Source organism: Enhydra lutris, unplaced genomic scaffold (genome assembly GCF_002288905.1).
Source record: "Enhydra lutris kenyoni isolate GAN:26980312 unplaced genomic scaffold, ASM228890v2 scaffoldscaffold12, whole genome shotgun sequence".
NCBI lineage: Eukaryota > Metazoa > Chordata > Mammalia > Carnivora > Mustelidae > Enhydra > Enhydra lutris.
Window position 1 is genome coordinate 36,022,956 of NW_019154096.1, and position 71,401 is coordinate 36,094,356.

Here is a 71,401-nt window from a genome sequence, read left to right on the forward strand (position 1 = left end):
TTTAAGCTGGAGGTGACCATTTATTAAGCAATGTTTGGTGCTGCGTATTTGCCTCTCAGCACCCCTGTAAGGTAAGTACCCCAGTTTCACACATAAGAAGCTGAGGATAGGAGTGAATAAGCAACTTGCCCACAGGGAGAGATGTTCAGAGGCAGTGACTAATCAGGAACTTTGTTCTTCTGCCTATAAAGACCACACTTCCAACCTCACTAGCTGTTCCCAGCAGCAAACCACCGGAAGTGTTGCTGAGCTAACAGCATGGTTTTGGGGAGATCTCTTACAACGATGTGGTATTGTGCGCTTCAAAAATTGCCTTTTTGGGGCACCTGGGTGGCTCTGTCAGTTAAGCATCCAACTCTTAGTTTCAACTCAAGCCATGATCTCAGGGTCATGAGATCGAGTCCTGTGTTGGGCTCCATGTTCATCAGGGAGTCTGCTTTTCTCCCTCTCTCTCCATCTCCCTCTATCCTTCCCCACCACTTGTGCTCTCTCTATTTCCAAAATAAATAAATAAATCTTAAAAAAAAATATTTAAAAGAATTGCCTTTTTACTTCCCAGATATGGAGAGGCTTAGAGTCTGGATCCAAATGCCTAGATTCTATCCCTTACAAAGTATATGGTCTTGGACCAGTTGCTTAGATACTTTTGGCCTCAATTTCCTCATTGGTAAAATGATAGTAAGTTTGATAGTAAGTTTGATAGTAAGTGCTCAGTGTGAGCTGTGTTATTACTGAGAGGATACATATAACATGGTACCAAAGAAACTGACTACAGAACACTAAAAAAGACATGCATGCATCTCACTGTTCTTCAAGATGCTACAAAATAAATCCTACATTTCTCCACTGGTATTTAATCTTAACCCAATAAGATGTGATTAAAATGATAGGAAAAAGTCAACAGTTCATTTTGTTAGGTATTTTTTAATCTTCCAGCAGTTTGTCACTATGCTTAACAAATATATGGGTAACTGACTGTATTTCTCAAGTTTTACTCATATATTTCTAGTTGTTGTCTAGACAGCATTAAGATGTCATCAGAGAGGCCATCCTTGGCCTTGTGCTGTGTCCCAACCCTGTAGGGTAGCAATAAGGTGATTGCAGCTGAGGTATGAAAAGAGAGCATAGAGTTTCAGGACACAAGAGGCAGGCTTGAATCCCTATGTTGGGGCCCATGGGGGTCATTTCCTTACCCAGGGTCCCAGTATTACAACTTCAAACCAACAAGATCTGAACAACACAGTGGTGGGAAGTATAAAATTCAACCAGTATGTAGGAATTCCCAACCTTGCCCAATGGTAAGAATTACTTGGAAAAGGAGGAGTGGGGAAGAGGAACCCTAGTCAATATACATTAACCTCAGACCCTTCCCTAGACACAAGGAATCTGAATCTCCAGGGCAGGGCCTGGAAATCTTATTTCTAACAAGTACCCCAGATGATTCTGCTCCAGAAATTTTAGGAAATAATTAATAGATAATCTCTAGAATCAGTCCTAATCAGAAATTCTATGATTTAAAAATACACAGCATAGTATTTTGCATCTAGAAGACTCTCAAAGAACATATTTGTTCATATATAATTTTATAATATTTATACAATATGTCAAGTCCATATATATATATATATATATATATATATATATATCCCATAGAGATCTGCATGCAACCATTTGAAATCATGCCAGTAGTGGAACACTGTCTTGGAAACTTTCTGTTGTGGTGGGTATAATTCAGGCCCACCCCAATCTTACCGGCACCCTTACTTTGCGATTGATCCAGTATAGAACATCCCTACTGAGGCCTGGGTTGCTGTAAGACCTCACTATTCCCCCAGATACATTGAGAGGGTGTCTGTGGCTTACCATTGAATTCCCTCCACATGCTCAGGGGGTAAGTCCACGCAATGGTTGGTGAAGGGCTGGCCCGTGCCTGGCAACTCAGGGTCACATTCTGTCCCATCTGGATGGTGACACTGGCACTGGGGGTTGATACCTGTGGCTTCATGCAAGCACTGAGCTCAGTTTCATGAAAAAGTTGCCCTGCCTTGGAGAGAGGACGTTGGCACATCAGGTAGGAATTCACCAGGATGACGGGGATGCTGATGGACTTTACAAACTGGACAAGTCCCCTCAAGCGACAGTCACATACCCAGGGGTTGTTGTGCAGTGCTAGCACCATGCTGGAGAGAACCTTGGCTCCACAGCCAGGCTGCGGGTGTTTCTGATAGACTAGCCAGTTCAAGAAGACACTCTTAGATACAACTGTAAGCCTATTGGAGGATAGGTCAAGGTAGGTCAGGTTGATCAAGAACTGAAGGGCTAGCTCAGGGAGCACATCAATCCTGTTGTGTTTGAGATCCAAGACCCTCAGGAGAGGTGTGGCTTGGAATGCTGTCCATGGTACTGAACGAAGTTTGTTCCCCTCCAGTCTCAGCTCCTTCAATTCTGACAGGTGCTCTAGGGCTCCCGGGTGTATCACAGAGATGTTGTTAAAATTAAGCCAAAGGTATTCCAACGTGCTCATGTTGATGAAGGACCCTCGAGGCAGTTCAAATAAGGGTGAATTTTCAATTCTCAACAAGTTTAACTGTTCAGGATGGTTCCTTGGGATCTTTCTTAAAGAGATAGATATGCACTGCAGAGCCCTGTATAAGAAACCACAAAAGCTTTAAGGTGAATATTGGGGGGGGTCTCCTGGGTGGCTCAGTCAGTTAAGCGACTGACTCTTGGTTACATGCAGGGCATGATCTCAGGGTCCTGAGATCAAGCCCTGAATTGAGCTCCCAGCTCAGCGGGGAGTCTACTTTACCTCTCTGTCTCTCTCCCCCTCTGCCCCTCCCCCAACTCAAGCACATTCTCTCACTCTCTGTCGCTCTCTAAAATAAGTACATATATCTTTAAGAAAGAAGAACATCAGGCAAGTGATATCAGGTTTATTCTAGCATTAGGCATATGAATTTAAAGAAAAAAATAGGTGTTATTCACTTGAAATAAAAGAGACCCATTTTGGTAAAAGTGCACAGTTCTCCAAAGTTCAGCACCAACTAGAGATTTGGCTGATTTCCTGCCAAATCTAGGTCTGTTCCCACTCCACTTCATCTCTAAAGAAAGCCCACCCCCTATAACCTCCTGGCATCTTGTCAGCATAGCCCACCTGCCGAAACTGTCCTCTGAGCAGGTACATCCTGGCAGACAGGGTGGCTGAGCTGCATGTGAATCCAGAAAGACCAGAACTAGCAGGAAATAATGGGAAACTGAAGCCATATTCTTCTGTAAGAAATCACCTTGCAAGTTTTGAATAAGTATAGCCCAAGCTTCCGAGTGGCAGATCCTATTATTGGTAATCCATGGTGATGTAGGTCAGCACAGCAGTGGCAAAGCCCCTGGATGCTCATAGGTCTGTTATGGCCCAGATCCCAAGCTCAATAAGAACCCATGAAGAGGAAGCTGTGTCCCTTAACTAAGATCACAGAATTCACCCTTTGTCTGGTTCTTCAGTCTGCGAAGCAAACTCTAAACCAATTGTCCTATTCAGCACTGATACTGCCTTCCCTCAGTTTCTTACAAAATGATCTCAGAAACAAGCAGGTAATACTCTCCTGAGCACTGTGGTTCTGGTTATCAGGCCAGAATCCATCTAATACTTCATTTATCACAATTGGCTCCTGAAAGCTCAAACTTTCAACCACTCTCTAGAAGTGAATGCAGATGGTGGGTGACAAGGATGGGACCACTGTCCCTGGTTTTCTCCCCAAACTTCATGTGATGGATTCATTCGTATACTGCATTAAGACAGCTATCTCTGCCACATGGATGAGCAGAGTTAGAGAAGCATCATAGTGCAGAGGTTAAACCACAAGACTGCATTTTCTGATTAAGGAAATGTGTGTTTGTTATCCTGGATCTCACAACTTTCCCTGAATGCTGTGTATTTCACATGATAAACATGAGACTTATGTTTTAAGGTGAGATATATGTGATTTGGGGCACTTGCTCTTCCACTCCTTAATTATTCAACAACTATTTATTGGCCCTCTCCACACACTTTCTAGGTGCAAGGAATCCACTGGTGGGCAAAGCTTTTTAGACCCTATGCCATGGAGTCTTCTCTCTAGTTGATGCTTCCTTGTCTTGAGATCTTTGGAAGGTCACTTAACCTCCAGGAGTCTCAGTTTCTCCTCTGCATAGTGAGGAAATTAATAAATACTTTACTGTGTTTCTAGGAAACTTTGAGGTTATGTAAAATAAAGTATCTAACATACAGTAATTATGTTAATTCCCTTCCTACACCAATAGACTTTTGAAGAGCAGCTGATTCCATGGTCCTAGGATCAAGCCCCACATCAGGCTCTCTTCTCAGCAGTGAGACTGATTCTCCCTCTTCCTCTAACTGCTGCTCCCCCTCCTTGTTCTCTCTCTTAAATGAATAAAAAAATATTTAAAAAAGGATGACCCACCCATATGCTGTCTACAAGAGACTACAAGGTACTTCCTGGTAAATATTGACATTCCATGAGCTCCCCTAAGACTCAGGATATACATTATACTGTACAAAAGGCCTCAAGGAAGAAAATCCTCTTAGTAGTTAACCAGTGATGAGGAAAATGGGTCACCAACTAAGCTGATTACATTCCAGGCTTTCCATCCAAGCCAGATACATTTGTTCAAGTTTCTTGATAGCTCTAAAATATGGCTAGATCTCTGAAGTCCTCTTAAGGTAAAAATCAAAACAAAGAAAGTGCAGTGGGTGCAAAGCTTGTGCTAGACATGGAGATGTGTGGCCTAGACCCCCTTCAAGGAATGGGTTCATGCTCAGCTGCAAAGATTGCTTGCATGAGATCATGCCCTTCCCAAAGCAACCCATATATAGCAACTGAGGGTGAAGAGGTCCCAAGGGCCCAGCGAGTTTTGTCTAATTGGGAGGGGGCACTCTGATCTCACTCCAGAGGTTTGCACCAGATTGGTCAAGATTTTATCAAGCTTTCTTTTTGGGAAAATTTGATTTAATTCACTGCATCACAACCCACTAGTGAATTATTTTCTCACCTCCAAATATAAGGAACTAAAGATATCTCCATCCCCCACAATTTCTTCTATGTTCATCCCAGGCTACCCTCTTCCAGTGAATCCAGCTGAACCTAACATTGCATTGGTTTGCTGAAAGCCTGAGAATAACAACCACTGGCATGTCATCTCTGGAATTCCGCAGGCCACTTCTGCACTGCTCCTTCTCTCTTGACCTCCCTCATCTTCTGATTTTCTTATTTGGCATATGGGCACAGATATGTAGCTGTGTTGTCAACTAAGGCAAGAGATTGGGACAATTAAAGCTGGGTTATGTCATTTACCTCAAATAACTAAGTGGTGTCCCTAAACTCAAGAGATATAACAACAAGGGGAATTGAAAGCATCTTGGGGGTCATTCCACCCAGACCCACCCAAGTAGGTCTAATGAATCATGGAAAAGTTTTAATTTTCTGTCTCTGTCTCCTCTCTCTCTTACACACACACACACACATCCACATAATATTGGATAAACACTAACAAATTCTTGCTTTCAATTCCTGAATATTCATCAAACAAAATTTAATAAAACGAATTGGATGTTACTTGTCTTTAGGCCAATAATTTCTCAATCTTGATTGGCTCTATCAATCATTTAGAGGAAATTTCCTATTTCAATAGTTGGCTATTTTCATCTATTGCATTTATATTTATGCTAATTTGAGGAAAGCCTGTCAATCTCATGTATCTAACAATCAGAATTGAGTCTTGGGTCTCGACAGCAGAAATACCTTGATAAATTTCAATCAGGGGTTGGAAAACTAGTGTCTGGGAGCCAAATCCAGCCTGCCACCTGTTTTTGTGAATAACATTTTATTGGAATACATCCATGCCCATTAACCTACATATTGTCTATGGCTGCTTTCACATTCCATCAGAGGAGCTGAGTAGGAGTGACAGAGCCTACACTATTTACTACCTGATTTTCTTTACAGAATAAGTTTATTGACCCATGATGTAGACAGTGGTTTTGTCATCTTCCAACCAAATAATTTCTCTCACCAATGGCTATGGCCCTTAAGTTATGTTCAGATGTATCCTCCAGATGATGGCCAGAAAATATCCATATATGGAAATACCATGTGCATGTATACTGGTGGTCTTACGGTTCTTAAGGTTTTCGGTGACTTGAAAAAAAAAAAAACCATTTCCATACTGAACTTGCTGTAGATTGCATTGCAGAGATCACCACTGAATAAAGACCCTCAGCCTGGCAGAAAGTTATCAAAGGCTTAGACCCTCCAAGAAAAACTGATTGCTACCCTCTGTGAATTATTCAACTTATTGGACTTGTTTAATCTGTAAAATCAAGTAGCTTAGCCTCCATAATGGGTTGATGTAAAGATCTAATGAAAGAGAATAGGAAAATATGTTGTAAGGTCATATGTTGCAAGGTCTTTTGTAAATATGAGAGGGAGTACAGAAACTTTAGAAATCACTGCACTGGGACACCTGGGTGGCTCAGTTGGTTGAGTGTCTGATTCTTGGTTTCAGCTCAGGTCATGATCCCAAGGTCCTGGGATTAAGCCCTGCACTCAGCATGGAGTCTCCTTGTCCCTCTCCCTCTGTTCCCCACAGCCCCCTCCCCCCCACTCACTCTCATTCTCCTCCTCACTCTTCTCTATTTTTCATAAATAAATAAAATCTTCAAGAAAGGAAAGAAATCACTACATCACAGTGTTTCATATTTGGCAATGGTTCAACACAATACAGAGTCTCTTAGTTGATACCAGCAAAATAGTTTCCTTGAACTTCTTGCTATCCCCAAATTTCCTCAGTTGTTAGCTAAAGGCCTTGGCACCAAACACCCTGGTGTTAGATCTCAGTCCTGCAGACAAGACAAAATATTGACCCTTTTGCTGGGAACATTCACCCTCACTTGTGTGCAGAGACAACCTCTCAGCAGTTCCCCAGTTTTAAACAAACTGAACAAGAATCCCACTTTGAAATGGCTTCCTGAATAACTGGGAAGGCCCTGAGACACCCTCAGGCACCCAGGGAAGTTTAGTCCAATAACAAAGGTTGCTGCATGGGGACCGAGGTAAGCTGTGTGTTGAATGCTCCGTGCCACCCACCGTGAATGCTCCCTCAGACTCACATTCCTCCAGCCCAAGAGTAAATGAGCAGGAGTCTCTTCAGCATCATCTAAACCTCTAGAATTTACTGAAAATCAAATGATGATCTAGGAAGAATGGCACCCAGAGACAAAAGTGTTAGAATCCCTAAGTGTAGACAGTGAGAACACAGCATGCATCCCTGCATGGGTGGTACTGAATGATTGTGGCTAATGCATAAAGAGACTGTGTGTGTGCGTGTCCGTGAGTGTTGGGGGCCACGAGGCCTGGTCGAGGGCATTGCCCCACTAGGTTAAGGTTTGAACTAATGCTGGCCTAGCCCTGCTGGGGTGGGATCGCCCCCGCAGGTGACTGCAGAGGGCAGGATAGCCCTGCAGTTAAGCAAGGTCTGTTAGTCTCTTGCCTTTTCCTCTGATCCCTGTATCTCTCTCAAATAAAGACCCCTTGCTAATCTGCTGGAAACATCTCTCAGGCTTATGGGCTGGAGCAACTCCAAGGAGATAAATTATTCTGTACCTAGGACAATGGAGAACTTTAAATGTGGACCGCAATAGACGGTTTCCTACCTAAGCTGATGTTTGTCCAAAGCTTTCACAAACTGAGCCATTAAAATACACCCTACCTCCTGCAAAGGTAACGCCTTCTTGTTCCTACTTCCCTCCTATATCCTTAGTTTCTACAGAAAGCTTCTCGTTTTCCATGAACCTATCTCTTGTTTTCCTACAGTTCTTTATTATCTAGTTCATCCCTATAGCTTCTTGTTTTCCATTAGCCTATATCTTGTTTTCCTGCAGACCCAAGAATAAGTTACCAAAAAGCACCTATTTGTGCTACCTCCCATGGCTTTCTGAGGGACATGATTACTCAAGAAGCAAGACCCTGTCCCCCATCCCTGGTGCCAGTCTGTACCATTATGGCTTAACTAAAATAACATGGGGTGAACAAAGAGGAAATTATCTGATAAGTGCTTGTAACCCCCTACCCCAATTAAACTGTGTATATAAGAAGCTCAATAATCAGAATAAAGATGGAGATGCCTGACTACTGACCAGAACTCGCTGTGTGTCTCTCCCTTTCATCTTGCCAGCACCACTCCTCCTTCGAGGAACACCTGGACCTGCCGAGGCTGGACCCCAGCATGTGAGTTAGCATAAATGTAATCAAGCTGCCAGTGAGGGGAGTGCTAAGGACTGTCCGCTCTGGAACCAATTTCTGGTCCAGATTCCGGAGCTGTCATTGGCTCGCTGTGAGCCTTGTGGGCAATGCAGCAGATCAGGTCACTGCTCAGCAAGCCATTTCCTACCCCACCGTCATGTCGCTGCAAGAGCGGTCCTTGGCTGCTCTTTGAAAGTTGGCTTTGGCCCTAGGACTTGCTTTGGCAGGTAGGATATGGGCGGAAAGGGCAGCATGCCAGTTCTAAAGTTGAGAACTCAGGAGACGTCACCTATTTCTGCTCATGTTTCTGATATCATCCCACCCCTCCAGGAAAGCCGCCTGCCCCAGGCAGCCACTGACTTTCTTTCCATCTGGGGCCACAAAGAGAACTCATGGGGCAGAACCACCTGGGTCAACCCGCAGACCTGTCATTGCGTGAAAATAAGCGCTTATTGCCATGTACCACCAAGGTTTTGCTTTTATTTGTTACACAGAAAACAAAACAAAACAAAACAAAAAAACCTGACTGATAGAGGCAAGTTGGTTAATCCCCCAGTTTCTTCTCCAGGAAAATGGGGGGAACACATAGCGCCTGCTGCAAAGGGCTGTGATGAGAATGGATTAAGTTAATGTATATAAAGCACTTAGAACACTTCCTGGCATACCAGAAGTGCTTAATAAGTGTTACCGGTTGTCGCTGTGGGTAAAGGTCTGAGGAAGTGGGTACCCGAGTGGGGAAAGAGTGGATGAGTGTGGACCCAGTTGTCAGGTAAGCAGGTGCGAGGGGCCGAGGGAGAATGGGCTGGAGCAGGTGTGTGGGCATCTGGAGGGGAGTGCCCCCCCTTCAGCAAAAGTACTCATTGATCCGCCTGGCCCCCCTGGAGCCCAGGACCTGAGAGTCCAGGCTGGACCGGGCAGAGAGGAGCCTGTCGGCCTCACTGAGGCTGTGCTGAGACAGCTCGGAGCCGTCCTCGCTGTGGCCCAGCCTCTCCAGGTTGACATAGGCCCCCGTGGCCTCAGCAGAGCCCCCCCGTGTGGCACTTGCGGCAGCGCCGCTGCACAGCTCTGCAGCACACGAGCAGGGTGAGGGGCAGGGCGATGACAATGGCCACACTGATCACCACCACGTTGATGAGCCGCTGAGTGGCCTCGGCATCCACCACCCCATCTGTGGAGAAGATGACACACTGCTCCTTCTGGGGCATCAGGTCCCGCACACAGACACACGCTACATACTTCGTCTTGGGCGTCAGCCCACGGATGGTGACGCTGGTCTTCCCAGGTGGCACCACCACCCGCCACATGTTGTGCTGCCCGAAGACCGCATACAGGACACTGAAGGTGGTTGTGTTCCCAGCCTGGGGGCCCTTCCACACCAAGGTCACGCTCTGGTAAGTGTCTCCCACCACCTTGAGAGACCTCACCATTCGGGCCTCCTGGCGTCCTGCCTGCCCATTCGAGAGCTCTCCTGGAGTCCCCACCTGGAAGTGCTGGAGGGTCAGCTCCCCCTTCGTGTTGGGCACAGGGGACCCAGTGGCCAGAACAGCAGGTCCAGGGATGTCAGGGACATGCCTGGCCACCATCTTGTTGTATGCAGCAGCTCCCGCCCCCTCACCTGTCCTTGTCCACAGTGCCCCTGGGCTCCCACTCCGTTCTGTGGAAGCCTGAGGCTCCGTGATGGATAGGGAGATGACAGTCTCAGAGACTCCCAGAAAGTTCTTGGCCTGGCAGATGTAGTCTCCAGAGTCGAGGAGGGACACAGCAGGCAGGCCCAGCAGCATCCAGCTTGTGCCATCGCTGGAGACTTCCTGGTGCACTGTGGGGAAAGAAGCATAAGGGGGGGGAAATGAATGGGCTCATCAGCCCCCAGCTTCTCGCCAGGGCCAAGTTCATAGTCCCCGGACTGTGCATACTCTTGTATACACAGCATACCTTGTCATTCTGAGAAGACACTGGAAGTCGTTCAACTTTCCTTAAACTAGCCAAGGGGATCAAGATCACTGGGGTTCAGAGTGGGGAGACCTGGCTCAGGCCAAGTCTAAAGATGATTTGCCTTCCCAAATCTGCAGTATTCAAGCAATATTCTCCAGGGCTCTGGAGTCCTATAGAATGGACTCCTTGGGGCAGGAAGCAGCCCTTCGGGGGGTAAGGTGGGTCAGGTGAACATGAGACAGAGGCCCAGCTGAAAGTGCTTGGCGACCCTGTCCAGACCCACTTGCCACCCCAACACCAGCATTTCCAGCTCTGTTTTACATAATGGAGATCTTGATCCAGTTTTGCTTGTAAACTGATTTCAAACTCACAGTCTTAGAGAAACACTTGCCAACCTAACTGAAGGAAACGCCGAAGAAAGTGAAAGAGACATAAGGTTTTCTGGTCAGGCGCTAAAAAATGATCGCTCCTTGACCCCCTTTCTGCCCATAGGTGGGCCATGACTCCTGCAAACCCCACCACCCCAGGCCAGAGATGAACCATCTCTGTCTACACAGCAGAAAGAACACAGGCTGTGTGCCGTAAGCCAAGTGCTCAGCCTCTCAGGGTCTGCATACGTACAAAACAAGAAGGATAATCAGGTTGTTCTTTAAAATTCAGTGACATGTGTGCATAGCAGACTTAACACGTGAGGTGCTCAAGAGATGGTAACTCATGTGGTTAATTACTTCTCATGATACTGGCTTAACAATTACAGCTGGACACTTACTCTAAATATTAAATATACTGAGAGTATCTTCCACCTAAATGGCAGAGTCTTGTTCCTCCCAGGTGGGCCCAGATTCCACGGTCCTGGATCGAATGGCTCCTGGAACACGTAGGACAGGTTGAGAGCCACTGTCCCCTGACCTCCCCCGACTGAGCCTGCACAGTCTCCGTAGCCCACACACCTGTGCCTTTGAGTGGGCGCCCGTTGGCTCTCCTCCAGCTCATCTCTGGCCCAGGGATGCCGGTGGCCCCACAACGTAGCAATACCGCACTGCCCAGCGGGGACCTGACGCTGGCCGCCCCTGGACGGAGCCCCGGACTCTGGCACTTCCTCAGTTCCAGCTGGCTGAAGGTCACTCCGGCCAGGCTGCGTGGGCTGGCGCACTTCAGCCTGGCCTCTATGAAAGCCAGATGTGGGGCCCAGCCTTCCAGGAAAAGGGCCAGGTCATAGAGGCGGCAGTCGCAGGCCCAGGGGTTGTCCTGCAGCCCTGCAGGGGTGAGAAGGGAGGCAAGTGGTGAGCCCGCGATATTCAGATCCCCATGCCCAGCTCCTCTTCCCCCTCAGGGAGGACAAGGCATGTCCTGAGCTCAGAGTCAGCAGAACTGGCTTCCAGGTCCAGCTCCTTGCCTCTCTAGCTGTGGAACCTTAAGGCTGGTTCTTCTTTTTTTTTTTTTTTTAAAGATTTTATTTATTTATTTGACAGAGAGATCATAAGCAGGCAGAGATGCAGGCAGAGAGAGAGGAGGAAGCAGGCTCCCCGCTGAGCAGAGAGCCCGATGCGGGGCTCGATCCCAGGACCCTGAGATCATGACCCGAGCCGAAGGCAGTGGCTTAACCCACTGAGCCACCCAGGCACCCCTTTAAGGCTGGTTCTTAATCTTAATGGTAGCAGTACTTCCCTTTCAGAGCTGCTACAAGCATAAACAAAGGTAAATCATAGTAAGCTTTTGGGTAAGTCATGTATCATGCTGAAAAAATTGGCAATTCCTTCTGCCATCCTTGGACTGAGCCTTTCAGGCTACTGGTCAGGCACTGAGTCTTTCAGCAACACCTGCCAAGTGCCCAAATCCATTTCTCAAAATTCTCAAATTCAAAATTTCCCCAAGTTTTTTCATGACCCCTGACCCTTGACCTCTGTCCTCCCGGCTTACATGGCACTTTCAGCATCACGCTAGCAATGAAGGTGACTGTCCTGAGCCATGACCCCTTCGGCACAGCTCAAAAGTGGAGGAGTGAGGAGTCCAGGAAATCAAATCCTATGTCATATCCGCAGAATTCTTCAATTTAAAATTGAACTTCTTTATAGAGATGAAAGTACATCTCTGTACCGAGCCTGCCCAAGAACCTTCTACAGATAGAGGGGTATCATGTGTCCTCACTTTTAAGTCACAGTTTCTTTTTATATGTTTGCATTTCTAAAATATGAAATGAATGCATTTAATGTGGTATCTTTTTATTTTCCAAAGATTGTTACTAAATTTGATAGTATGTCTGAGAATCAATGGCATATGATTTATTTACATACATATATGTGATATGGTTGGAAGTGGAAACATCAGGGGGTGGGGGGATTACATTCATCTGCTTGTACAGGGGGTATAGCTCAGGGGCAGAGCATTTGACTGCATCTGCTTGTACATCCATGACTCTGAGGTCCTTCTGAACACTTGCTGGGAGGATACCAGTTTCTTCCCCCACCCCTCCTCACCCCATCCGTTTGGTAGCTGCTACCCTGTGTCACTGGTTAAATGCACCCCGAGAATTGTCCCTGCCCCACTGTGGTGGTGAGCTAGCTGGCTTTCACCTGTTGTAAGAGAGTCCCCAAAGAATTAATCCAAACAGGAAAGTTAAATGACAGGGAAATGTTTACCCCTCAGACTGGCAAAAGTTAAATGTTCCAACCATTTTCATTATTAGCCTCATGAGGGAAGAGATTTTCATCTATCTTCTTTTCTGCTGCATCCCAGCACCTAGAACCAAGACCCCACATTGATGGGCAATAAACTTTCAGAGTGGGAACATCTGCATGGGTGGTCTCACGCATTACTGGTGGGCGTGGGGGAGAAATGGCCCAGCCACTTGGAGACTATCAGACTGATCTCAAAATGTCTAATGTGCGCACTCCATGACCTAGGATTCCCCCTTTCAGTTCCTATCCTAGAGAAACATTTGCATGCACAAGGAGGCATTGTCAAGAATGTTCTCTGTGTCATCATAGGTTTTAGTAAAATAATGGAAAGAATCTAAAGGTCCATTAAAGGGAGAATGGCTAAATTAACTGTGTGTAAGTCTACTATGGAAAATTATGCAGTTTACAAAAAACGAAATGGATCCATCTGTAGTAACTAGATCTCCAAGACATACTGTTGAGTGAAAAAGTTAGTGCTGGTTGATATATACAATATGGTCTGTACAGTATGAAATTTTACGTAAAACACACAAAGAATTTCTATGTGCATGTATATATACATACATATATATATATATGTATGTATATATATGCATGTAAATGCATTCTAAAAGATAGGGAGCATGCAAATATAACAGTGGCTACCTGTTAGAAGGGGAAGTAGGAATTAGAATTAGAAGAAGGAACAAAAGAGTCTTTAGCTTTTTCTGTAAAACATATACAATATATATATGAATATATCATTTAAAGGGCACTTAGTTAAATTTTATTTTCAAATAAACAATTTTTTCCATGTAAGTACTATCCTATACACTATTCTTTATCAGGTGAGAGAGTCTGCCCCGGTAGGTGGAGCTGGAATGGGGCTTGCTGTTCCCTACCCTGCTTCTAGTCAGTAGGGCTTCTAAATATTCCCTCCTTCTGAGACTCTCCTGGGCCTTAGGGCAGAAGCTGCCCCAAGCCATTCTAAGCTTTCCCTAGCCCCTGGTGCTGAACCCTATACGAGCCAAGGCCTGCCCCAGGCACATCCTGCTAAAAGGTGTCTCTCCTACTACTCATCCTCTCCCTACCACCCACCCTCTACCACGATGCCATCAAGGTTCCCATCCCCTCACAGGACAGAGGAAAGAGAACCAGTCTATCTGACATGAGCCTTAGGCCCAAACCACTGCTTACTACTAATCCCTAGGTTGTGTTTGTTCTATAAAACAAAGGGCCTTGTACTTATGCTATCTACCCTGGGATGCGGCAAGGGTCAAGTTCTATGAGAGGGCAAGAAATTAGGAAAGCTTCAGGGCCACACTAATGCTAGATGGCCTGTAAGGACTGACCAGTTAGCAAAGAGCCAGCACCACCTTCCTGCCATCTATGCATACTCAGTGCTCCAAGGAGACTCTCAAGGGGATGGGTGTGGTCACGAGCCTTGAAGATTGTCAGAGGTTGGGTTTCCGGGAAGCAGACCCCGAGATGAAGATTAGCACGCGGCATGTTCATTAAGGAGGAGAGGAAGGAAGAGAGCAGGAGGGAGACATGGAGCTGAGATGAATGGGGGTCTGGCGAACCCCTGGGGGTTCCGGAGCTCAAATATCCCATCTTAGTTATGCCAAGTGGCTGGGCCCTTAGACTCCCACCTGACAGGTCTTGGGATGGAGGCTGTGTCCAGAAAGGGTGCATGGCCTTGGTCAAGGCTATTCTGCTGTGAAGGCTGTCCCCGACAGCGCTGACAGCTGAAGGCTGCTGTTGACAGCCCCTGGAAAAGTGGGGCAGCCAGTCCTACTTTGACAGAGAGCTGGGTGGGACTGTCTTTTTACTTGCAACACAACCTTTTGAGAGAGATATTATTATCATTCTCTCTTTACAGAGGGGAGCCAGGGCACAGAGAAGCTAAGCAATTTCCCCAGGGACACACAGCTAGGAAGAGGCAACGCTGGGCTTTCCACTGGCAGCAGCTTGAGCTCCAAAGCGGCCAGTGGAAAGGCCAGTGTTTGCCTCTTACCCAATCTTTCCTCGAACCCACAAGGCAGGCGTGATTTCTGTTTTTCAGGTAAGGAACAGAGACTCAAAGAGGCTTAATAATTTGGCTAAGACACCACCTCCCTCCCACCCGCCCCCCACCCAAGCCCCACGCACAAGGTGGCTCCAAGAGAAGAATGCCGCCTCTTACCTAGCACCAGCCTGGTGCGGTGCCCGGGAAGGACGGGCCCGGTCTGCGGGTGAGCCCAGGTGGCCAGCAGCTCCTGCGGGAGCCTCAACAGCTGGTTGTTGGAGAGGTCGAGGAAGGTGAGGTTCCCCAGGAAGCGCGCGGCCTCCGGCGGCACGGCGGCGAGCCGGTTGGCTTGCAGGTCCAGCAGCCGCAGCTGGGGGGCGTCCTTGAGCGCCTCCCAGGGGAAGGCGGCCAGGCGGTTCCCGGGGAGGCGCAGCTCGCGCAGGCGGCGCAGGCCCCGCAGCATCAGGGCGTTGAGCTCGCTGAGGGCGTTGTAGGGCAGCCACAGCTGCTCAAGGCGGCCCAGCGGCTTGAAGACCTCCCCGGGCACCCTGCGAATGGCCGTCCGCTCCAGGCGCAGTCTGGAGGTGTCGGGAGGGAGCGACGCGGGGGGCAGGGTCATGTCGGGGTCGCTGCACACCACCGTCCTGGTCACAGAAATGGGGGACATTTGAGTGAGGAGCCTGTGGGGTCCGACACCCTCTCCCACTGCCTCCGGGACCTCCTTTCACGAGGTGTCTTCTGGTCTGCACCGAACACCGGACCCCCGAACCCAGGCTCCGAGCTGCCGTGGGCCTTGGACGTGGGCCGGGAAACAAGCAGCCTCCTGATTTCCCTCCGCGGGGCGGGGATGGGGGGTGCTTCTTGCTTTCAGACCCTCGCACAGCGCCCCTTGGTCTCCTCACTGGCCTGAAGGACCTCAAGCTTAAACTGCCCTCTCTCAGGACAGCTCACACCGCCTGCCGGCACTAAGAATGAATAGAATTCATAAACCCTGAGATCATTTTGTGCACTTCAGCATGGGACGTAGGTATTAAAAGTGTTCCTTTGTTAAATTATATCTCAGTTTTGGTGACCACTTTGGCTTATCTTCATTAAATATACATAAATATAAATTATATATATAAATATAAATATATTAAATATATATAAATATAGATTATATATTTATATATTATATATAATATTATAACATTTTATATATATATATAATTTATCTCAGTGGGCGTCAGAAATGGAAGCCATACACCGGGTCCTTCAGGACTGCCCTGACTCAGGGACCACAAGATGATGAAGGCCTCTAAGAGCTGGGACTTTGGGGCTCAGCAGTTGGATTCATATCTAGGCTATCTGCCTGGGGCTATGTGTCCTTGAATCCATTGTATAACTTCTATTTCTTCAGTTTCCAGTAACAGACTCCGCCTCTCAGGGTGGTTTCAGGGATCAAATGAGGTCACATTGTGTACCCACTCTGCATATCTGTCACCTGCCGGAGTGCCACGCTATTTATTGACGCTATCACAAAGTTCGGCATCCCAGCACTGCAAGCTCCTTGCAACGATCCCTCTGCCTAGAAAGCGACATCCTAAACCTTGTTCTATTAAATTTAACAATAAAGCAGAGGCTAGAGAGAGAAAAGGAAGCAAGGCTTGCCCTCCAACAGCCTGCCGTTCAAGGCTGTGTTGCATGCTATCCTGGAGAGCAGCACAGTCACATAAGATAAAGAGGGGAAGATTCTCAAGGAGATAAAACTCCTTGGGGGACTCAGCCCTTGTCCAGCCTGTTCCATCCGGAGGGCTTCTCGGCTCACAGGGGAGGAGGTGGGGACAGGAGTCATGGTTTGCTTTGCTAGGCGAGTTGGTTCTCTTACTGTAATAATGTCACAACGCATTGTTCGTTGTAGCCTTCCCAGGGTAGCACCCTCTGCCAGCATCCATCAGCTCAGCTTGAACGCTCAAAGTCCGCTGGCTAGACTTGGTTGGCTTTTTTTGGTCAGTGGTGTCCACAAAAGGCACAGTGACTCCCACCCACTCACATTCCTGAGCTATACATGGTCCCCCTCCTGAGTGATGGGTGCTGTAGAGATTCATGAGAATAGCCAACTCACTGATGCTCTGTCCCTGTCCCCATATAGCCTATAATCCAGCTAAGGAAGAAAAAACACTGGAGGCTGTGGTATTTTTAATGATAATGGAGGTTTGGATGCTGCAAGGAAGAAGGTCTTGTTGTAGGTGGGAGGAAGGTGGTGGTGGGATAACATGTCTTGAAAGGTAGGAAAACATGAAAACATGTCATCAAGGGAAGAATCAAAGAAATCATTAAGAAGCCAGCACAGGCCAGTAGCACATCTAATGGGGCAAACTGGGCCTAAAGAACATGGTGACACCCTCTGTCCAGGTGCCCAGAACGGACCCCCCCTAGGAAAGTGCAGTAGCCAAGAGTACCAAGAGTGCACACACCATGTTCATGATGTGGGAGCATGGAGGATGGGCAGGGAGTATGGGCAGCTCAGGTATAAGGACTGACCCCTCTGACAGGCACTGGTTGGAGGAAAGCTGAAGAAGACATCTGGAACACAAGAGGAGCCTCCCCCTGACTGCGCTATCCGTGCCTGTGGCCACTGAGGACCTCAGGGTCCCTAGAGCCTCTCACGGCATCATTGCCCTCCTAGGACAAAATAGGCAGGTGGGCTTGCGCATGTCAGTCATGGGACTGTCAGGCAGGTAGAACTGATGAGCTCCGGCTTCAGAGGAGGGATGGCCACTGGCTGACATTGAGGGCCCTGGAAAGTGACCTTGGAATTTTATTTTCAATCCTAAAGTTAATCTGGGGGTGCTCTCCCCTCATCCCTGCCCATGACAGCATCATCAGATGAGAAGAGATCTGGATATGGACCTAAAGCCCTGGGTTCTATGACCAGGTCTGTCACTGATGCTGTGTGACGTCGAGCCCTGTGCTTTCTTTGCGGTTCGGTGGGCAGGGGAGGCTCTTCCTCACCCTGGTCACATTGTCCTGCACTGTGGGCTATCTCCTGGCCTGCTCAGGGCTCTGCTCTGGCTTTCCTTGGGGAGAGGATCCTTATATCTAATGATCCATATGGGTTGGAACATCAGAGACCTGGGTCAAGAATGGAGCTTTTCTTGTTCTTCAGACCACATGGATATCCTTTCATGGAAATGCCTCTCCATTCACTCCATCCCCTCACACCCAATCAACCCAACATGCATTGCCAGGATCATTGTAAGGGTCACACTGATAACCTGCTGCTCTGATCAGAAACCTCAATGGCTCCCAGCAGCCACCTAAAACAAGGAAGAAAAGGAGAATACAATTCCAGGATGTTGAAAAGACGTTAGGAAAGACCCTGTGCCAGGAGCTAAAATCCCTGAGCAAGTTGGGAAATGCAATGGTCATTAGTGGGTAAGTGGAAGATATCAGAGAAAAGATGGTGTAAAGACGACCAGAGAGAAAAAGGAGAGTGGCCCATGGTGGAAGAGCAAGGGTTCACAGATCACAGGGGCTTTGGAACATCCCATGGAAGTGGAGGAGGAGAGGATGGAGGTACTCTCAGGGCTCAGGGGGGCTTAGGGAAATGAAAGAAAAGGCTGAGAATGGAGGGGTGCTTGCCTATATGGAATGAGATTCCTGGCCTTTCCAAAAGACCAAAGAAATGGGTTGAGGCCAAGGCTTCTGGAGGCTAGGCCAGAGGAGCCCAAAGTGGAGAAAGCAGAAGGCAGGTGGTCGCATTATGGGCGGGGTGGTATGAAATACCTGGGATGTGATTGTGTACCCCCAGGAGGTGAGGCAAGAGAATGGAAGAGGCCCAGGAGAAAAGGGGCTGGGAGATATAGGGAGGATGGTGGAATGGGAAGAAGAAAGGAAAGAGAGGAAAAGAAAGAGGTAAGGGGGAGACCCCCCTGCCCTGCAGAGGGTTCCTCACCACCAGGATCCTGGAAGAGAACTCAGGAAGGATTTCCTGGAGTGGGCACACTGGTGCCCCACCCCCACTCCCATGTGTAAAGGGACTTGGTACTTCCCATGCCCTGCTGGCTGAAGGACAATGCAGAACAGACCAGCCCCCTTGGACACCTGGGTCTCAAGGGCCCAAAGATGGAGGTCTCACCCAGCCATGTTCTGGGGACCCTGCATCCAGGCCTCCCAACCCAGCCGAAATGCTACAGGGACCCGGGGAGGGGGGCGAGGGGAGGAGGCTACCCATCCCCCACACCTGATGCCATACCTGGCCTTGCTGCCATCACCCAGGATGTGGAGGCTGCAGCTGCATTGAGACGGGCAGGAGCCCTGGGCTTGGGGGTGCCCCCAGAGGGCCAGGAGCCAGAGCATGCCCACTGCCACCCTCATGGCTCCTGGCTCCTCTGTAGCCCGGGCAGGGGCCTTACCCTGCACTGCTCTGTCGTCTTGGCCCAGGAAGCCCAGCAGCTGCCCACTGGCTCATCAGCTCCCTCCACACCCCTCCTGAGGCCATCGGATAAACAGGGACAGACCGGGGATTAGGGAGGGGAGCCCTGGTCACAGCACTTAGCGGCTTATAGCTCCTGGAATCACCCATTCCTGAGGGTGAGGGTTAGGGATCCTCTTCGGTAGCAACAGCCCCAGGCCCAGAGAGGCCAGGGAGTGGCAAGGTGGGGCGGGTGGGCAGCGACTCAGGGCCAAGTGGCTCCTGGACTGGCCAGCTTGGCTCTCCACCTGCAAGGTCACCCCATGCCAGCCAGGCTGTGGGCTACAAAGACCCTGCCTGGGTACCTGGGCTTAGAGAAGGTGAAGACAGACCTGGCTTCTGATAAGGTCCACTGGAAATTCTCTCCCGTGACAGCTCAAGGGTGAGGGTTCAAATCCCAGCTCTACCCATTTACTAGGATAAGTTACATAATCTCTTCATCATCTGAAAAAGGGAAGCAATATTACTCTACCCCACGTGGTTGTGAATAATCAACACCCCATGTTTCCCAGATTTTGAAGGCCTATGGGAATAGAAGCCCCCTCCTAAGTTGTAAGTACTCAGTTTCACTAGTACTTACAAGCACTTGCTCCTAAAGGTATTGGAAAGATTCAGAGATCTTGGGGGACACCGCAGAGGCATGTCCTATGGTGTCGTGAACTTTCCCACTCTGCTGAACAGCTGGCTCCCTGAATGCCCCCTGGACATCCAGTGTCAGAACACACTGTCCAAACCAAGCCTTTGTGGGCATCGCCATCAATGCCAAAGGTGTGAGGTGTCTCTGCATGAAGGCAGAGAGCATCCCTCTCCTCTGGTTATCATACTCTGAGCAAAGTCCCAGAGCAGGACCTCAGGACTTCTTAGAGAAAGCACTTTGAGTTTTTGCTACTTGTTGCCTGCCTCTTACTGATGAGGGAGCAGGAGGCTGGCTGAGGACAAAGCAAAAGCTGGCACCTTGCACCCCCTCTCCACCCGCTCCCCTCGGTAATGTGTGTGACATTCCTCAGGCACCCCTGACTGCCGTAAGCAAGAAACAAAGAGTTAACTTGCAGAAATCACAATCCTACAAGACAGGAGTCTCCCTTGGTTTACAAATGTCCTAGAGATCTACAAACAAAGAAGTTACCTTATCCACAGCACAATTTCCAGAGGCAAATAACTCAGTTCCTCAAGCCCTAATGTCACCCTTCCCTCCATAAACAAAACTGAAGGAGGCTGAGGTAGAAGGAAATGTAAGTATAGTTAAATCTCTTCTGCACCTAAATCTCACTAACAAAGACGCTTGATAGCAGGATTGTGACATCCCACGAGGAATCTCCCAACTATCTTGACATTAATGGCTGGCCAAAAGATAACATTGATCAAGCCGCTAGTCCTCCGGTATCTGGGCACCTTGTAGGCCCTCTTTAGCATATGAAAACTCTGTTGAAACCTCCTTTCCCCTCACCTTCCCCCCCCCCCCCCCCGACCGCAAGGTACCTAACCTGCCATCTCTCACAACCCAGGGCAGCAGCTCTTCCTGACCACGGGTCCTGTCCCAGTGCTTTAATAAGCCACCATTTTGCACCAAAAGATGTCTCAAGAATTTTTCCTTGGTCATCGGCTCTGGACCTCAGCCCACCGAACCTCATCTAGGTTCTAGAACTTCATCACTACCTCGTCGCATCATAGACATCACCCTCTGCTCATTCGTTCTTCACTTGTGACCCCAAAGCTCTGCTCTTTGGTCCGGCATGGCCTTCCTGGTTCCCTCAGCTTTTCCAGAAGATTCCCAATTCCTCCAACCTATAGGCCTAGGCAGGCTTAGACCAGTGAGGTATGACCAAGCAGATACCTAGGACCCTAGCGCACACATGAAATGCCTAGCTCTGTGCCAGGTCTGTTTTTGACAATCTTGGCTTCCAGGAAATGTTGGTTTCCCTCTCTTCCTCTTTTCCAACCTAGCCAATATGATTTTCTCACTGCTTCCCACCTGTCTCTCCTCCTCCCAAAACCAAGAAGAGCACTCCTTACTATTCCCACATCTCTGCCCTTCCCACCTTCAGCTGGGGATGTCTTCCCTTCTCTCTCTGGCCTAACAGAGCTCAACCCTTGATTCCTGTCCATGTCCTGCTTTCCCCTGTCCCTTGAAGTCTTCTGTGATCTTGTAGGCATGAAAAAAACCTGACATATGTATGAACCAGTAATGCAAGATAGAAATTAGGAAAAGGGGGTAACTGGGTTATCTGAAGAAAGTTTTCCGGGAGGATATGGGTGGTCTGCTCAGCCCTGCTGGGTGGTTGGGCTTGATTAAGTGGGGACTGACAGCAGGAAAAGCATGGGAAATGAACATCTGTGGGATAGAATGAGCTGCTTGACCCAGAGTCCGGGGACAGGAGATGGGGCTTTGTTTCAGCTTCATTCACAAATCACTGCATGACCTCAGGTCAATTCTGAACTGCTTTGAACCTGCTTCCTCACAGGAAATGCAAAGGATGATTGTCTCTAATTCATAGAGTTGCTGTAGGAATCATCCTCAGATCAATTAGCCCAGAGTCTGGCTCTTAGCAGGGCCTCAACATTAGCTATATTGTTGATAGAGCTCTGGGTCTTGGTTTCTTTATCTGAAAATGAGTGAAATCACTCTAGATCAGTATTTCCCCATATCAATTTCACCATTGGCCAACACATAACTTCTCATCTGTAAGAGCCAAAGCTCTCAGCAGGTTGAGAGGCCGCTAAGACAGCAGCCCCGCTGTGCCAAGCTCATGCCTTGGGAGATTTTTATGCTTGTGTATAGTAAATGCCTTGTGGGAGTTGGGAGCTGCAGCCCAGAGGCCATATGCATGATGTATTCTTCCACCAAGACTTATGCAGGCCGTGGGAAAACATGTTTGTTTGTTTGTTTGTTTGTTTAAAGATTTTTTTAATTTATTTGACAGACAGGTCACAAGCAGGCAGAGAATCAGGCAGAGAGAGAGAGGGGAGCAGGCTCCCCACTGAGCAGAGAGCCTGATGCGGGGCTCGATCCCAGGACCCTGAGACCACGACCTGAGCTGAAGGCAGAGGCTTAACCCACTGAGTCACCCAGGCTCCCCAAACATGTTTGTTTACCTTGCAAAGGAGGAAACTGAGAAGACCCAGGTGGTCCCACTCCAGCGTACCTAGCTGGTTAATGGCAGGTTCTGAACCACAAACTCCGTCACTGGTCCCTGTTGGGATTCTTTCTACGACAACACTGGCTTGCCAATTATCATCCTTTACCCTTCACTTGTGAGGACACACATGCCGGGGAAGGGTTGGCCCGGAACCAATTCTCAGGGACAGCTGCCGCTCAAATCCCTCTTTCTGCTCCCCACCCCTCCCTTGGTTATGCAACTCTTTTCTAATTTGGCTCTCAGCCACAACCGTTTGGATTCTGGGAACTTAATCCTGCCCGATTGGGCTGAAATGAATGATAAAGGGGTCCATTCCAGCTTCACAAAGGCTGCACTGTCCAACTGATGAATGTGTTCCTTCTACTTGGGCCAAAAGCACAGTTTAGGGCAGGGGCAGCAAGAAGGAGCCCAAGGCCTAGCATAATCACCTGCATGTGCCTGCACGTGGAATGGCCCTTTAAAAGGTGGGGCCTGGCTTAGAGAGCCCGAGAGGAGCTGGGCGGCAGGGACAAGGGCCCAGCATGGCAGAATCTGGGTCCCTACCCACCGGCTTCGGGGAGCTGGAGGTGTTGGCTGTGGGGACGGTGCTGCTGGTAGAAGGTGAGCAAGGAACGGCCTGGGTGGAGCGGGGACCCAGTGGGCTCCCAGATTCAGGCCACAGCTATGGAGCTGACAAGCAGAGGTCCCCAAACCCTACTCCTCTGTCCCCAAACCCTACACCCAAACCCTACACCTACACCCATGGGGCTTCTGATGGGTGCACCTATGGGATGCAGGCTGGGAGCTGAGAGAAAGCAGCAGGGCTCAGAGAGTCTGCCCAGAACATAAGCAAGAACCAGGCCCAGGCCTTTTCTTGTCCCCCCAGCTGGGTTAAAGTTTAACCTACTCCCTGAAAATCCTGCTAAGAATCTCATGTAAGCTCAGGCCTCTGGCAGGCTCTGGAGACAGACAGCTCTGTCACCTGCTCTCCACATGACTATAACCAAGTCAGCCAGGTTCTTGGACCCCACATGAGTGATCTTGAAGGTTAGGAGGGGTCATGGGTGCGAAGGTCTAGCCTCGACAGACACTCAGGATTTAATCTCTTTTGCCCCCATCCTTTCCATCTCCACATTGCTCCCATCATCTCCATTCCCCAGCTCTAAGCATTTCCATTCCAGGGGCTGCCTAACTTCCTGAGGGGCCCATCTTAGCCCAGAATCCCTCAAATGCTCCTCAAGGCCAGAGTTGACCCTGGAGACCTGGTGCTGGGTCAGTTCACAACTGTTAATCAGGAATGCAGCCCTTGTTCACATCTGAACCAGAGAGATTGTCAAACTGTTTCCTCCCCCAAGGAGAACTGACGTTGGGGAGGGAGTGGCAGCCACTAGTCTCGTCCCGAAGGCCCTGGACACCATTGTCTGGGGCCCCTGCCCCTCTTCCTCTCTTCTAGGAACCCTACAATCCAGCAACCCTCTCAGTCCTCAGTCATACCTTGAAACTTTACCACTTTAAGTCTCTGCACATGCTGTTCCCCTTGTCTTGAATGCTCTTCCACACCCTGTCCTCCCAGTAAACATTCCTCCCTTTCGATGGGGAAGCCAGGGTTCAGAGACCTAAAGGAACAGCAAGTGAGAGCTCCAGGTCTGGTCTGCCTGCTGCCTAAGGTTGCCCCCCTCCAGCCCACCTCACCGGCTGCTGTCCCAGGCAGACCCCAGCTCAAAACTCAGACCCTTCTCCCGGCTCTCCCTAATGTTGCTGAACGGCCCTCGGAGTGGCATTTTGGAATTAAACAGATGTGAGTCTTGGTCCCAGCTCTGCCACACTCACTAGCTGTGTGCTTAGGGCAAGCCAACTAGTCACTCTAAGCCTGTTTCCCAACTGCACATGGAGAGGACAGCATCCAGGTGAACACTGAGCAGGAGGACCCAAAGAAAGTTCTCAGTCCCCTGAGCAGATAAGCGTCAGCAGCTGTGAGTGACTGCGCATGAACCGCACTGCACCTTATTGCTTTCTTCCTTACTTTTGAGTCAGGAGGAGGCAGGATATGCGTCTTATGGCCGATGGTATCTGAGAGCCAGCGCTTCTCAGATATCTTTGACGAGCTGCACCGACAAGATTGCTGAGCATGAAGGGGAAGGAGGCTGAGGCTCCGTCCACCCCAGACCCTTGGTTCTGACCCCAGTCAGCCTCTCCAGCCCTGACACCTGCCTCCCCCTTCTTTCCAGCGCTCACCGGCCTCTGCCTCAATAGTCTCACCATCCTCTCTTTCTGCAAGATGCCAGAGCTGCGGACCCCTACCCACCTGCTGGTGCTGAGCCTGGCTCTGGCAGACTCTGGGATCAGCCTGAACGCCCTCGTTGCAGCCACAGCCAGCCTCCGCCGGTACTAGCTCCCCCCACCCCCTGGGGCCTGACCGCTGGGCACTGGGCACTGGGCACCGGGCAGCCAAGCCAGAGGCATTTTCCCCTCCTATAGAAAACAGTAGGGGACCAGGTGGGCAGGCAGTACGAGGCTAAATCCGAATTCCACACTATCCCTGAAGACCTACGGCTGATTTCTGGAGCACAGGAGTTGCTCAAAACCCACCCACAGACCTGGCAGACTATAGGGATGAAGGGCACAGGTTCCGCAAACAGGCTGCCTCGATGTGAGTGCTGGCTATCTCTTGGTTTCTGCCGTAAGTTGAATATTATTCTCCAGCTCAAAGGGTGGCTGGAAGTATTCACTTGATATTAGGTGGAAATAAGTGAAAATGATGTGTGGCACGCAAGAAGCCCAACAGACGTCAAAATGCAGTTGCTTTTACAAACACAAGTGTCTAAAACCTCCTTAGGTGCAAACCAAGATCTTTCAAGACAGTGTCGGGTGTTTACAAATTGTTTTCTTAAGTGAAACTGCTCCGGTTCCAGGCACTCAAATGAAAGCTGGAGCCCACCTGAGTGTGCGTGCTCAGGGCTGACCAGGCTGTGGGGTCGCGATCCGTGAGGATTTCCTGTCCTGATCTCCTCCTGCCCCTTCCAGGTTCCGGGAGGAGGCAGTAGAAGTTTTTACATTTGCTTGGCCCTTGGGGCTGAGAGCGGGGAGCCCTGGGGGTCTCCCCTCTGACCTTGCCTTCATCTGCTGTCTAACCTTGGCTCAGTACCTCTTCTTCTCTGAGCCTAAATTTTTCCTCTCGGTAGAATAAAGGCATGGGCTCTCTTCCCGAAATGTCCCATTTCCTTTGCCGAAGGCTTCTGACCACACAGAAAGACCCTTTGGTCTGAGCTGCAGAGAAGGACACTGCGTCCAGGAAGTTTGCATTGGGCTTCACTTGGTCAGCCCAGGGACTTGACCTCTAGGGCCCCTGTTTCCATGTAGGAAAAACAGACAATGAAGCCCTCTTCTGGGGACCCGGGCCAACATTCAGGAGGGGGCCCTCCAAGCTCCTGAGGGGCAGGTGTGGGAGAAGGACAGGGACGGAGGGAAGGGGTCGCCGGCCCCGGTGTCTCCCACAGGAGCTGGCCCTATGGCTCCGATGGCTGCCAGGCTCACGGTTTCCAGGGCTTTGTGACAGCGCTGGCCAGCATCTGCAGCACCGCGGCTGTCGCCTGGGGGCGCTATCACCACTACTGCATGCGTAAGTCTTGGTGCTCCCAGAGGGAGGGACGTCTGTGCGGTGAGGGTGACCAGGACAAAGGTCTGCTCTGTGTTTCCCAGTCCAGGGGAGACTAGGTGGGCCTGAGTGTCTATAAGTATGTGGAAAGGAAGGAGGCAGGGAGAGCGGACAGGAAAGGTGCCCCAGGCCCATGCTGGAATGTCAATGCAGCATCAGGCAAATCAGGAGTCCTCTCTGAACCTCTGTCTCCTCTAAGAGCAGAGTTTTATAAGCAACCTCCCAGTTTTATTCTGAAAATCAACTAAGGTCATAGATACAGAAATGGCCTTGCAGACGGGCCCCGTTGTGGGGCAGAGAGACTATGTGTGTGTGTGTGTGTGTGTGTGTGTGTGTGTGTGTGTGTAGTGGGTGTGTATCCCTGCACCTCACACTTCCGTGGGGCCTCCACCATCTCAGGGCTTCATGAAGACCAGCGCAGCCCCAGATCTCCCAAGCTGCACTGTCAAATACCACCTTCATAACTGGCTATGTCACAGTACCACCCGCTCTGTTATTTACTTGATTTTTTTTCTTAAAAGCTATTCATTTAAAAAAACACAAACATCTGCTCTAGTCTCATCCTAAACAATGTCTCTGAAATCACAACTTTAATGTCCTTGCAATTTTAGTACACATTAAAATTTAAAAACATGTTCACCCACTGGCCGTCTAGAATCCTGCTCCCCACCAGGGATATGTGAACAGACCTCGGGGAGCTGTGAGTCTGCTAACCCTTTTCACAAACCCCAACTTGCAGCCTGGGAAGTGGGGGCTCAGAGAAGTTAAGCCCTTCCCCAAGGTCACCCAGCTAGGAGAGGCAGAGCAGGCACTGGGCATGGCCGGGATGCCTCCCACGTCACTCACTACTTTTGTTTCCTGGGCTCCACATCCCAACCTGTGGCTTTCTTGGCATGGAGCCTGCTGTGGTGGCTGTGGCCAGCATGGCCTGAAGCCCTGGGCAAGGCCCCTTTGGAATCTGAAGTTCTGCTCTCACCCCGCCATCCCCCCAACATACACAGCCCACCCCACCCCACCCTCGACAAAGTCACATACCTCTCCCCAGGCCAGAAAGTTGATAGAAATGATAAGATTATCATTTCTAGAGGTGGGTGAGTCTCACTTGCCCCACTTGACCTCAGAGCTCCTCTCCTGCTGCTCCTATCCCAGTCTGGCCCCCAAGGCGCCCTCAGACCACTGTATGCACACATATACACACATACACACTCACACACATGCACATACACAATGCACACCTCCTCGGACAGCAACACACTTCTCTTCTTCAGTATAGAGCAGTTGATCCCTATTCTGGAGTCCCTAGAGCAAAGCCTCTCCTAAGCTGGAGGGCACCGTGGAACAATATGAAAGCAGGGGAGGGGGAAGGTGGGTGTCTGTGAGCTTATCCACTCCATACTGGATGACCCTGGACATATCACCGTGGTCATCTGTTTCCAAAGCCAAAAGAGCAATACATCAGTTATGGTAACTATTAATCATTGTGTCCCAGTCAGGGGGAGGGGTGTCTCTGTCAGCTTGGGCCGCCATAACAAAATACCATACATGGATGCTGAAACAACAGAGATGGATTTCTCCTAGTTTCTCGGTGCTGGAAGTCTGAGATCAGGGTTCCAGCATGGCTGGCTTCTGGCATCCTCCAGGCTTGCGGACAGCTGCCTTCCTGCTGTGTCACCTCATGGAGAAGAGAGATCATCTCTTTTTTTAAAAGATTTTATTTATTTGTTTCACAGAGATCACAAGTAGGCAGAGAGGCAGGCAGAGAGAGAGGGGGAAGCAAGCTCCCCGCTCGATCCCAGGGCCCTGAGATCATGACTTGAGCTGAACACAGAGGCTTTAACCAACTGAGCCACCCAGGCACCCCGAGATCATCTCTCTTGTATCTTCTCACATAAGGGCACTAATCAAATCATGGGAGTTCCACCCTTGTGACCTAATTACTTCCCAAAGATTCTCTCCTGGAATGCCATCACATGGGGGGGCAGGGAGGGGGAAGGCTTCCACACAGGAGTTTGGTCAAGGCTTAAACACTGAGTCCATAGCAGGAGGACACATTCAAGCAAACTGCCTCCAGGGCTGTTGTCGGGGAAGCAGTGTCCAGATGCGGGAAGGTATAGATCTGCTCTTCTTTGTGGATCAAACCCCACTTGGAGACCTGCCCTCTGCCCTGGGGCCTTGTCCACAAAAGAACATGACAAATAAACCACAGACAGATGAGGTGCAAGGGAAAAGCTTTCTGAAGCCAGGACCAGGAGGAACCACCGGATAGGGAAGGGCTGGAGGAGGCTGCTACAGAGAGGGGCGTGGGAGGAGGGGACATGGAGGAGGTCAGGTCAGTGGGACTGGTCACATGAAAAAATAATGTTGGGACCAAGCCCCTGCCATCAGCACTGAGATGGCACCCCAGTTCCTCAGAAGGTATCCTGGAAGCGGGACAGTGGCCTGTGTCTGAGCCACAGCCAAGGACCGTGGTAAGTCCAGACTTCTGCCTCCCTCCCTGTGACTCTTACCTGAACTGCACTGCCCATGTTTCTTCCCTAGTTGACTTGGGGAGGCATACCTTTTTTTTTTTTTTTTTTTGCTGCTCCCTCCTTCTCTGTGCTCTAAAGAAGGTGGTATAGAATGTCTCCCAGGAGATGTTCGCCACCCATTATCTCTTTTATTCTTCATAACCATCCTCTGAGACCTGGATTATCATTCCCATTTTGTGGAGGAGAAAATGGAGGCTCAGAGAAACTTTCAACTTGCCCGAGGCACTAAGCTAGGAGCATCAGAGCCAGGATTTAGGAACATTCTGTGTGACCATGAAGTCCATTCTTTGGCACGCCACCAAGCAAGTACCTCCTCTCCACCCTCCTCCACCTCCTCTCTCCCATGCAGGCAGCCAACTGGCATGGGACACGGCCATCTCCTTGGTGATCTGTGTGTGGCTGTCTTCTGCCTTCTGGGCAGCACTGCCCCTCCTGGGCTGGGGCCGCTATGACTACGAGCCTCTGGGAACGTGTTGCACCCTGGATTACTCCCGGGGGGACAGGTGAGGTGGGAGGAGCAGCTTCAAGGCTCCCTTCCTTGGGAATCTTTGCTTTGAATTCTTACAACAACAGTGTCACAGCTGAAAATCCACATGGGGAAATGTCAACATGTGCCAGATAATCTCAACTCCTTGGTCATGATACCCACTTGCAAGTGGACAGTGGGACTAGGGAAAGCCCGTTCTGCAAGCCAGACAAGTGATGGGCATGTGATGCAAATAATTAAATAATAACAAATATAAAGTTGTGCCCCAAAAGGAGTATTACCCAGTGAGCTGTTGGCCTGTGTGAGTCACTGAGTCACAGTCAGCAGTCACTGAGTGCCATGACCCCTTTGCCATCTTCAGTGCAGCCAGGCTGTTCCAGCTCCGACTTGATAAGTTTCTTAAGGGAGTTGTGTCCTTTGTTCAGTACAAAGAATGTTAAGGTCTTTGCATTGGGAGGGACCTCCTTGGCATAGAGTTTAGTTCTTGAGTTTCCTGAGCACCTGCTGTGAGCCAACCCCTGGGCCAAGCCCTAGAGAGACAAGATTGATGCATGATGGCCCCCACCGTCATGGAGCATGTGTCCAGTACTGCCCCATCCATGTGGCTCTGGAGACACCAGGGCCTAGAGAGACCCTTTAGGGGACATCTTGGGGAGGAGCTGCATAGGCTCCAGCCCCACTCTTTCTTCTACTAGAGCCATGTTGCATTCATCTGCTTTACAAGTCTACTCATGACCTACCTGCCCCTGATGACAGGCTTTCCAGGTGAAACCTGCTTGAGACCCCAAGTCTGGTACAATTGTCCTTCCAGGGCACTCCCTACAGGTGTCCTCCCAGCCAGTGTCCAGTTCTCTGGCAGCCTTCCCTCCTACCCCTCCCTACTGGGCAGCACCAAGGTAAAACAGTCTTCCCTTCACAGAATGGGAGTCTACCTTCCTGGGACTCCCACCTGTTCCTGATCAGCCCTCCCACTTTCCCATGACCCTTCCTGGAACCCCAGACTCTCCTGTGGTCCTTTCAGTGATTTCTTCAGTGACACTGTCCAGTCTCTTTGTCATCTCCAGACCCCTTTCAAGTCCCTGTGCCAGAAGCATTCCTTGAATGATCCTTCCTCTTGGTCCATTGACCTATCTTCCACTTGGTAAACGTGTTTTCCAAACTGAAGTGTCCTATTCTCCATGCTCGGGGCATATACAGAAAGCAGGCCTGAGTACCTGAACTGCCCAACAGAAAGTTGAAGGAGGACTCCCCCTCATCTCAGCCCTCTGGCTCTTACAGGCAAGTTCAAGAAGGACCTAGTGGCTCCCTGTCTCTAAGGGGAGTCTGTGTGGGACGCTGGGGCGACCACACTCAGAGCTTTTGTCTGATGAGAACAGTTCCTCATATGTGGCTGTCTAGGGCGAAGGCTAATACTCCTTCAAGGGCAGCTGACCTCCCCCCATCCCCAGAGATGACCCTGACTCCTCTACCCCCTCTGCCTGCAGAAACTTCATCAGTTTCCTCTTCACCATGGCCTTTTTCAACTTCTTCCTGCCTCTCTTCATCACAGTCATATCATATCAGCTCATGGAGCAGAAACTCAGGAAGACGGGCCACCTCCAGGTGAGGATCAGTGCCGGAGAGGAAGAAATCCCTCTGTCCCTCTCAAGGAACATGACTGGTGTGAGAGACAGTTGTTAGGGGTTTTCTGTGTTTTCAGTGATCAGGAAAAAATTCAACGTTCACAGAGCTTGGGCTGTTGGGTCAGGAATGTCCCCTCCCCATTGCTGGGCATTGCCAAGATCCGGGAGGAAGGGTCAGGACTGCTCAGACTTACCAGACCTCAGAACCTTGAGAGTCAGGGCACCCTGCCAGACCCCATTCATGCTGTCACATTTCATTCTTCCCAAGGACTTGGGGGTAGGCCCAAAATGACATACTTTTCAAATATTCCTTTTAAATTGCTCCAAGATGTTTTGTTTAATCACAGACTGTTTTCCAGAACATAAAATCACACCTGCAAGCATATTTGTCCAAGAACAACAATCCTTCAAAAAAAAAAAGCCCTCCTGGCCGTTCCTGAATTTCTGCATTATTAGTCCCTTTCCACAATTTTCTTTTGTCCCCTCGACAATCTCTAGCAGATGAGCCATAACAAGCACCCAAGTTTCAAAGGAAAAAAAATCAGATACTAATACTACTTTTCTGTGTATGATGACATTCCATCTTTGCAACTACTCTCTAAAGAAGGTTTTGTTATCACTTTGCCACAGGCTAGAAAATTGAGGCTATAATAAGGGCTTGTTAAGTAACCAGCTACAAGCCCGGAAGCTAGTAATAACAGAATTGCATCAAACCCAGGCCTGGGACTCCATGACACAATTGGTCATAGTGCATAAAAGAAACATTCAATCTTTGTTGAGACACTTAATCTGCCACATTATTTTTTTTTTTCCTTGTGAATTGGAAAAGGACTGCACAAATCGATTTTAGCCGGAGATCCAGGTTGCTCAGAGTCAGCGGGAGGCCGAGAGCTGGGCCGAGACAGGAATCATGCGTGGCTCTGGGCTCCTGCTCCCCCGCCCCTCACCGCCTCCGGGCTGTCTTCCGCGCTGCCCGCCCAAGCACTACCTGGGTGCCCAAAGTCGCCACGTTTACTGGAAATTCAATCGGCCAGGAGACAGGGCTGCCACACCGGTGTGCTTTTTTTCCCCTCCCCGGCCTGTCGTGAAACCATCAGTTCCCGCAGCATCAGCAGAGGTCGCGGCGCATGGGCCAGGGAGACCTCGGTCAAGGGCAGGCCGGTCTCCGGAGGTGCTGAGGCCTCAGTGCTCCTCCGGCCTCTGCGAAGCACATTTTTCTTTTTTCTTTTCTTTTCTTTTCTTTTCTTTTGGAATGAGGGAGGGGCAATTCAAGAGAATAAATGTCTCCCAACGAACATATTTTTATTTCATGAAAGAAATGTGCCCTCTTCCAACTTAAGTCACCTTCTTCGTTAAAGGGAGACGCAAAGAGAAAATAGGCACTGATTTCCAGCTGCAGCATTTTAACATCTGAATGTGCGGGGGAAGCCGGAACCGCAGCTTCCATCCTGAGAATAGATCGCAAGTCGTACGCCTCCCTGTGGCCAGCGGCGGTACCACAGGGCTCGTTCCCCGGGTTGTCTCACACCTTGCAAAGCCGCTTTGAACCCGGGACAGGTAGATCCACTAAGTGGCTGCAGACGCCGCAGGCTGATGGCGAGCGGGTTCTGGGACTGAGCTGTGAAGGCAGCTCAGCCTGGGGAGCCTCGCTCACCCAGCCACACTCATGGAGCCCAGAGTTCCTCAGAAAGAGCGTGGACCAGGAAGGGAGCTCATTATCCAACCCCTAGTCCCTGCCTCCAGGTAAGTGAAGCATTATCAAACCATTTTTGCAAACAAGACAACTGAAGTCAAGTGAGGTTAAATGACAGGTTTAGGGTCACACAGCTTACCTGCCAGAGAGGTCCATCTGGCCCCTAGCTCCTCTGCAGGCTCAGCGCCTTCCCACAGCTGGGTCACACTGCCCCGCCCTGCTGAGTGCCCACCCGGTCCCTCCCGGTGGGGGGCTGCACCCAGCTAGAGCAAGTCAGCGCCTCTCTCCCGTGACCATCTCTCCGCAGGTGAACACCACTCTGCCGGCCAGGACACTGCTGTTCGGCTGGGGCCCCTATGCCCTCCTGTATCTCTCTGCAGCGATCGTGGATGTGAGCTCCATCTCCCCCAAGCTGCAGATGGTACGGAGCCCTCCCGGACCCAGAGTTAGAACTCTCTCCATCTCTGTGTCTCTCTGTCTTGCACCATCTCTCTTTCCTGCTTTCTGGCCTCCTGGTAGCCTTTTCCTTTTTCCTTAGAACGCTCATACCACCCTGGGAATTTGTTTCTCTTGGGGGCCACACAGGGCTGCTGCTTAACGTTGTCTCACATGAGAGGACAGGGACAGACACACTCTGGGACCAAGGCTGAGACTGCTGTTCAGGCAGGGGGTGGGGGAAGGGGGGTGCTTCCATGCCTCATCTGCCAACTGGTCAAGGAGGCCTTGGGAGTTGCAGAATCCAGCCCAGGACAGATAACTGGTGGCTGTGGCGTGAGGGGTGAGGGTGGGACTGGGGTCACCCAAGTGGGACCAGGGAGAGGTGCTGAGGCTGTGAGGCTTCTTCCCTGAACTTTTCTGTCCCAACAGGTGCCTGCCCTCATTGCCAAAACAGTGCCCACGATTAATGCCATCAACTATGCCCTGGGCAGCGAGATGGTCCACAAGGGCATTTGGCAGTGCCTCTCACCCCAGAGAAGCGAGCAGGACCGAACCCGGTGAGGTTCTCTGGGGGGCTGCTCGGACCCAGGCCCACCCCCAACACCCTGGACTGAGCCCCCTGCTAGGAGGCTGCCCCAGAGTCCTGCCCAGCAACCTCAGAAGCCAAGCTCCAGACACTCATTCACCGCCCACCTCCCCACGCCCCCGGGGATGGCCCTGTTGGGTCTGGCCCTCGGTAAGACATGGGGGATTCAGAGAGCACCCAGACAACATGGGAGGACCTGGGACTTTGTAGCCTGACAAACTTGAGTTTCCATCACAGCCCTCCAAACAGAGGCTGAGAGACCTTGGGAAAGTCACTCCCTCTGAACTGAGCTTCCTGACCCGTAACATAAGGTCTCACTGGGCTGCTGTGAGGTTTAAGCAAGATAATGCATACTCACCATGCACAGGGAACTTCACTAAAACAGCTGTCAGGGTTCCGAGTCTTACACAGAAAGGCATGAAAGCTCCTGGTTTCTTATGGGAGGCCACCCAGGCAGTCAGTGTTCCAGTGCCACTTATTAAATTGAGATCTGGTGCAAGTGACCGCGTCTGTGTGTGCATCTGTTTCCCGGCTTGGGAGGGGTGGTGACCAGCATGGTGACTTCACCGTGCAGAAGGGACCAGAACATCACGTGGTGCATTAAGTGTTCACTGACAGCCGCCGGCACCCACCAGGCTGCATGCTGCTTAGTTGCCAGCATTAAAAAATCAAGATAATGTATTTAAAAGCCCAGATGTCTGAAGATAAGGTCTGGGGGAGGCTCCATGGTGACAGTCTGTAGAACTCAGGGCAGCTCTGCCCTTTGCCCGGGGCTTGTCCCCTTCTATCAGTGACAGCTTGTATGTTCCCTGCAGAGCCTGTAGGCATCTGGGTTTGTGACAGTGGTGGGGTCCACATTCCTGGATGGACATCTGCACCTCCAGCAGAGTCAGCGTTTCAGGGGCAATGTGTGGCAGGTGCACAGACGGGGGGGGGCATTGTCCCAGAGGGAAATGGAGGTGGTTAGCGGGGAGGTGGTGGGTTCTGCAGAAGGTCTGATGATGGAGAGCTGGCTGCCCCAGGCACCCAGGATGCAGGGAAAATGAAAGTTCAACCTGCAGATGCTGAGCAGGGAAGAAACAGGATAGGGTGGTCACGAGGACAGCATCCGGGGGCCTTGTGTGCCAGCACCTGCCTCTCAGCTTTGCAGATGCGGAAAATCAGGTCACGTAAGCATGACTCATAAGAAGTCTGCACTCCGCAGAGGCTGGCTCAGTCATTTTGCAAAACCAGGTGAAATGGAGAGGGAAGCAGCTGTCCCACAGCCCTGTTTTCTAGACCATGCCCTGAGCTGCGTGCGTGTTGTAGAGACAGGAAGCCATTCAGCCTCAATCCAGTGACCAGTCATATTCCTAGTCATAGGCCCTGCAGTGGGAACTGAGAGGGGGAGTCCTGGGGCCTGAGCTGGGTTCACACACAGGCTGAGTGAGTGGCCACAAAGGTGACAGTGTCCAGAGCCCAGAGATACTGGCCCTTCCCCCACAGTCCACGAGTCCTTAAACTGTCTTTACTGAGCACCCACCCTTCATTCCACCGTTAAAGACACTAACCCCGAAAGGTGGGACAAGGGAACACAGAAGAGAAGGGAGGGACACCCAGACTCAGAGAGAGAAGGGGGGAGATGAAAAGGCTGAAGATGCCCAGCGAGAGTAGCCAGTGTCCCCACACAGACTCTGCCCCTACCTGTGATCAAAGAGGTGCGGGGCAGGTTGGCCAGGCATGGTCAAGGACACCCATAGTTCCTGCCCTGTATCCCAAGCTTGTGTAGAGGGGAGAAGGTGGGCTCCGTGCATGTCCACCCTGGACTGGGTTGGCAGGAGACGGCAGGGGCTGAAGCAGCACCCCATGGGGAATGACCGAAGCCCTATGGGAAGCCCCAAGCCTATTTACACCCCCGCCTCTCACCCACGGAATGGGTGTAGGGCACCTTTTCACCTTTGAGCTTTACTGCCCATGTCCCAAAGCACTTTCAGGATCTCAAGTCCTTGTGGACACTATGTGCAGAGCCTCTCCTCTGCCCTCCTTGCCACCACCCACCAGCACCCACCCTGCCCTTCCATGGAGCCACTCACCTCCCAGGCCAGAGGGACAAAAGCGATGGCTGGGTCCTTTCTGACGCCCACCTCCCTGCAAGCCCTTGGGACAGGCACCGGGCTGGGAGAGGAATTAGAGCTGTTTCCTGGAAGAGTCGGCACCTAAAAAAAGTTAGAACACAGCCCCCAAAGCCCTGGAAGCTTCTGGGGCTCCCCCTCCTCTGCCAGAGCCCCCCCAAGGCCCATTCACGGTGCTCAAAATGCCTGCTGATTTTCTCCATGTTCACTGTAGACTATGTCAGGAACTTCCACAGTTGGGAAAACACATGAAGAAATCAGTTACGTCTGTCTCCTTGACGTGTTTGTTTCCTGGCCCCTTTCTGTTCATTGATTTCAGTGAGCAACCCCCCCCCCAACTCTCCTGCCTCCCCAGGCATGGGTTGAGCAATCTATCCCCCAACCAACCCACCCTGTTCCTTTCCTCCATGTGTGTATGTGCCTCCAGTGCCACTAGTAGGGACAGTGCTCTGCTTCCCCCACACAGACACAACTGGCTTTGGGAGACATGCCAGCCTTGTCCCCCAGCCCACACCATCCATCACTGTTGCTGTCATGCTCTCCCCAAGCTCCTGCTTGGACCACATGGTGGCAAACATGCTGTGTCTGTATCGGACCCTGGTCTGATGGGGTGAGACAGGTCCGAGATCCTTTCCAGTCACCCCAGAAAAAGTCCACACCTCTTTATCTCTTCCTAGCTTTTGTGGGTAAAAACTGTGCTAATCTGGCTAAGAAGGCTCAAAAGTAGAGATTACGGTCCAGCTGTGTCCACGCAAGTGGAGTCAGACGTAGTCATCAGCGTTATCAACATTACCAGAAGTTTCCTTCAGAATCTTTGCAAATCTTACATCAAAATGAAACTTCCCCCCATTCTGTGGAAATTAAGCATGCCCTCTGAGCGTCTCTGTATGCTTGGTTTAGTCCCGTGTTTCAGTAGAATTGTCCCCCACTGACTCTCAATGTGCAGAGCATTTCAGCCCCACTCTGGATTTTCCTTTAAGTTTCTGTGGCTTGACTTGGTAACCTATATGTCTCCAGTAAATTAAAAATGTAACCTATGGGGGAAGAGAGCCCTGTGCATGCTATCACGCGTAGTGATGCGGCCTCAGCCCTGCCATCCTGTCACTGGGGAGGCCTGGGTGAATCCGGAGACCTCTCTGGCCCGTCCTGTCTTCATTTCACCTTCCTCTTCATCATCTCAGTCTGAGCGGGTCTCTGACAAGGGCACGAGGCTTTCAGACGCTACCAAAAGTCTGTTTTCATCCCCTCCTAAAATCCATATGTTGAAGCCCTAACCCCCAATGTGACTATATTTGGAGAGAAAGTCTTTACAGAAATGATCAAGATGAAACTAGGTCATAAGGGAGAGGCCCTGATTTAATAGGACTAATGTCTTTGTAAGAGGAGACATTAGAGAGTGCTCCCCCCACCCCCCTGCATAAGCCCCAGGCAAAGGAGAACACAGTGAGAAGAGGAATGTCTGCTAGCCAGGAGGAGAGCTCTCCCCAGATACAACCCTGATGGCACCTTGATCTTGGACTTCTACATCCAGAACTGTAAGACAATAAATGTCTGCTGTTAAAGCCACCCAGCCAGTGGTCTTTGGTTACAGCAGCCATAGCAGACTAATACAATGTTACACCAAAGCTCATTGTTCAAAACAGATGACAGCAGAAGGGAAGGAGTGAGTGCCCAACTGTTGCCACCTGCTCACCAGCATCCAGAGAACCCAGCCAGTCTCCCTTCTGCAGAACCTGGAATTATATGAAATTCAATTTAAAAGGCACAAAATTTGTCTTCTAGGATCACCTACCCCCTCTCAGATCCATTTTTTAAAAGATTTATTTATTTATTTATTTATTTATTAGAGAGAAAGCAAGCAAGCACAAGGGGGAAGGGGCAGAGGGAGAAGCAGACTCCCCACTGAGCAGGGAGCCCGACTTGGGGACTCCATCCCAGGACTCCAGGATCATGACCTGAGCTGAAGGCAGGTGCTTAACCGGCTGAGACACACAGGCACCCCCTCAGATCCATTTACTTCAGAGTTTATTTTTGTAAGGAAATATAAGTACAGTAGAATGATATCCCCCACCCCACCCCATTTCTTGCTGGGAAAGATGGCTCTGCCTATTGACAAACAGACTTGAATTAAAGTCACAAACAAAATAGCAAGTTATCTCTGAGGTATAGGGATGTACAGTCCCTGGCCTCGTCCCTCCCCTCCTCAAATCCCCACTGTAATAATTTTTCTGGGGAGGGAAGGGACTGAGTGATTGATTGATTAGGAAAAAAAAAAGAATATAAATTAATTATAGCTTAAACTACGTCTATACTTTTGCTTAAAAGTAAGGAGCTTTTTCCAAATTTTTCACATAGAGAAACAAATTCAGTAGAAAGGTAACAGGCCTCATTTATTTATACCTTTCTCCTTGCCATGAAATTGATAGGATTTCTGTTGTTTTTCCTGTTAGAGACACTCCTGGTTCAATTTGCTCCAATACAAGTTCACTCTCCCTCCCATCAAACTGCCTTCAGTATTATTTTCCTTACCTCAGTAAATATCATTATTCTCTGTCCTGTCATTTAAGCTAAATGAAAAGAAAATGAGGAGAAAAAGCAAAGATTTGATACGCATAAATACTTCGCAGGTTAGGACCACGCAGTGCTTAGCTTCTACCACAAGGTGGCAGTGCGAATTCAATGATAAATTTCATCTGCCGCTGCTGCTCTGGAGGTGCTTCTCAGAAGAGACTGGGAGTTCCCTAGTGAGGCCATACGGGTGATTCTTGATTCCTGCAGAATCTCAGGCAAGTTTTCTTTTCTGCTCTTGGTACAGAAGCCTGATGTCTAGCTGTTTTCTACCTCAGATGATGTGATTCCCCATCTCTCCTTGAAGGGAACAAAATTGCATGCCCATTGACCAGAGAACGCCCAGATGGCCCTACAGAGTCCCCCTTTTCTTTGCCTACAGAACAGTCACTGGAAGTCTACCAAATATAAACCTCCCAAGTCTTCCTGCACACAGGATTTGGTCAGGAGGACATTCTAAGTACTATGCTCAGAGAAGCAGCCTGAGCCTCCGGGAATGTACAGTAAATGGCATTTGGTGATGGTAATGTTCATAAGATCATGAGTGCTGGAAAAGCCTTGGATGAAGGCCAAAATCATAATCCCTAAATATTCCCTCTCCTCTTGGTTGTGGTAACTTTCTGTTCTCCTCGTAAGCTGCTCCCTGGCCCAGACACCACACACCTGTTCTTTCCTCCATCTATCCAGCTGCTCCTACAATGCCTCCATTATCTCCCTGCAAGGCACCCTCAGCCCAGCTGCCCCTCCCTCTGCTGCTGTGGAAACACATGCAAGTCCTTCACTCCTCTAGGTAAGAGGCAGCCTGGCTGCTTGGAAAGCACTTAAGTGTGGGCATTGGAGAGACCGAGGCATGAATCCAGGATTTGCCTTTTATTCAGTGTGTGAACAAGTTGGAGCAAGGGCCTTATTTCTGAGTTTGTTCCATGCCCACCAAAATGGAGTCACGGGCTGGCATAAAATGTAAAGCACATGGTGGATGGTCAACAGATATTTGAGTCCCTCCATCAGGGACCTTATCAGCCATTCCTTGTTATCCCCTGATTTTTCTTATTAGTCACTCAAGAAAGGAGTATATAGGAAAATTATGAAGGTTGAGAGGCAACTGTATGCAGCATGCATCAAATCTACTACCTCATTTAATTCCCCGCACATCCTTAGAAACAGTTCTCTCACTCATCTGCACATTTGCGTCATCTGAGGCTCGGTGATTCAGAGTGTGGTCTCTGGACCGGAAGCAACGGTTTCACCCAAGTGCCTGTTAGAAATATAGACTCTCAGTCTCTGCCCCAGACCTCCCAAATCTTAGTGTGCTTTTTCACAACCCCCCACCAGGTAATTTGTGTGCACTTAGAGCTCAAGAAGCCCAGCGCAGCTTTACAGACTACTGGTGTCTGGGTCCCTCCCACAGAGACGATGATGTAATTGGTCTGAAGAGCTGGCTGAGCTGGAGACTTTTAAAAGCTCCCAGGGGATCCTAATGTGCTACCAAGATTAAGAACCACTGATGGGGGGGGTAGGTGTTACGGACATCCATTTTACAGAGTGATTTAGCTGAGACTTACTGAGTCATCTCTGAGGCCATTCTCTGCTGTTTTATATGCACATATAACATCTATATACTGATGCATATATGTACATACATATACAACACAAGTATGCATATTAATATATACACATACCCGTACATATATTATCCATGCACACACAGACATATATAGTATATACACACATGCATATGTATGTGCCTTTGCATATATAATATATAGGCATATGCATATTAATGTGCATGTGCATATTGATATATACACACATGTGCATATATAATATATACACATGAATATATACACACACGTAGACATACACATCTTCCTCCAGAAGTCCTTTATTTTTACTTATCTCCATCTCATCCTATAGCTTGCTTTCATCTTTCTCTTACTATTTCCCCAAATCCCAAAGATCGTAGACCAGCAGGAGATCATCAGCCCAAGGTTTTTTGTTTTATTACCAAGATATCATTTACAAGATAATAGAGTCAGGTCTTGTAAGCAATTGAGAGACTAAGGCATAAAAAGGTTGAACATACTGCTTAAGGTCATAAGTGCCTGGGGAAGCTTCCCGGCTCAGAGATTTTCAGGTATCAGTGCAGACAGTGCATTTTGAGGTGGTGGAGAGCGAGCCTGGCTTCTCCAACCATAAAATTCATAGGATCACCCGGGATCTTAAGTGCAGACTCTTGGTTTGGTAGGTGTGGGGTCGGGGCGAGGTTCTGCATTTCTAACAAGCTCCCAAGTGAAGGGGAGGCCGCGAAAGGTGTGGTGTGTTTGGTCAGAGCAGCGCACTACAACGTGATCCCAGCTGCCTGGTATTCAAGTCCCAGCCACTGACTGGGGTGTTCATTCCGTCTCTCTCACCAATGTTAAAGGTGTGTCATTGACTGTGGAGAACCATGGACCCCCCATGCCAGCCCTCAGCCCACCCCTGGGTAGCGCTCTGGGAACACCTCCCACAGGTTTCTTGCTGAGCTGCTCTTGGGTGTTCATTGAACGAATGTTTATTGAACCTAAGAATAAATCAGGACACTATTTAAATAAGACAGTCAAGGTCCTCATGAGCAGCTTGCATTCTAGTAACAAGTAAGTGTATAAAGTAGATCATTACAAATTGTGATAGGCACCCTAGGAGAGAGAGAAGGGATAAGATAGGAAGGGACTGGGAGGGTGGTCAGGAAAACACCTCCGAGGAGGCGATATTTGAACCCAGACTTAAAGGATGAGAATAAGGCAATCAGGAGGAGGGCAGGGGGAAAAGCATTCTAGGCAGAGGGAATAGCTAATGGAAAACAGCGGGGCTGCTCAAGGAATATAAAGACCTGTGGCTCTTTCCTGATGGAATCAAGGAGAAGCAAGACGAGATGGAGGGACTACATCTAGCAGGGCTGCAAGGTAGGATGGGTGGGAGGTGGAGGATAGAAAAGATGGATTCGTTTTGTTTTTTAAGAACAAATTAAAGTCTTTGAAAGGTTTTAATCAGGAAAGTAGCCAGATCCAATTTCCATTTTTAACTAATCTCTCTGACTGCTGTGTGGAAACTACCCTGGAGCAGCCAACAGTGTGTGTAAGAAGATGAAATGGAGACTGTTATGCTAGCCCAGGCTATTACCTTGAAATGAGGAAAGTAATGGTGGCGCTAATGTTAAGAAGTGAACAGATATGATATATGGTTTTGGAAGCAAATATAACAATTTGCTAGTGGTTTGAATACATTCATTTTTGGTTATTTTGATTTCAGGAAACAAAACTTAATCTTAACTTTCTTCAGAAAATAAGGACAATTTACAGACTTATAAAAATGAAAACTATGATGGTATAGGCTTCAGGTGAGGTTTGATCAGGGCTCTAGCCTTATTTTTCTGATTCTCAGTCCTGCTGCATCTGTCCCCCACCCTTTGTGTGTCATTTTTCCTTAAGCTGAGTCCATACATGGTTGCAAGAGGGCTTCAAGGGCAAGATACATGGTGGCAAAATGGTTTTATTTGCATGGAGAAGGAGCAGGCATCATTTTCAACAACTGTAAAACAAAAATCTTGATTTCGGGATTCATTGAGCCAACTTTGAACAAATGTCTATTGCCAGGAAAACAGGTCAGAGAGTTAGCTCAATACCCCTACCTGCTATACCTACATTGCCAGTGGATGGATTAGCTTTGATGGGGGTTACTAAACACAGTCAGCATGGATAAGGGATGAGATTACCTGAGTTGGCTTGGACCGATGAAGGTATTGGCATGATCCATCCTACCCAAATAACACAGAGGCTGCATGGGGGGAAGAACCACATGGATGTTGAGGAGAAATGTACAATTTCCATTACTGTAAACGATATTACGTTTGAAGGCATGAAAGGACATGAGGATGACACCTAAGTTTTTGGAGGTGTCATGCTAAGATAGGGAAGACCGAAAGGCTTAGAGGGGAATAGATACAGATGTCTCTTTGATACTCAAGGATCTGAGTCTATTGAGCATTTGGAAACAGGAGCAGGAGTTAAGGGATTTGTCCTGGGTGGAGTCACTCACATCACAAGGCATCCTGTAGGTGTGGGACAGAGTGACAAGCTTCAAGCCACTGATGCAGTCTCTCCTTGACTCCTAGCCCAGAGATTAGCATGAAGAGAGTGGTGGCCTAGGATTCTGATTAAAAGGTTAGGGCCGGTGATTTTCCAAACCAAATAAAGCCACGAGTATCAGTATTCTGCTACTAAGGGAATAAATGGTGCATCTTACTAAACATGTGGATAAAAAAAAATTAGAATAAAAAATCTTTTTTACGTTTTTGATTTCTGTGATACTTAGGACAACCAGAGGAGGGAAGTAAGAAGGGGATTTGGAGCCCCATTTTTTCCAATGAAGACAATGATTCACACCAGTTAACTGACGACACCAGAATCTTGTGTTTGAACCCCAACATCTTGATTCTAAATCTAGCCTCCAAACCCTGTAGATCCGAGTATCTATGGTCAGATAAATTATTCTTGTTGGGGGGAGATATGTACATGACTCAAGACAGGGGAGGCAACTTAACAGGGTCATAGCAGATAAGATGGAAAAAATCCTGGACTCCCAGTCAGAACAACACCGAGCTTGGAGCTTAGCTGCTCCCTTCCTGTCTCATCTTGGGTGACTCATTGAATTTTTCTGGTCTACATTTTCATCTGTCTAATAAGGGGTTTGAGTTAGGTCAGTTGTTTTCAAAGTTTAAAAAAAGAAACCTGTCCCCCTGCCAAGAAGAGCTATATTAGGAAGTGTAAATAAATTAGAGAGAACCCAGCACAACTTGTCACCCATCCTCTTGCCCCAGGACCATCATCCTGGAAGGTCTGAAGACCCCCATGTTTTGATTTTCAGGAGTCTATAGGGTTGCTTCCTTTTCTAGGTAAGTCCTGGGGTTGCCTATCTTCCCGGGCTTTAAAGTCTCCAGACCTCCAGGAATGCTGCCTCCCAGGCCCTGTCAACATACCTGGCCAGTGCCACAGGGCAGCAGGTGTTTTCTGTTCATAGTTCTGTGAGTGCATGAAACCCATGGATGAAACACCTTTGTTGTTTTGCCTGCGTGGGTTTCAAGGAAGACCTTTGTGGAAACTCAGGCATGAGAGAGTTGAAGACAGGATTGTTCATCGGTTGCTGTTAGCAAGTGCATTTGCCAAACTCTTGGTCAAATTAAACAGGAAATGATTAAAGCGTCCTGGAGTTAAGAAAGGCAAGAATAATAAACACTCATAATTATGTGCAGCATTGCGTTACATTGTGTTATAGGCCTTATATGTGTCATCTCATCTAACCCTCTGAACCATATTAGGATCACAATATTATGATCTTAAGTATTATTATCCACATTGCATATATGGAAAACTGAGGTTCTAAATTATTATGAAAACTGCCTTAGGGTGCTCTATTAAAAAATGATACAGTTGGGATAGAAATTCTCAGAACTTCCTAGATACAACTGCAAGAATAGTTTTTCCAGAATTTTCTAAGATTAAGAAATAAGACCATAGCATCTCAAACCAATATAAACTTTTTCTCAATGGTTACTTTCTTTAGGGGTTCAATCACTCATTGCTTCAACAATACACTGCTATTTACCAAGCACCTGGCTTTGCTCTGGAAGGGAAAAATAAGGTGAGTAAGACACCATATTTTCCCTCTAGGAGTTCACAGCCTAGCAGGGGAATAAAGTAGGTCATACATACCACTTGTTTTAAGTGCTATAATAGAGTTTAATTCAAGGGGTGCCTGGGTGGCTCAGTCAGTTAAGTGTCTGCCTTTGGCTCAGGTCACGATCCCAGGGTCCTAGAATTGAGCTCTGCATCAGGCTCCCTGCTCAGTGGGGGCCCTGCTTCTCTCTCTCCCTCTGCCTGCCTCTCTGCTAACTTGTGTTCTCTCTCTATCTCTCTGTCAGATAAATAAATAAAAAAACTTAATTAAAAAAAAGAGATTAGTTCAAAATTCTGAGGTGTCAGCAGACATGATGGAATTAAGGGTCTCTGAAAATCTCCACAAAAACAATGAGAACACTGGCAAAAAAAATTAGAAAATCCATGTTATCATAATCCTGGACATTAACAAAATCTTCCAGGGGTGCCAGTAGGTTAAAGCCTCTGCTTTTGGCTCAGGTCATGATCCCAGGGTCTTGGGATTGAGCCCCACACTGGGCTCTCTGCTCAGCAGGGAGCCTGCTTCCTCCTCTCTCTCTCTGCCTGCCTCTCTGCCTACTTGTGATCTCTCTCTGTCAAATAAATAAATAAAATCTTTAAAAACAAAAACAAAAAAAACAAAACAAAACAAAATCTTCCAACAATCCAAGAGGTGTTTATTAAGGAATTTTTCCTAAATATAATTTTTAACAGAAAATTATAAGGTATGCAAAGAAATAAGAAAGTATGCCTCATACCTAGGAAAGTGAGTGATCAACAGAAACCAGTTGAGAAAGCTCATATATTGGGACTTATTAGACAAAGACTTTAAATTGGATATTTTATTTTATTTATTTATTTTTAAAAGATTTTTATTTATTTATTTGACAGAGAGATCACAAGTAGGCAGAAAGGCAGGCAGAGTGAGAGGGGGAAGCAGGCTCCCTGCTGAGGAGAGAGCCCCATGCGGGGCTTGATCCCAGGACCCTGAGATCATGACCTGAGCCGAAGACAGAGGCTTAACCCACTGAGCCACTCAGGCGCCCCTAAATTGGATATTTTAAACATGTCCGGAGAACCAAAGGAAACTATGAGATCAATGTCTCACCACGTAATATCAGTAAAGAAAAATTATAAAAAGTTGGGGCACCTGGGTGGCTCAGTCATTAAGTACATCTGCCTTTGGCTCAGGTCACAATCCCAGGGTCCTGGGATCAAGCCCTGCTTCGGGCTCCCTGCTTGGTGGGAAGCCTGCTTCTCCCTCTTTCACTCCCCCTGCTTGTGTTCCCTCTCTTGCTGAGTTTCTGTCAAGTAAATAAATTAAATCTTTAAAAAATTATAAAATGAGTTGAATAAAAATTCTAGAGTTGTGGGGTGCCTGGGTGGCTCAGTCAGTTAAGTTGGAAAAAAAAATGCTCAACATCATTAGTTATGAGTTAATTATACCAAACCATAGTGAAATGTCATTTCTCACCTACAAGGATGGCTACGGTAAAAAGATTGACTATAATAAGTGTTGACAGAGATGTGCAGACATTGAAAGCCTTATGCATTGCTGATGAGAATGCTAAATGGTGCAGCATTTTGGCAAACAATTTGTAAGTTCCTTTAAAAAATGTTAAACTTACAGTTATCATGTGACTCAGCAATTTTACCCTTAGGTATATACCCAAGAGAGCTGAAAACATATTTCCACCCAAAATCTTGTATATTGAGGTTCATGGCAACTTTATTCATGATAGCCAAAATGTGAAAATAATCCAAATGTTAACTGATGAACGGATCAAGTAGTTTGTTCATATAATGAAATAGGATTCAGCCTTAAAAAGGGACAAAGTCCTAATGTATGCTACAAGGATGAACCTGAAAAATACTATGCTAAGTGGAAAAAGCCAGACACCAAAGACCACATTATATACCATTTCATTTATAGGAAATGTCCAGAATTGGCAAACACGTAGAGACAGAAAATAGATCAGTGGTTGCCTGACCGGGGCAGGGAGGGAACATGGAATGCAGAGTGACTGCTAATGGATACAGGGCTCTCCTGAGGATATTGAAACTGTTCTGGAATTAGATCGTGGTATTGATTGCACAACTGTGCGAATACACTAAAAACCACTGAATCATACACTTTTAAAGGGTGAATTTTATGGTGCATGAATTATATCTCAATTTATATCCTACCCTATGTCTTACTTTTATGGTCTGAGAATTGAAAGCACTACAGGAGATCAGAGGAAAGTTAAAAGTTAACAGGAGGATCCAGGAAGGCGTCCTCGAGGAAGTGACACAAGTCCTTTTCCTAACTCTCAAGTCTCTGAGTATCGCTGGCTTATAATCAAGTCCTGAAGCAATGCCTCTCCAGAGCAGTAAGGTTCCACTTCACACTCTGATACTCCTTCCTAGTGTCTTCCTTTCCTCTGTACAGGGTTTACATCACATTCATACAATCCAAGCCTCCCTCGTCCATCCACGTTTCAGTGGACATTTCTTCTACATCTCAATACATTATTTTTCATAGTCATTTTTATTTTTTTTTACCTTTCCCTGTCTTTTTTTAAATTGAAGTAGAGTTGACATACAATATTTTATTAGTTTCAGATATACAATATAGTGATTTGACATTTATATACATTATGAAATGATCGCCGTTATAAGTCTAATTGCCACACAGAGTAATTACAATATATTCTAGCCAGATTTATAGCAGACACAGTGTAGCAAAACAGAGAACTTTTAGACAATGACTGACCCCCTTTCCATCAAACAACATGGAAAAAATTATGGTCTCCTTCCCCACCCACACCAGGAAAAACCAAGTGAGGAGGCTATCCTTCCACTCTTGTGAGGGTGTAACCCTACTACCCCTGCCAAGATGGCATCAGGGAAGGTCAGATAGGCAGCAAGGACTTTCCTCCTCAACTAAATCAATCCCCCGGATATCAGTGGAGAACGTGGTGGGAGCCTGAACACCCACCTCCGCTCAGCAACAATGTAGAGCCTTCTCCTCTCTTTGAACATCACAGAGGCCAGATAGAAAACCTGAACTCTTGGGGTGCCTGTGTGGCTCAGTCAGTGAAACATTTGCTTTCAGCTCAGGTTATGATCTCAGGGTCCTGGGATCGAGCTCCGTGTCGGGCCCGTTGCTCAGCAGGAAATCTGTTTCTCTCTTGCCCTCTGTGCTTTCTCTCGCTCTTTCTCAAATAAATAAACAAAATCTTTAAAAAGAAAGAAAGAGAGAGAGCGAGAAAGAAAACCTGAACTTCTTCTTCCACCTATAAATAACCAGGAGGTGTCACCATCCTCTGCCTGTGAAAGCCAGATAAAACAGTCTTAAGGAAGGTCCAGAGAGTCATAACAAATGAAAATGTCCAGCTTTCAGCTAAAATCACTCATCATACAAAAACAAAAACAAAAACAAAAACAAAAAAACCAGGAAGATCTCAAACTGAATTTAAAAAGATAATCAACAGACATGAGCACCAAGATGAGACTGAAGTTAGGATTATTAGAGGAAGATGTGAAAGCAGCCAGGATAAAAATGTTTCAACAAGCAATTACACACATGCTTGAAACAGTAAAAATAATTAGAAAACTCATCAAGCAAACAGAAGATATAAAGGGAAACCTCATCAATCAAACAGAAGATATAAAGGGAAGCTAAATGGAAATATTAGAACTGAAAAATATAATGACTGAAATGAAATGTTCAGTGGATCAGTTCCACAGCAGAATGGAGGGGACAGAGGAGAACTTTGTCAAAGGAATTCAGGAGTGGCAGGATCATGCCAGATAAAGGATATTTGGGAGCAAAGAAAATTACCAGAGTCAAAAGAATTTCATAGCAGAAAAAGTATAAATTCCCCAAGAAGACATGGCAATCTTAAATGTATGCACCAAACAGCAGAGTTATAAAATATGTGAAGCGAAAACTGATAGAACTGACAGAGAGCTAGAAATATACACAATTACAGTGGGAAACTTCAATGCCTCCCTGTCAGTAATTGAGAAAAAAACTAAATAGAACATTAGCCAGGATAGAGAGGAACTCAACACACCATCAAAGAACATACCTGATCAGCATGTCTAGAACACCCCACCTACCCACAGCAGAATGCATATTCTTTTCAAGGGATCACAGAACATACACCAGAATGACCATATCTTGGGCCATAAAATAAGCCTTAACAAATTTAAAGTAATTAAAATCATAAACAGTATGTTCTCTGATCACAATGGAATCAAATTAGAAATCAGTAACAGAAAGCTAACAGGAAAACCTCCAAACACTGGGAAACTAAACAGAACACTTCTAAGTGATCCATGAGTCAGAGAGGAAGTCTCAAGGGAAAATTTTAAAGGGCATTTAACCCAGTTACAACATATGAAACTGTGAGACACAGCTAAAACAACGCTGAGAGGGAAACTGGTAGAACTAAAGGCACTTATTAGAAAAGAAGAAAGGTAGGGGCGCCTGGGTGGCTCAGTGGGTTAAAGCCTCTGCCTTCAGCTCAGGTCATGATCCCAGGGTCCTGGGATCGAGCCCCGCATCGGGCTCTCTGCTCAGCAGGGAGCCTGCTTCCTCCTCTCTCTCTGCCTGCTTCTCTGCCTACTTGTGATCTTTGTCTGTCAAATAAATAAATAAATAAATCTTGAAAAAAAAGAAAAGAAGAAAAGTGGAAAGCAGTATGGAGTTCCCTCAAAAAAATTAAAAAGTGTATCATCCAGCAATTCTACTTCTGAGTATTTACCCAAAAGAAACAAAAACACTAATCCCAAAACATATCTGCACCCCTATGTTCATTGCAACATCACTTACAACAGCCAAGACCTGGAAGCAAATTAAGTGTCCATCGATGGATGAGTGGTTGAGGAAAATATGGTATATATTCAATGGAATATTATTCAACCACAAAAAAGAAAGAAATCTTGCTATTTGCTACTACAACATGGGTGGAACTTAGCATTACACTAAGTGAAACAAGTCATAGAGAAAAACAAATACCATATGATCTCACTTATATGTGGAATCTTAAAAAACAAGTTCTAAAGAAACAACCTCACAGATACAGAGAACAGATTGGTATGTGTCAGAGGCAGGGGACAGAGGGTGGGCAAGATGACTGAAGGTGATAAAAAGGTACAAATTCTCAGTTATAAAATAAATAAATCAGGGGAGGTAATGTGTAGCACTGTAACTATGATTAACAATATTTTATTGTATATTTGAAATTTGCTAATAGAAGAGATTTTAAAAAATTCTAAACCCAAGGAAAAAAAAATCTGTTATTCTGTGTGGTAATTGATATTAATTGGGGTTATTGTGATGACCATTTCACAATATATACATATATCAAATCTTTATGTTACATGTCAATTATATCTCAATGTTAAAAAAGAAGAAAAGTCTTAACTCACTTATCTAAGCTCTCACCTCAAGAATCTATAAGTAGAAGAGCAAAATAATCCCAAAACAAGCAGAAGGAAGGAAGTAATAAAGAGGAGAAAAAAAATCAATGAAATTGAAAACAAAAAAGTAATATAGAAAATCAATAAAACAGATTTTTTTAAGTCAATAAAATTGACAAAACTCTAATAAGAGTGATAAGAATAAAAGAAAGAAGATGCACATTATCAGTGTCAGGAATGAAACAAGGATATTGTTACAGACTCTGCAGATAGCAGAAGGATTAATATGGGAATACCACACACAGTTATATATACATAAATTTCACAATGTAGATGAAATGGATCATTTCATTAAAAAGCACAAATGACCACAACTCACCCATTTAATAGGCCCTACAACTATTGAAGGAATTGAGTTTATAATTTAAAATCTCCCAGAAACAACATCTCCAGACCCAGAGAATTCTATTAACTGTTTAAAGAAAAATTAATACCAATTCTACGCAATCTCTTGTAGACAATAGGAGGGAAGACTTCTCAGTTTAAGAAGATATCATTACCCTAATACCAAAACCAAAGACAAAATGAGAAAGCTATAAAGTTTTCTCTAAGGGTAAAAAAATATATATTAGAGCTAACATCATACTTAAAGATGAAAAAAATAAATGCTTTATCCCCAAGACCATGAGCAAAGTAAGGATGTCTAGTTTCATAACTCTTACTTAATATAGTGCCATAAGTTCTAACTAGCATAACAACAGCAAGAGAAGGAAGTAAATAGCATACAGATTGGAAAGAAAGACATAAATCTGCCTCTATTTGCAGATGATAAATGGTCTACAGAAAATTCCAGTAAATGTGCAAATATACTCTTAGAACTAACAAATATCCTACAAGCAAGATTGTAGGATAAAAGAAAAATGTGCAGGGGTGCCTAGGTGGCTTAGTTGGGCAAGCGTCCGGCTGTTGATCTCAGCTCAGATCTTGATCTCAGGGTCATGACTTCAGGTCCCATGCTGGGCTCCATGCTGGGCTCCATGCTGGGCGTGGAGCCTACTTTAAAAAAAAAAAAAAAAAGAAAAAAGAAAAAGATACAAAAACCAATTCTATTTTTATATATTAGCAGCTAGCATGTGAAATCAAGATACAATACCATTTACAATTGCTCAAAGACAATGGAAAACTTAGGTGTAAATCTAACAAAACATGTATAGGACTTACATGTTGAAAATTGTGCAATGCTGATGAAAGAAATAAAAAAAGACTTAAGTAAATGGAGAAACACATCTTGTTCATGAGTTGGAAGACTCAACACAGTAAAGGTGTTCATTCTCTCTAAACTGATATACAGGTATAATGCAATTTTTATTTATTTATTTATTTATTTTTTTGGTATAATGCAATTTTTAAAAAAGATTTTATTTATTTATTTGACACAGAGAGAGAGAACACAAGTAGGCAGAGAGGCAGGCAGAGAGAGAGGGGGAAACAGGTTCCCTGCCGAGCATAGAGCCTGATGCGGGACTTGATCCCAGGACCCTGAGATCATGACCTGAGCTGAAGGCAGGGGCTTAACCCACTGAGCCACCCAGCCACCCCTATAATGCAATTCTTACTAAAATCCTAGCAAAAATTTGTATAGATATAGGTTTTAAAAATTATATATGGAGGCAAAGGAACTTAAATACCTTAAATTTTTTGAAAAGGAAGAATAAACTGGAAGGAATCCATTTATCCAATTTCAAGGCTTCTTATAGAGCTATAGGCATCCAGACTATTTAGTATTGACAGAAGTTCAGTCATGTAGATCAGCGGAACAGAACCAGAGAAATCAGAAAAAGGCCCATACCAATACGCCCACCTGATTTTTTTTTTTAAGAGATTTTATTTATTTATTTGAGAAAGAGTACGAGCAAGGTGAAGGGGTAGAGAGAGTGGGAGAAGCAGATTCCCTGCTGAGCAGGGAGCCCAATGCAGAACTCGATCCCAGGACCCTGGGATCATGACTTGAGCCAAACTCGGTCACTTAATCCACTGAACCACCCAGGTGCCCCGCTCACCTGATTTTGGGTGAGGGCACAGAAGCATACATAAATGGTGCAACTGGACATCTGTAGGCATAAACAAATAAATAAAAATGAAACTTGACCTAACTTCACGTTGCATATAAAAAACAACTTAAAATGGGCCATGGACTTATAAATATAAAGTGTAAAACTATAAAACCTGTAGAAAAAAATCTTAGGGAAAAAAACTACAGGCTGTAAGAACCAGCCAAAGTGTTCTTACACTAGACACCAAAAGGAAAGGAAGGAAATCTGATAAATCTGACTTTATCAAAATTAAAAACATTTGCTCTGCAAAACACCCTGTTACAAGGGATTTTTGACAAGAACACATTTAAGAGTGTCTAGGAAGAGACGGGGAACTTCACTTCAGGTCGATAGAGATGTTCATTTGGGACCCTTTGAAAATAACCAGTTACATTCATCCCTATGATCTTGCCATCCAACCCCCATCCCTCCCTTCGGTCTTCATGGTAATTAGGAGGGACTCACCTTGCGCCTTGCTGAATTTTAGACACCGCTGTGTAACACAGTTCTTTAATCTGCCTGTCTAGTGATCCCATCACAAATGGCTCAATGGAGTCTGGCACATCTTGGGCCTGGTGTGATTTTCTACACAGTACACTCATTATAGGTGGCTGGGACAAATGATCTAATTCATAAAGAAAGCTACTTTCAAAGCCTTCTGTTTCAGACCCAGCTCTAGGTCTGTTAGGAGGAAAACACATCGTATTTTCTATTTGAGAATATTTGGATTTAAGTTTTCAATTTGGGCATTGGAGGGAATACGGAGAGGACCTTGTGGCTCCTGCTTTATCCAAATCTTTTTACAAGGTGAAGGAACTTAATTGTTTTGAGCTCTCCATATTAAAGTTTTGAGTGAAAAACATAGTCTGTGATGTGAAGGGCACAGTATCTTCTTACCTTGGAACTCATTTGTGCCATTATACTATCAAGGACTCAAATATTAATCATCATTATTACTTTGTTATAAAAACTGCTTTTACCTCTCCTGCCTTCACTGTACACTGTTCTGAAAATGTTTCAAATACTTCCAGAGACAACTGCCTAGGGAGCAGTCACAGAACATTTTCCTTCCACCTGGATATTAACCCAGCAAGCAGCAGCTTCAGAATTATGTACCTGCGATCAGGCCAAACGTGGTAGAAGCAGTTACCCTTGTCTCCTCAGAGGCAAAAAAACTCTTTTGCACATCAGTCGTTTTCTTTTTTTGCTCTCTGCTCGGAGATCCAGCCCCACCTCATGAAAAGGCTGTCTATTCAATCAGAGAGACACAAAGTTGGCTTGTGCAAACCAAGCATAAAAGACACAAGAGCAATTTATTCTGGTTAATAAGCTTGGAGGAAACATGTAGAGGCCAATTGTCCAGTGGACACAAGAAGGGTTTCTTGTCTGGAGAGTGTATAATGTGGCAGACACTGTCATTTGTTTGCCCATCCAATGACCATCCCTCCCCCCCTTTTTTATTGCTTAGGGGAAAAAAAACCACACACACAACTATTTGCTACAGATATCAGGCAGGTGGCCATGGGATTTAGGAGAAAATGATTTGCTACCAGTCCTCTCGGATGAGCAAATTACAATTTCTCTATATAAATTTTGGTAGGCAGGCTTCAAGACCTTCCAATAATTCTTCCTTCTAGCATTTACCCCCTGCTATAGTCCTCTTCTACATAGAATAGGGCTGATGTGTGACCAACGGGATATTGTGGAAATGCAGAATTTAAATCTGACTTTCAAAGCTAAGTCATCCAACACATTGCAGCTTTTATCTTGCTCTTTTGGATTATTCTTTCAGGAGGAACCCAGCTTTCAAAGGGTAAAAGCCTTCAAGCAATCCGATGATAAAGTCCATGGGACCAGGAACTGGTGCCTCCTGCAACAGCCAACATGAAGTCACTGGTCATAGGAGTGAATAAACTTTGCTCAGATCCTCCAGCTGTGGCTTCCGGCAACTGGAAATCCAGATGATATCTTGCCTGCTCTTTTCTAACAGACCCCAATCCAGAACCACACAGCCAAGTCTCTCCCAAATTTCTGGCTCAAAGAAACTACAAGAGGTAAGGCCTGCTATTACTTTAAGCCAATACATTTCAGAGCAATTTGTTACACAGCGATACATAACAAACATACCTGTCATGTTGATTTCCACTTCCCATGTGTGATATAGAGGTCGTCAGAAAACCACCAACTAAAAGCCAGAGGCATTGATGAGAGAACTTGACGTTGCCTATTATCTTGTTGTGGCAGCCTGGGCCAGTGGTGTGCTCATAAGCCTTATTTCTAGAACAATTTAGAAAGCCCTGAGTCTTAGTATTTACCTAGTTCTGTGGTATAAATATTCCCGCCATGGTTAAGCTCGTGCTCTCAGCACAGTTGGGAAAAGTTAGCCGTCTTGAACCCCTGTGAGTCAGCTCCAACAGCGGGGAAGGAATTTAATGCCAGGTCTCTTTCAGTTCAAAGCTCCAGCTCTTTATACTCTGGATGCTGCTGTTTCCAAAACACAGACAGCACTGGAGACCCTTGACCTACCTAAGAACTAAAAAGCATCTGGATTAGCTAACAAGTACTTTTGATTACTTATTATTACAGTGGTCTGATTGAAGCCAGGGGATACTGTTTCTTCCATACCCACTTCTTCAGCCTTGAGGGGAGCTCCTCTTGGTGCTCGAAAGAGCCAGCAAGTACCTACATTCCTACTCAGTGAAGAAAATGAGGTCATCCCTGAAGACGTGGACTGGCAGTGTCCTAAGACAGGGACTTAAGACTGCCAACCTAGGGATTTCCTAGTGTGTGCTTAGGTCCCCCATGAACAGAATGGGCTTCACAAGCTAAGACCAGGAGCCTCCCTTGAAGCCTGAGATGTGGTCAGTTTTTAGCAATAAATAGACTTAGGGAAGAAACTTCTATGGTAAGATAATGACATGGTGGTTAAAGGTGAACTCAGATTGTCTGCATTCACACTGTTTCCACTAGCTGTGTGATTTAGGGGCATTTACTTAATTTTATAAGCCTGAGCCTTTCCCATCTGTAAAATGGGGATAATAGGGTTGATCGTATACAATTATGTATGTTACATGCTTAGCCTGTGGAAAGTATTCAATACAATTTAGCTATTAGCAGTATTATTACTATCATTACTGTGCCATGATGCAGGTCACTGAAGGAAAAAATGCAAATTTTTGACAATAAAAGGGAGACACTCCTTCGCATGTCTCCATGTTCGCTGTAGTAGAGCTGGAAAGACAAGATGCATAAGGCCTCGATGCCCCAGGCCCTCCCTGTGGAATTGTCAGTGACATTCCTCTGCAAAGGCAGCCCCACCCACATCCTGAAATATTTCCAGCCAGGACAGGAGGACACCATGGCCTCACCCACCAGCTGTGCCACAGTTGAGCCTCTTGTGGGGTGCTCACTGAATCTCTGGCTACCCCTTCTCTTGTCTGTCTATTTGACCTGGTTTCCAATTCACTTTCTCTGTGGGACACTTGTCTGGGGCTGGATCCCTACCTGAATCTTGTAGTCTTTGTCAAGAGGTTGGGGGAAGAGGCTCTTATACCCTGAGATGACAGCTGAGCTCACTCCTCTGTGAGTACCAACTGCCAGAAGAAGGATGGCATTATTTGCTTAATGTGTCAGCTGTCCCGGTGACTCCCTCACCCAGAGAAGAGCACTTGCCACCCCCCTGTGGATCCGCAGCTGCTTTCTAGAGAGGCTCTCCAGTCCTGTGAGACCTAAGCTGGCATCCTAATCTTCCCCACAATTTGATATTGCTGAAGTTTCTGTGGGTCTTGTAGATGTCCTCACAAAGGACATCTATACACAAAAGAAGCTTGTTGTAATTAAACAGTCCTGTTCTTCAGTTCCTGGGCCCTACCCCACATGAGGCTGCAGCTAGCTGTCTGAGTTACCCACATGGACCGAAGGGATTCAGAAGTGTTCCCATCCACACTCAAGTGTGGTACAGGATGGAAGGTGGTAGCTCTAATGGATGGGAACCCTTCTGAAAGGAAAGGCACCCATGTGTTAGCAGTTGTTATCTCTGGATATAGACATAGAAGTGATTGTTTTTCTTTTTAATACTTTTCTGCATTTTCTCATTTTAAAAAAGATATCTACCAAGAGATGTTATCTAACAAATGTTTTTAAATATTAAAAAAAAAATCTATCTCTCTGTCTACCTATCTATCAAGTAGCAAGGGTAAAAGGACCCATCTTGAGTTTGAATTGGAAGTAGGTCTATTTGGACACATCTGACGACTAGGGTGTTAGAAGCAGAGGTCGCTTTGCAAGAATGGGCACCCAAGGATGGCAAACATTGGTCACTGCTGAATGCCCAGTACCTAGAGCAGTGCCTGGTGCATAATGGGCACCCAAAGCATATTTTCAAAATGCACTGGTGAGTGAATGAATGAGAGGGGAGGAATTCCTGATGGTGGAGCCTGATCCAACTGGGAACTTGGTCATCAGGGAGGAGGCTAGACCTAGCCCCTCTCATTCACTTACGAATGCATTTTGAAATCATATTTTGGGTGCCCATTATGTACCAGGCACTACTCTAGATACTGGGTATTCAACAGTGACCAGACTCTGCCATCCTTGGGTGCCCATTCTTGCCAAGTGACCTCTGCTTCTAACACCCCAGTGGTGGAACTTGGCATTTCAGTCATCCCTGATTGTTATATCTGTGGCCTAATTTGTCCTTGTTCTTACTTCCAAATAGCTTTGTGATGCCTGTATAGGTATTCTTATCACTTTCACCAAACATCATTGCTCAATAGTCAGTGTGAAGGAGGCAGGTGTCCCTGGACCAGTGGGTCTCTGGATATAAGATGTGCACTTGAGGTCAAGAAGATAATACTTTCTACCTCATTTTTATTCCTATGTTATAACGAGAATTGTTGTAGTGAGAAGGATTCCTCTGAATTATCTTTTCTAAAAATGGGATTCAGAGATAGAAAATGCCACTACCCTCCCCCAACCAGGAAATTTTAAGAGAGCATCCTGCTGTCCGGCTGAATTTTAATGCCATTACCCCAGGCAGGGAAAACTGAAGCACTCAGAACCACTCACTTGCTGGCTGCTTCCCCAAGCACCTCAGCTCCACTGGGATGGGCTTCACCTGGGTTTCACAGGGCATTCAACAGTGACCAATCTCTTCCATCCTGGGGTGCCCATTCTTGCAAAGCGACCTCTGCTTCTAACACCTCAGTGGTCCGGTGTGTCCAAATAGACCTACTTCCAATTCAAAGACAGGATGGGTCCTTTTATTCCTGCTACTAGATAGATAGATAGATAGATATTTTTTAATATTTAGAAACATCTGTTAGACAGCATCTCATGGTAGTTATCTTTTTTAAAGTAAGAAAATTCAGGAAAGAATAAAAAAGAAAAACAATCACTTCTATGTCCATATCCAGAGATAACAACTGCTAACACACAGGTGCCTTTCCTTCCAGTTTCTTTTTTCCCAATAAATGTAAAATTGAAAACAAACCACACATCCTGAATGGGAAGAACTGGCCATTATCTTCCTTTTCTTCAGAAGGACTTGGGGGACCAAAGACTCTTGGCTGAGAATGAAATGAAGGCATTGTTGGAAGGGTCATTTCACAGTCCCTCTCCGGATACCCAGGGAGCCCCCTCCAAAGCATAATATGGCTTCTTTATTTTTCAGGCCAGCCCCAAGGAGATAAACCAAACAGGACATCCCATAACAATGCAGCATACTGACTCCCAGGAGAAAGAGAGGTATGTTACTAATTATAAGACCAGTCAGGGAAGAGCTTGTTCCTCATTGTAGGTTTGGGCACTGTCCCTGACAATTAGCACTGGTATCTGTCCATGGGACCTGTGGGTGTTGGCACTGGATTTAATGGGTGCCTCTCATTTGAGGAAGCAGAAGAGCCCAAGGTCATGCTGGTAGGAATGCGACAAAGGAAAGCTGACCAGATGGCAGGCAGCCTGCACCTCCACCACTGGCCTCTGAAGACCAAAGCCCCTCCTGGCTCAGGATTCACAGAGGAGTAGGTTATGGGATAAGAGTTCCCCAGGAGGCAGCTTGGGATGAAAGATCCAACCTTGGGGAAGGGTCCTGGAGCCATATAAAGGGATAGGCGTGGGGAATGAGGCCTTATTCTTCAAACAGGGAGTGTGTTGCTGGAATGGTGGGTGGAGGTTTAAAGAAAGAGACATCCCACAGTGAGGCAGGTGCAAGCAATAGGCCTACAGCAGGATTAGGACATGGGTCATGCCCTGAAGGGCCTTCTCTCCTCAGGGAAGGTTGTGCTCTGAGGAGCTCATCTCCTCAGTGCTCTTTGGATTCTAGGGAGAAGTGCTAATTGCCACCTTCTATGAGACAAAACTTCTTCCTCCACTGCACAAATCAAAGCCTCTGAATGACAACAGGGCAACAGGTCCAGGTCAGAGTAGACAGACATATGTGCAGGGAGGTGTATCTATCTCCTGGGGAAAAAAAAGAGGTAACTCCATCCCTCTAACCATGAGGACTGGTCTTGGTGCTATCATTTAATGAAAGAAAAGAAAGCACGTTAGGACTTCAGAGAGAATGACACAAAGCTATACAAGAAAGGATCTGTAGTCATAACACACGCCCTAGCTCTACAAAGAACATTGTCAACGTAGACATAATAAGGTAGCCTCTGTTTATTGATTTAGCCAAAAGTAGTAACAGAGCTATATTGGGAGAGTGGAGGGAAGAGAAGGTGACGTAAGAGAGCTAAAATCTATAGCAAGGGAGAGCTGGGGTGTGGTCAGAAGGGTGGCAGGGTTTTGCTTTCTCACTATGTCATCATCGTCCTCTTAGTGCTCCTAACCATGTTTGTGGTGACTTTTATAAAAACGGTTACACCTATGAAGTTATTTAGAAAATGGAAGTGTGCCTGCTCTGTATGGCCAGTGTCGGGAGAGGAGGCCCCGGGGACTCTGTGGGTGTGGGAGAGGAGGGGGGCCTCAACACGACCCCGTCATCTCGGTGTTGTCTCAGATGACCAGCAGCAGCTAGGGCCCCGGTGACCTGGTGGCAAGCTAGAGCTTCCATTTCAACGGTTAGCTCTCTCCTGGGTTATGTTTCTTACTAGAGAGAAGTCATCCATCAATATTCAGTCTTCTACTTCTGAAGGAGGGTTCTGGATGGACAGGAGCACAGCATGCACTGGGGACATGGAAGGGTAGGTCCTTGGGCAGGTCTACCAGCTGTGTACTTTGTCACATCTGGCTACGGGGTCCAGCAGACACCCGAAATCTTTGTGAGCCCCTCTCTGCCAATTGAGCATCCCACTCCCAACTCTTCTGAGTCTAGACACTTTCTCCATCGGCCTCCTGGCCAGGCTATCTTCACCAGTGTTTTTTGAATTGCAGCATGCAGAAAAATGCCCTAGAGAGCTTGTCAGAAGATTCCTGGGCACCACACCCAGAGATTCTGATTCTGGCTCTAGGGTAGAGCTGAGAGTTTGCAATTCTAATAGACTACCGAGTGAAGTGGGTCCAAAGGCCATACTTTGTGGAGCCCTAGACAACATCTCCCCTATAGCCCCTAATTTGGGGTCACTTGGCTCTCACTGTGATGGTCCTATACCTGGCTCAGTGGTTCTCAACTCAGTTGCCTAACCCACACATTCCTGGGAGCTCAAGAGAATTTCTGGAGTCCTTGCAACCCACAGGAGAAACAGGGGAAGGGGATGGGGGAGTATTTCCTCTAGCTGTCCTTCTGATGAGCATTCCATGCCACCTCCTGTGCCCTAAAATGATGTGGGAGTCCTTGTAAGAGGCATCCTTCTAGAGGACCAAAGAGGAAGAGAAATACAAGCTCCCTTTGATTTAGGCTTTCTATTGGAAGGGGTGATTTTTCCCTATCATCTCCCCCCATTTTAACATTAGAATCCAAATGGGGAGACGGCTGGACATAAGGACACTGACACCTGACATTATATGTATCTCTCTCTCATCTCTTTTCCCCCAGAACCAGAAGGGCTTTCTTTGATTTCCCCTCTTGTCTGGAAATCACTTCTCCACTGTTAATTCCTCCTTCTTCCTATGGCCGCCATTTGGCCACGCACGTTCCCTAGAGCCTTAATGGCAGGGCAGCTGCTGGGGAACATGATTTAGAGAATATTCAGAAATATATTGTTCAGTGTTTTCAAAATATTGTCCTTGATGCATGTAGAAATTATGTTGTCCTTTTTCTTTATTACGTTTGTTGGACATTCTTCTATTTGTGTTTCTTGATTTGGTTTTATTCATTAATCCTACTCTTTTCCTATTTTCAGATTGAGTAATTTCATTACGTTCATGGTAGTCTTCATTTTTAGCTTTCTCTGTTACTTCTTTCTAACATCTCAAATGTAAAGCTTCATTGGTGTTTATCAACAATGTTAAAGGTATACTTCACAATCACATAGAAATCTGTAATTTTACATAAATGGGACCATGTTGCATGTGCTGTTTTTATTACAGACACCTTTGCACGCTCTCTGCAGCACCCCCTCATACTAGTCCCACCCCTTGTGTAATCTTTCCTTTCCTTTCACAATATGAAACATTTGAGGCCAGAAATTTATCTTTTTATGTCATTTGGCTGGATTTCACTGGATCAACATGTAGCATTGTCACTGTCCTTAATTTCTACAGACATTAAAATCCTGCCATAGATAACGCGAATTTGGACATAATCCCAGTTTAGATCTATGGAGATTGGTGCTTCCTTTCTCCCTTCTCTCAGCCCTCCTCATCCTTTTCAAAGGAGGCAAGCTAAAATTCTTGTTTTCCTCAGGGGACAAGGGAAATGTCAGGTTGGGCAGTGAAATGAAGAGAATACGGCCTCCAACTTCCTGGGATTCCCCCAGCCTTTCACCCCAGGTCAGCTGGATACCAATGAGCTAAGGGATCCTGGGCTTGGCCCTCCTTTCTTGGATGTCCAAATCAGCGGCAGAACCCACAGTCACCCCGTGAGCATTTAGGTTGAGACAGCCTCTGCTCGCAGGATCACTGGGTGCAGCCGGGACCTGGGTAGATACATGGTAAAGCTCCATCTAAAATGACTTGTCCCTCATCCTGTCCTCTCATTAAAGCTGGCGGTAACATAACTCTGTGCATTTTACAAAGTTGAGTATTTTGGGCTCTTCTAAGTGAATTGTGGTGTGGTTTTCCTGGGGGTTGAAATACTGAAGTCTTCTCCTACCCCCTTCACTGTGAAAGCCTAGCCCAGAGAATGGCTCCTTGTCTGTGATATTCTCCTGCTCCTGCTCTCCTTCTGGCTTACTCCCATCACACTGTCCTGGCTCCTGGCCTTTCTGCACTTCATAGCCTTGGCTCCTAGTCCTATCTGCCATTTCCTCCCTCAATTTTTCCTGCTTCAGCCAATGATTCTGGTAATTTCTTTTTTGGTTGTGTGTTATTATTATATAATGTTTATTTATTTCCTATTTTGAGTAGTATTTTTTAAAAGATTTATTTATTAGAGAGAGAGAGAGCAAGCACCCAAACTAAGGGAGGAGCAGAGGGAGAGGGAGAGAGAGAGAGACTCTCAATCAGACTCCCCACCAAACAGGGAACCTGATGTGGACCTCAATCCCACAACCCTGAGATCATGACCTGAGCCAAATCAGGAGTCAGACATCTAACTGACTGAGGCACCCAGGTGCCCCTTGAGTGGTTTTTTGTTTTGTTTTGTTTTGTTTGCACATGACGTAACATTGAGAAACTACACAAGTTGGGGGGTGGTCCCTGGGTAGCTCAGTCAGGTAAGTGTCCAACTCTTGATCTCAGGTGGGTCTTGACCTTGGGGTTGTGAGTGAAGCCTACTTAAAAAAAATGAAGAAGAAAGAAAGAAAGAGAGAAAAACAGACAGACAAACTACATAAGGGTATAAAGTGAAATAAAGTCTTTTGTTCCACATCTCTTAGTAACAGAATCCCCTTTACTGAAAGAAACTATAGTTAACATTTTCTTGAATATCTTCTGAGAGATGGCCTTTGAATTTACAAATATTTATGTATATACATATATTTATTTTTCCCTATGCAGATTGTAGCATATTATACATACTATTCTGCACCTGGCTTTTCCCTCTTTCCATCATGACTTGGAGAGAGCTCCATTTCAGTACATAGAGAGCTGCTCATTTCTGTTAACGCCATTACATTTCTTTGACTTTTGGAAAAATGTCTTGGGTCATTTTGAGGCCCTCACCCCCAATCTGCCTTCTGTTCCCCACATTGCAGCTTCCAGTAAGAAGTACCCCCATCCCCCAAATATTCCCCACGCACTCCCCGCCCCCCGGCCCCCCACTCAGCAGCTGGCACCTTCCCTGCAATTCTCCCTGCTTTCCTGCCAGTGGTGGACAGGAATGAAGCAGTTCTAACCACAGCACTTTAATTTCTCCCCAAACAGCTGAGCTGAAAAGGGAAATGGCTCTTTCTGGAAGGGATTCTGTGGACCTTCAACAATGACATGCTGACGCCTGGCAAGGAGCCCAGAGTCAGGAATCCTCCCCAGCCATAGCAGACAAATAGCATTTATACAGTGAGGGCAAGGCTCAGCAATATCAAATCAGCAATCCTTTCTGCTTTATCAGAGTGTATATCGTGTAAGATAAACAAGGGGTCACTTTCCACAAGGAACAGTCAGCATCCTTCTCAGGATCCAGGGCTGTAAGATATCTCAATTTTCTTACCCGTTGATCATGTAGGTTATTGCACTATCACTTCCTAAAACGTTAGCCTTTTCCTCCCCGATTCAACGAATAGTTTTGAATGCTTACTACATTACAGGTTGTATTCTAGGCACCAAGAATATAACTGTACATGAAGGCATGGTCCCTGTTCTCAACCTAGCTTATGATTTTTTCTTCTCTCATCTTTCCTCTTACATGCTCTAAAACCTGCCTGGTGGCTGCTTCTTGTATAATATTACCACTGGAGAGCAACTTGTTGGGAAGGATGGAAAAGTACTCAATCTTTCTGCTTGCTTTCCCTTCCTGTTCCTCCCCCCAGTGATTTCCATGGCTCAGGGGGAAACAGAGTCTTCCATCTCCCCTGGCTTTGTGTCCTGGTGCTCAAGATAATGCAAAGGAGGGAAATGAAGGGAGAAGGGCCCAGACACTGCACTGAAGTCATCGGTGGCAGAGACTGTCCCTAATACACACTCTCCTTTTCTTCAGTAGTTGCAGGTTTTGTATCTGAGCACAGAACTGCAAAGAAAGAACGCATTTACCAGCCTCCCCATAACTAGCTGCAATCACGAACTAAAGTTTGGCTGGGGAAATGCAAGAGGGAGTGTCCTGTGGCCACCTTCAGGAACCCACCTTAAGAGACTGCTGGACTATGCCTTTTGCCCTGTCTTCCTTCCTTTCTCTGCCCTGCTGTCTAGAACACAGTTGCTGACTTAGACCTTGAAGAGGAGGGCCACACCCTAGGGATGGTAAAGGGACTTCCAGAGACTGGATGGAGCCACACCCATCTACCAACTTGTAACTACCAACAGGGTATACCACTGTACACCCTGACTTTTCCATGAGGGAGGAATCTATTTTGTTCTAGTTGTAACCTCTGTAAGATTGAAATTCGCTCACATATTTTTTTCATCTCTACTTCATCCTAAAGAAGAAACTCCCAACCTCTCAGAATTCTCAAGAAATAGATTTTAATGTTCATTTTTAAATTTCTGCTGTTAGTAATGGCAATGGTTAATTTGTAGATGTTGATTTTAAAAGCTACCAGCCATTCTTAGTCCCTGCCTTTCCCACCTACGTAGTAAATCCAGCTTGAAACCTCACCCTCGTCAGTGGGTGAGCCAAGCAGAGGGCATATAGTGTGCTTACAGGGCAGGGCAGAGGGTTACAGAGAAGTTTGAAATTGCTCTTTTGGGAGGTTGGATTCCAATATGCCCGCTTTTACTGAGGTGACACTCTGGATACCTATGTATTCATGGACCCTTAGCCTAACACCTGCCTGACCCACAGAGTTGGAAACAGACCTATTGCCTCTCTATCATGAGCAGGTCACTTGATTCTCAAAGGCACACATCCTCTTCTTATGTCTGTTAGAAGAACCAGCTACTGGTCAATGGTCTGGGATAGATATCCTCTCCATAACTGAACCCAAGAACCAGGGATACTGGAGGGGAATTTTACATAGGAGACAGTTGGGATGAAGTGAGAAAGGCAGTCCATGGGTCACTAAGAAGATGGTTTTCTACCACTGGCAACACTGTCGGCTGGTGATGCATGAGTATATTTACCCAACTTAAAGATCCAGGGCAACTGGCATAGTTTCTGAGAGAAGCCTTTCTGGGTTGCTGATGCCTGGCCACCTGCATTCTGCTTAGCTCTAAATCAGATGGGTCATTCAGAAGTGCTCAGCTGCTGTCAACTGACTTAGAGCATCCATATTGCTTGGAGAAGCTGTTTGGAGGAGCTGTTTGAAGTGGCTCCATCCACAACACCAGATTGAGGTGCATGCCTGCTCATGACGTAACTCATATTTGCTATGTACCCTGCATGCTAATTTAGAATCCTTGTCCCTTCTATCAGAAGTCCTCTCTACAATGTCCTTAGTGACATGAGCCTTGGAATCACCCATCATCCTTTCCTACCCCGGCCATTGTTTAACCACCTACCCAGGATCACGGATGCACTTCAGAGGGTCTTTTGTGTTTGCAGGAGCTAAAGTGAGGCTAAGTCATTGAGTCCTGTATAAGTCCTGTATAAGTCAAGAGAACTATATCACCTGTTACTTCTCCTGCAATCTTCTCTCTGGGAGAGTAGACAGGGGCAGAGGAGGCTGGAGACACCATATTTGGGGACCAAAACTCTCCCCTACCACCATGCAGTCTTGAAAGCTATAGCCCTCCCCTACCCACCATACCTTCTAAAATACCCTCTTAGAGAGGCAGAGAATGGAGAAAGCCATGAAAATATTAGGCCCTTTTACCCAGAAATGATCAGACTTCTTCAAGGGTATTGTTTAAAAGATCAGCTATGTCCAAGTTTTAAACAGATTGATATTTTAGTAATTTTTCCCCCCAAAAAACAATAGGTAAGGACTCAGGAAAGAAGGCAGCTTAGTTATAGTCAAACAAAGGAATTTAAATTTCTCTGCTATTTCAGGCGGAACTGTCTCCCCTTAAAATTCCTATGTTGAATGAAATGCTCACCCTCAGTACCTCAGAATGTGACTGTATTTGGAGATCTTGTATTTCAAGTAGTGATGAAGTTAACATGAAATCATTGGGGTTGGCTCTAATTAAATAGATTGTGTGTATTTATAAAAAAGAGGAAATTAGGACACAGACACAGAGGAAGACCATGTAAAGGACACAGGGAGAAGATGACTGCATACAAGCCAAGGAGAGAGACCTCAGAAGAAACCAACCCTGCTGACACCTTGATCTTGGACTTTCAGCCCCCAGAACTGTGAGAAAACATATTCCTGTTGTATGAACTACCCAGTCTGTGGTACTTTGTTGTGACAATCATAGCAAACTAAGACATCTGCATATTTGAGTAGTAATTTAAATAAATTTACAACCCTATTATATCATTATTATTTTTTTTTTTGACATACATTGGAGCATGTTATAATAATATCTGGTTATTTTGCCCTTCCTATGGACCAGACATTGTTCTACGGGCTTACTGATATCAACTCATTTTATTTTTATAACCCCCTCATTTAATCCCCATTTACAGATATGAACACTGAAGGACAGAGAGAGACAAGCTTCGCAGAGCAAAGTGTCAAGTGGCAGAGCCAGGGTCGAGAGCCAGGTGTTTAAGCCCTTGAGCCACATGATCCATCAACACAGGGAAACTTGGTTTTTAACTTAAACCTACTTCCTGGTGGTTTTCCATATGAGTACACATATAGTCACTGCATTTGTTTGAAGAGCCATAGAGTATTCTGCGTTTTATTCCAGGGTATAAAACTTAAGACTGAATTAATTAGTGTCTTTTTTGCTTTAGCAAGTGGTCTTGTGCCCATCATCAGGAACTGTGACTCATCTAAAAAGAATTAAGGCATTTCCTCTCAACCCTGCAGGAGCAGAATGGCCATTGTGTTTCTAAGGATTGATAGGCTCTCCTTAACTTGGCAGACACTTTTGTGTTGCTAACAGAACTCCTTTTTGAGCAGCTTTGCCTGAAAGCCACATTATGACAGAAAAGAAGCAAAATGAGGGTTTTTTAGGAGTGATACTAGAAGGATTTGGAGCCAGCATCCTAAGAAATGGCTGAGGGTAGAAGACAGGAAGGCCTTTGGGTCCTGGGGTCCTCCAGTGCCTGGCCCATCTGTGAGTGGTCCCATCTGTGGTGTGTAGACTGGAAAGGGTCAGATTTCATGTGAACAGGGGCAGAGAATCATAAGGGGGCCTTGTTGAAGTGTCCAGGAAGGATATGAGACCAATGAAGGGCTGTCCTGTACCCAGAAGCAAATAGCTGGGTCAGGCTGCACAGAGGAGAAAGAAAACTACACATGGGCCCTTGCCCTGCCTGCCCAACCTCAAGGGAGAGCCTACTAAGCCCTTAGCCCACAGTGATTCATCTGCAATGAGGGGCTTCCTCTTAGTATTTGAGGACTTTGGGCAACTTTCAGGAGACCGAATTAAATCATTTTATCTCCTATTCTCAATCTCTTTTTCTGTTTGTGTCAGTTTATGGAAGATATTTGTAACTTTATTTTCAATCCCCTCTGTTCCGTTTTCATTATTGCTGTATCTTTTTCATTTTCAAGGGCTCTATTCTGTTTTCAGAATTTCTTATTAATACCACATATTCTTGTTTCAGGGATGCAATATTCTTTCTTCTCTGCACACATTATTGATAGTTTTTTGGGGAGGGAAGTGTATGATGGGGAGTTTTCTTCTTCCTGCAGAGTTTCTGGTTCCTTTCAGGTCTATTTGTTTTGGGTGTCTGTCTTCCATGTTTAAAGGTTGTCCTCCAGCATCTTACAATTTTGGTTTTCTGTTCATTGTTAAGTGGGAAAGAGGAACTAATAGATCTATAAAACTATACTGAATTCTGTACCTATAAAAAGAGAATATACCTTTTTTTTTTGCAAGTAAAAGTGGCACATTCATGAAAATCAAGGAAATATCAGGCCACCAAGAAAATCTCAAGAAATACCAATGAATAAAAATATACAAATAACATTCTCTGATCGTAATGTAATAAAACTTTTAGAAATTAATGACAGAATTTCTTAAAAATGTTTTAATTTTCCTTTTCCTGGTAAGTTAAAAACACTCTGTTAAACAACTACTAGGATAAAGAGAAAACGCAAAATAAAATAGTAGAATTTCTTGAAGATAAAATGAAAACAAAACACAGAATCTTCGTGATACTGCTAAAGCACAGCTTTAAGTAAACTTAGAGCTTGAAATACCTGGTACAATTAAAATGAAAACATAAATATAAATTAATTTAACATCTAAAATAGCAAGCTAGAAAAAAACTAAGTCAAAAGAAAGAAGAAAGGAATTAATTTATAAATAATAATTTGGAAAACAGAAAAAAGAACTAATAAATCCAAAATTTGGTTATTTGAAAAACACAAATACAGAAACCATTAGCTAATTTGAGCTTTAGAAAGGGAGAGAACACAGAGTTCCTGGGCGGCTCAGGGTTAAGAAGCTGGCTTCCACTCATGTCATGTTATCAGGGTCCTGGGATTGAGTCCCACAGTGGGTTCCATGCTCAGCTGGGAGTCTGCTTCTCCCTCTCCCTCTGCACCTTCCCCTCACTCATTCTCTTTCTCTCTCTCTTAAATAAATAAAATCTTTAAAAAGGGAGAGAGAACAAATGTACAAAAATAGAAATGATAAAGGGAGATAGCATAAAAACAGAGAAATAGCATAAAAGCAGAGTTTTTAAGTACTTTTTACTTAAAAAAGTACTTTGTATAACTCTATGCAAATAAATATAAAAACTTAGAACATTCAATAGGTATGTTTTTAGGCAAACACAACTTACCAAAATTGATCTTTTTTTTTTTTTTTTTTTTAAAGATTTGATTTATTTACTTGACAGAGAGAGAAACAGTGAGAGGAAACACAAGCAGGGGAGTGAGAGATGGAGAAGCAAAGTTCCCGGTGAGCAGGGAGCCCAATGTGGGGTTTGATCCCAGGACCCTGGGATCAGGACCTAAGCTGAAGGCAGATGTTTAACTGACTGTGCCACACAGGTGCCCCCATTAAGATCCTATTAATTGCTCTTAATAGAAAGACAGAAAGTCTAAAAAACCAGTTAATGTAAAAGAAATGTAAAGGCTATAGGATTATTCCACAAAAAGAAATACACAAAGAAATTCTGCATAATCTTTAATGATCACATAATTCCATTGTTACTTAAATTATCTTAGAGTGTTTTATTTTAGGAAGCACATACAATATTAATCCCAAACCTGATAAGGATTGCCAGGTTTTTATTCCAATAAACTTCAAATTTATTTGGAATAAGTTCCAAAGATTTTTATTCCAATAAAAGGAAACCACAGACCATTTTCACTTAAGAATGTCAATGCAAAAAACTTAATATAGAATCTAACAGCAAATTTAAAAGATGCATTGTGATCCAATGGGGTTTATTTCAAGAATGAAAAAGAAGGCAATGTTAGAAAATCCATTAATATGTAAGCATTTCCACAGATGTAGTAAAGACTTTTGACAGGATTCAACATCTATTTGTGTGTTTTTTTAAGTCAAAACACTCAGTAATATATATTTATACTATATATATACATATATATTTGTGTCTCTCTCTATATATATGGAAAGAGAGAGAGAATTAGAGAGAGAGTGTGTGTGCTATGGTAGATATACGCTATGGTAGATATACGCTATGGTAGATATATATAGGTATATCTATATATAGCTATCTATCATAGCTCAAAGATTAGCTCCTTACTAGCTTTTCTGCTAAAGTTATGAACAAAATAATGTCATCATGTCTTCTATTATATAATATAAAGTTAGAGGCCTTAACCAGGAATATTTACAGAGAACAAACTGCATACCTGGAAAATCCCAAAGAATTAATGAGAAAAGTAGTACAAACAAGATAATTTAGTAAGGTACCAAAAAAAGTAATCAAATTAACATATAAAACCCAAAGACCTTCATCCATGCAAACAAGAAACAGAAGACATAATGGAAAAGAAGTGCCCATTTATTACAGTACATAAAATACCAAGGCATAAATATAATACATAATATCCAAAGAAGGAAAACTATAAAGTAACTAAAAAATCACAAATTTGAATGTGAAAAAATGGAAAGACATCAAGTTGCTGGATAGGAAGATACAACATTATAGAGATTTCAATTCTCCCTAATTTATAAACACAGACAAATTCCAATAAAAATATGTTATTGTTGTTGTTTTTCTGAAACCACATAAGTTGACTATAAAATTTGATGAAAGAGGAGCAAAATTAGCCAGAAAAACCTCTGGAAAAGAAAAAAAAAAAGAGCAATGGAGAGGCTTGGAGTTAACCTTATACAGTTTATATTTAAAACATTTTGATAATGGTCCATTAATATGCAGAAAGATCCATAAAACAGAATTTAAAAATCCAGAAATAGACTCAATTCCATTAGTAAAGGTAATGGACAACAAAGGCAGGATCTCAAATTGATGTGATAACAAAAGGCAAGCTGAGGGCAAAAGGTAAACTAGCATTTCACATACCCTCTGCCCGCAAGATGGCAGTGGGACAGGTGCGACTTTCCCCAGGCACTCATGGCTGCCCAAGAACAAAGAAAGGAAAAACAAATGGTCAACTGATAAAGATCATAGTCATGCAGGATATGAAATTCTATCAGTTCGTCACTGTCTTAATGACTTGCAAGAAAAACACAATCTTAGTAATAACCAGACCTCCAGGTATCTAATGCAGATTTCAGGTGTCCAATCCTGTGCTTTAATAAAACCACCTTTAAAAATATATATATATATATTTTTTATTTACTTATTTGACAGACAGAGATCACAAGTAAGCAGAGAGGCAGGCAGAGAGAGAGAGGGGGAAGCAGGCTCCCTGCTGAGCAGAGAGCCCAACATGGGGCTCCATCCCAGGACCCTGGGATCATGACCTGAGGCAAAGGCAGAGGCTTTAACCCCCTGGGCCACCCAGGCGCCCCATAAAACCACTTTTTTGCACCAAAAACATCTCAAGAATTCTTTCTTGACTGTTCGCTGTTGGACCCAAACAGCAAAACTCATTATTTTGGCGGTCCTTCTGGGGCTCAAGTCTTCTCATCTGGACTCTGAGCCTGGGGGCAAACTTGGTGAATATTTCCTCTTCTCTTCCTTTTCTTTCATTTCAGGGACTTTTCAAGGAGTACAGTCTTACTGGAACACTTTCATGTTGATTGCTCAGACTGCAATTCTCTATCCCTTGCCTCTTCTATAGGGAGGAAAAAAGCCTGCCTTTTGGCTGGAAGTTAGTACTATGGCTGGAATGGTAATAAGACCAAGAAAATTGAAGCCCTCTCATCATTTCTGTACTTATTAAAAGTTGTCTTTTCTAGGCACAGGACACCACCTAAGTCAATAGGACAGCTGCCAATCTTAAGACTCCCATGTGAGGTTTCCTCCTCATTGGTCTAATGTGGTCCCCTTCACGTCTCTGCTCTACACAACTTTGGCCTCTGCCTGGAGCCAGCTGAAACCGGCACCCAAGTGAATTAAAACCCAACCAGGGAATGTTTCCTAGGGATGTTGGCTGTAAGGGCTACATGTGTTGAAATGCTGCTTAGATCAAGGAGGATTTCTATCTTCACTGTTTTCCATCAGTGTCGCCTACTAACTACTTAAATTACAAAATTAGGTAACTTGCAAAACTTTTTTTGTGTGTTTTCCCTGGGTTAAAAATGGCAGGTTCTTCCTGGCACAGCATGGCATTTTGGTCTATTCGCTGGCACCATTAGTAGCCTAGAATGCAATGGGGAAGTCGGTGGGGTGGGGCACCAACATCCCTTTCATAAGGCAGGGTGGTGATCACAGCAATTTTGTTCGAGGGAGGCCTTCAGTCCCTTTGATACCAGGTATCTCTGACACATCCTGCATGGAATGCTGCCTGGGAGTCAGGGGTGGATTTTTTTGTTTGTTTGTTTTTTGTTTGTTTGTTTTGATAACGGACTTTCTCAACTTTTCTAGGAGCATGGGATCTTCTTTAGTTTCAGAGACTTCTCCCTTGGGATGCCTTTTAACACCCTGGAATCAATTCAACTGCAAGATTTAAGAAAGAAAAAGCTGATCATAGGTAACAGTGCATGGCCTCAGTACTCCTCAAGAGACAAGGAAAAATGGCCCATTAATGGCTATCAGTTAGATCTCTTCTGCAAAAAACCAGGGCAAATGGACTGATGTTCTCTATGTCCAGGCTTCATGTCCCTGAATCAGGACTCTGACCTGAGAGTCTCTTGTAGAATGTGTTTAACTGCCAACCAGGTTAATAAGCCCCCTCTGTTCATATTGCAGGATGATTGTTTAAATAGGCCCCTTCCTCCTAACCTACCTGGGCTACTCAATGAATCACCAGCCAGTCCAAACAAAGAGGACACTGGCTCTGTTACTATTATTTTTCCTTATAAATCCCAAGACCCCTCTGCTCTCAGCTCAGCTGGACATACCAGGGGCAGAACCCCCTATCATCTGGCAGCTCCACCTAAATCTGGACTACATCTTCTTAGGGAGGTTGTTAATGGAAAAATGGGCACAATTAAAGTCCATGTCCCATTCGCCATGGCAGACCTGACTCAGAGAAAACAACAATTAGAATGCTATTCCAAAAACCCTTCTCAATCTATGGAAGGCTTTCAACAATTATCTATTACTTTTGATTTGACTTGGCAAGATCTATACATCATATTAACTCATTGTTGCACCTCTGAGGAAAAGAATTGTATCTGGGCAAGGCCTCAAGAATTTGCTGATGAGCTGGTAGCCGGAGATAGAGATCACTATCTGGTAGGGGGGCACTGCTGTTCCCAATAATGAACCTCCCAGGAATTACCAAAAAGAGACAGGACAAGGAAAGATGAAAC

At 46.0% G+C, this 71,401-nt stretch overlaps 3 protein-coding genes across 5 annotated transcripts in view; 1 reads left to right on the forward strand and 2 right to left on the reverse strand.

Annotated features, from left to right (window-relative positions):
- LOC111144995 (leucine rich repeat, Ig-like and transmembrane domains 2) overlaps positions 1-3,264 on the reverse strand; it is a 4,094-nt gene extending 830 nt beyond the window's left edge. Inside the window, exons 1-2 of the mRNA XM_022499631.1 lie at positions 3,155-3,264; positions 1,864-2,645 (exon numbers count right to left, since the gene is read on the reverse strand). Coding sequence (XP_022355339.1) covers positions 1,864-2,645; positions 3,155-3,264 — 892 coding nt within the window. The remainder of the gene's footprint in view (positions 1-1,863; positions 2,646-3,154) is intronic.
- A 5,874-nt stretch (positions 3,265-9,138) lies between these two features.
- Positions 9,139-19,250, reverse strand: LOC111145438 (leucine rich repeat, Ig-like and transmembrane domains 1). Its single transcript, XM_022500329.1, is given in 5 exon segments — positions 9,139-9,327; positions 9,329-10,110; positions 11,177-11,482; positions 15,069-15,535; positions 19,129-19,250. Coding segments are annotated over 5 exon segments (1,866 nt in total).
- Positions 19,251-22,960: 3,710 nt separating this feature from the next.
- LOC111145348 (retinal G protein coupled receptor) lies at positions 22,961-33,591 on the forward strand. Of its 3 annotated transcripts, none has more exons than XM_022500200.1 (7): positions 22,961-23,084; positions 24,692-24,848; positions 25,961-26,082; positions 28,996-29,149; positions 30,618-30,735; positions 32,756-32,869; positions 33,316-33,591. In XM_022500200.1, the coding sequence occupies exons 1-7, from the start codon at positions 23,006-23,008 to the stop codon at positions 33,445-33,447; spliced, it is 876 nt and encodes a 291-aa protein (XP_022355908.1). In that variant the 5' UTR covers positions 22,961-23,005; the 3' UTR covers positions 33,448-33,591. The 3 variants fall into 3 exon arrangements, with proteins under 3 accessions (XP_022355908.1, XP_022355907.1, XP_022355909.1); XM_022500199.1 differs by having other exon boundaries at positions 23,006-23,084; positions 25,928-26,082; positions 33,316-33,447; XM_022500201.1 differs by lacking the exon at positions 32,756-32,869 and having other exon boundaries at positions 23,006-23,084; positions 33,316-33,447.
- The last annotated feature ends 37,810 nt before the right edge of the window (positions 33,592-71,401 follow it).

Bases quoted from the DNA above. Each gene is read 5' to 3' on its own strand.
- LOC111145348 (XM_022500199.1), top strand. From the start codon at position 23,006: ATGGCAGAATCTGGGTCCCTACCCACCGGCTTCGGGGAGCTGGAGGTG. The intron at 23,085-24,691 runs GTGAGCAAGGAA...CCTTCTTTCCAG, and splicing joins GACGGTGCTGCTGGTAGAAG to CGCTCACCGGCCTCTGCCTC. The intron at 32,870-33,315 runs GTACGGAGCCCT...CTGTCCCAACAG, and splicing joins TCTCCCCCAAGCTGCAGATG to GTGCCTGCCCTCATTGCCAA.